A 60,948-nucleotide genomic window follows, 5' to 3' on the forward strand; every position below is an offset into this window, starting at 1 on the left:
TTATTTATTTATTTATTTGACAGACAGAAATCACAAGTAGGCAGAGAGGCAGGCAGAGAGAGAGGAAGGGAAGCGGCTTCCCGCTGAGCAGAGAGCCTGATGCGGGGCTCGATCCCAGGACCCTGGGATCATGACCTGAGCTGAAGGCAGAGGCTTTAACCCACTGAGCCACCCAGGCGCCCCCTGTTCTGATTTTTAAAAATTGTTTTCTTTTTGCTTTTCCATGTGGTTGCTTTCTATTACCCAGTCTTCCAGCTTACTGATCCATTCCTCTGCATCCTCCGATTTGCTGCTTATTCCCTCTATAGTACATTTTTCACTTCAGTTATTGCATTTTCAGCCCTGATTGGTTCTTTTTTTTAAGTTTTTTTAAATTTAATTTTTTATTTTTTTAAAGATTTTATTTATTTATTTATTTATTTATTTGAGAGAGAGAATGAGAGAGGGAGAGAGAGTATGAGAGGGGAGAGTGTCAGAGGGAGAAGCAGTCTCCCCACTGAGCAGGGAGCCTGATGTGGGACTCGATCCTGGGACTCCAGGATCATGACCTGAGCCACTTAACCAACTGAGCCACCCAGGCACCCCTGATTGGGTCTTTTATATGTTTTCTATCTCTCTGTTACATTTCTCAGTGAGTTCATCCATTGTTTTCTCAAGTCCAGTGAGTGTCTTTATGGCCATTACTTTCAACTCTTTTGTCAGGTCAATTGTTTATTGTTGTTTGACTTAGGTCTTTCTCTGAATTTTTTTCATATTCATCCTTATAGAACATATTCTTCTGTCCTCTCATTTTGTCTTACTCTTTGTGTTTGTTTCTGTGTATTAAAGGAGTCAGCTATGTATGTCTCCTGCTCTTGGAAGTAGTGGTCTTATGTGGAAGGCAATCTGCGATGCCCTTTAGTGTAATCACTCCTCGTTGCCAGAATCAGTATACTCCAGAGCTGTCCCTGGTGTGTGCTTCATGCTCTTTCTTGCTGTGGCTGAGCTACAGCACTGCATTTGGGCTGGAGGGTCGAGCTGGCCCTCAGCTTGGCTGGCTGCAATTTTTGTAGTCTCACTTTTATAAACTATTCCGTTCTCTACCACACTACAAGTCTTTTTTAAGGTAAGCTTTTTTGTTGAGGGGAAGAATAACCCACCTCTGACTGTGTTGCTTCGGCATGTGGAGCATTTGGAGCTGAAGACTTGGGGTCCGCCAGACAAAGGAAGAGCTTTCTTACTTGTTTTTCTTCTGTTAATCTGTGTTATGACAATTTAATTATTAGAGCAGCTGAAAAACCTAGAAGGGAAAAAGAGAAAAGTTTCCTGCCCTTATAATACTTAGTTAAAAAATATGTTTATTTTTAATCTGTAATTCAAATTTAACTCAGGTCATGTATTTCATTTTTTTCTTTTTAAAGATCTGTTATGGAAATATAGTTGACGTACAATGCTATATTAAATTCAGGTGTACCACATAGTGATTCGGCAATTCTGTACATTATTCGGTGCTCACTTTGATGAGTGTCATCACCATTTGTCACCGTACATTATTACAGTAGGATTGACTGTATTCCCTGTGCTGTACTTTTCATCTCTGGGACTGTATATATTTTATAACCAGAGGTTGGTAATTTTTAATCCCCTTCATGTATTTTGACCATCCCCCACCTTCCCCTCTAGCAGCCACCAATTTGTTCTCTGTATATATGAGTTTATTCCTTTTGTTTGTCCATTTGTTTTTTTATATTCCATATGTAATGAAATCACATGGTATTCATCTTTCTATTTGACTTACTTCACTTAACATAATGATACCCTCTAGGTCCATCCATGTTGTTGCAGATGTCAAGATTTCATTCTTTCTCATGGCTGAGTACTATTCCATTGTGTATACATACCACATCTTTATCCATTTGTATATGGATGGGCAGTTGGGTTGTTCCCATATCTTGGCTGTGATAAATAAAGCTGCAATAAACATAGGGGTACATATATCTTTTCTGGTTAGTGTTTTTGTTTTCTTTGGGTAAATACCCACTAATGGAATTATTGGATCATATGGTATTTGTATTTTTAATTTTTTTGAGGAATCTCCATACTGTTTTTCACAGTGATTGCATCAATTTACATTTTCATGAACAAAACATGAGGGTTTCCTTTTTGCCACATCCTCACAAACACTTGTTATTTCTTGCCTTTTTGATATTAGTTGGGCTATATATTTCTGTTTGTTTGATCTTGTAAATGTAAGGATTCAAAATTTGCCACCCCAAAATGTGTCTTTGGCAAGGGAATTATTAAGTGTGATTATTTTTTAAAAATATTTTATTTATTTATTTGACAGAGAGAGTGCGAGAGCATACACATGCACAAGCAGGGGGAGTGGCAGAGGCAGAGGGAGATGAAGGGTCCCCACTAAACAGGGAGCCCAGTGCGGGGGTTGATCCCAGGACCCTGGGATCATGACCTGAGCTGAAGGCAGATGCTTAACCAACTGAGCCATCCAGGTGCCCCTAGTCTGATTGTTTCTATGATATATAAAGCTCAGGAAGAATTTTTTACTTTCTTTTTAACTGCCTAGAAGAATTTAGGTAGAGGACCTGCTCCAAGCCAGGGATGTCACCATAGGTAACTATAGTATAATATGAACAAAGTATGATAGACAGGAATCTAGCAAGCCCTGTTTGTTTCAAGTCCTGGCATGTCCCGTTATTTCTGTTTGGCTCAGCAAGCATTTCTTTCACAAGCATTTACTCTTTTTCATCCTCTAGTGAATTGCTTTCTTTTCCTTTGAAATTCCTAACCCATACCCATTTCTCCTTAGTCCAGAATGAAATATATATTTCATTTTGTCTGACTGTGTTTGGAAACTTTATGTGGATTCCTTGTGGGTACATAGTTTTGATTTTCTTCTGTTAATCTGTCTCATGTTAGTTTAATCCTTAGACCAGCCAGAAGAATCTTGAAGGATGCAGGAATTTTTTATTCCCCAACAGTTGTCATGGGTGGCAGGATAAATTTTAACCGGATGGACATTGCTCTCCCTAGGGCAGAGGGCACAGCACAGCTGTGAGGTTTTGGGACTTCTGACAAGTTGGCCTAAGTTACCAGTTCTTACTGTTGTGCCTGAGTTTTCGTGTCCGAGAGACCACCAAGGAGCCAAGCACCGATGCAATCACACGAGGGTTTATTTGACAAGCTTAAGCTTGGGCCCAAGTATACCCGACGCAGCGGAGTAGGGACTTGGACCCCGAACCGGATTACAGTCAGAGTTTTTAAAGGCAGAGTGGGGGTGGACTTGGCAGTAGATAATTGGGCCACGACTGCTGGCTCAGCAGTAAGTGAGGACAAGGGGATGTTCAGAAGGGCTATCAGGGTAAAAAGGACTGTCAGGATATTGGAGGCCTGGTTATTATCAAATCAAGGCCGTTTCTCCCTCTGATGAGGCACTAACATGACGACAATTGGGAGTTTCCTGGTGGAATGTCACATTTCTCCTATCAAGTGTTCCTGTTAGTGAGATTTAGGTTTAACTTTGTTTCCATTTTCTTCCGCCTCAGCCTCAGCCTCCTTCAGTTTTTATGGAGCGGAGGGTGATGTTAGGGCTTGAAGAACTGAGTTATGTGTGCCTCTGGAAATTGGGCTATTGATAAGGTAACTTCTTTGTTGTAAATCTCAAGGACATTTGTAAACCAAGGGAGACTCCTGCCTTGTAGGATTGTGATCTCTGCAAGTTAACTATTTGTCTGTCTTTTAGGGCAGTCAGGGATGCCTGAGGAATGTCGCACATACTGCCGAGGGGAGGGGAGCGGGTGGAGAGGGGGTGCAAGGTGCCAGCTTTTGCTTTGCCAAGATGGCTGTACTTATGCTAAAGCTAAAGCTGAGGTGGGATGGCCTTAATTTTCTCGGCCTCCACACTTACAACATTAATCTGCTGAGTCTCTGCCTGAAGGTATAGCGGAATCAAGAGTGGTAAGTATCCTTTTCTTTATCTAAATTTAGATTAGCAGGAAACAATATTTGTGGAACTCGTTTCTTGGGTATAGGGACTTCGGTAATACTTCGTTTTGGAAAGCAAATTAATATTCAGAGATTGAGTTTGTCTTTGCTAATAATTTATTTAGAAGGGGTTCACTGTGAGAATTTTACAAACCAGTAGCATACAGGATAATGTCTCTGCATGAACCAATAATGAAATGACATACTCTAAATTTATGATAGATTAACCACACTACTGTTCCAGGAAAAGAGAAGTGAAAGGAATAAAGTCCAGACTTAGGTGATGTGTACCTTTAAAGGAGTTGGTACTCAGGAGAGAGTGCTTAGCCAACTGAAAGGTGAGGCCCATCCACCAATGCAAAAGTCAAGGTCCCCTGTTGCTAGAACACTTTGCTAGGGATTGATGGCACCATTTTGAGGGGCAAGAGGATTTTTATCTCAAAGCTGCTTGCTGCTCAGCTTTCACCACTGCTTGTAGAAGATTCCCTTTTACCAGCAACAGGAGTTAATTGCTCAGGTCTTCAGAGAGCTATCTTAGATCAGCAAAATGTTGCTTCTCCAAGACCAAACACTTGAATTGTCCTCATAAATTCAGTATTTGCTGTCAAAATGTCCCCTTGCCATATTCGCTTCCTTATATATATTTTTTGATATGCCCCCAGGGGTGCCCACCAGCAGCTGAGCTATTGAGTTCTTTTTTTTTTTAAGATTTTATTTTTATTTATTTGACAGACAGAGATCACAAGTAGGCAAAGAGGCAGGCGGGGGCGGGGGGGAACAGGCTCCCTGCTGAGCAGAGAGCCCGATGTGGGGCTCCATCCCAGGGCCCTGGGATCATGACCTGAGCCGAAGGCAGAGGCTTTAACCCACTGAGCCACCCAGGCGCCCCGAGCTATTGAGTTCTTAACAATGAAAACAGATGACAGGACAACATCCTAACACAAATTACATCATTCTTATGTCAAAACAACTTTATTTCTAAAAACTTTGTCTTTATCATAAACAAGTGGATTTGAAATTGCATCGTAAGAATACACAACAATTCAATTCGTAATTTCAAATCATTCACACGCTAATTAATCCTAAGGGCCTAATGCCCAGTACGAAGCTAAGTTCACAAAAATATCAGTCCACCCTCTGATTCCAGGATAACTTACAACCTTAATCACGTGCAGTTATTTTGGGTGAGCATTTTTCCTTTGCTGCACATTCTTTTACACCATCGTTTAATGACCAATTTAAGCAACCATATTCCTAATATTTGTAGCAAAAGCGCAATAAAGAACTGCTTAATATGCTACCGTATCCAGTTGCTAAATGAAAACAAATAAAGATTTTTAACCCATTCAGTTAAACTTCCTTAAGAATTGTATTTCCATCTATAAGCCATTTTTTAAAAGATATTATTCATTTGAGAGAGAGTGCATGAGAGAGAGCACAAACGGGGAAATGGCAGAGGCGGAGGTAGAAGCAGGTCCCCGCCGAGCTTGGAGCCTGAGCCAAAGGCAGACACTTAACCAACTGAGCTACCCAGGTACCCCTATAAGCCATTTTTATAAGGATCCAGGGGTTATAAGCACATATAGTACCTCGTGTATACAATATCAAGCACAGGTATGGTTGCGATAATATCAGAATTCAAGGCTGTCCTAACTTCGGGAATAGAATTTTTTTGTCTTCTTTTCAATTCCTGCTGAGTTACCTTAAGTTTATTAGTCTTATCTACCATGTTTGTTTATTTAAGTTTCTGTTGTATGATTTAAATTGACTAAATTTATTTTATTTTTTTAATGCTAGTTTAATGCTAAATCTTTTTTTAAAGATTTTATTTATTTATTTGACAGAGAGAGAGAGATCACAAATAGGCAGAGAGGCAGGCGGGGGGCGGGGGGAAGCAGCCTCCCCACTGAGCAGAGAGCCCAATGTGGGGCTCGATCCCAGGACCCTGAGATCATGACCTGAGCTGAAGGCAGAGGCTTAACCCACTGAGCCACCCAGGTGACCCCAAATTGACTAAATTTATTTTTAAAGTTTCAATGTGAAATATTTCTCTGGTTATTTTACTTTTTTCTTTTATTAAAGTTTTTTTTTTCAGTTCCAGTTAGTTGGGCGCCTGGGTGGCTCAGTGGGTTAAAGCCTCTGCCTTTGGCTCAGGTCATGATCCCAGGGTCCTGGGATGGAGCCTCATTGGGCTCTCTGCTCCGCGGGGAGCCTGCTTCCTCCTCTCTCTCTCCCTGCTTTTCTGCCTACTTGTGATCTCTGTCTGTCAAATAAATAAATAAATAATCTTTTAAAAAAATTCCAGTTAGTTAACAGTGTTCTATTAATTGCAGATGTACAGTGTAGTGTTTCAGCAGTCCCATACATCACCCAGTGCTCATCACAACAAGTGTATTCCTTAACCCCATCACCTGTTAACCCATCCCTCCCTGTCCCTACCTCCCCTCTGGTAGCCATCAGTTTATTCTCTATAGTTAAGACTCTGTTTCTTCATTTGGCTCTGTCTGGTTTTGTTTCCCCTTTGCTCATTTGTTTTGTTTCTTAATTTCACATGACTGAGATCACATGGTAGTTGTCTTTCCCTGACTGTCTTATTTTGCTTAGTATTATATTCTCTACCTCCATCCAAGATTTTATTCTTTTTATGGCTGAAAAATATTGCATTGTATATTTATACCACATCATCTTTATCCATTCATCAAACAATGGACATTTGGGTTGGTTCCATAATTTGGCTATTGTAAATAATGCTCTGTAAACATCGGGGTGCATGTATCCCTTTGAATTAGTGTTTTAGTATTTTTGGGGTAAATATCCAATAGTGCAATTGCCAGGTCATAGGGCAGTTCTGTTTTTAATTTTTGAGGAACCTTCGTACTGTTTTCCACAGTGGCTACACAAGTTTGCGTTCACACCTACGGTACACAGGGGTTCCTTTTTTTTTAGGACAGCCTTGAATTCTGATATTATCCACATCCTCACCAACACCTGTTGTTTCTTGTGTTGTTGATTTAAGCCATTCTGACAGGTGTGAGGTAATACCTCATTGTGCTTTTGATTGGCATTTCCCTGATGATGAGTGATGTCGAGCATCTTTTCATGTGCCTGTTAATGGTCTGGATGTCTTCTTGGGAGAAAAATGTCTGTTCCTGTCTTCTGCCCATTTTTTCATTGGATTATTTGTTTTTCAGGTGTTAAGTTGTATCAGTTCTTTATATATTTTGGATATGAACCCTTTTTTGGATACATCATTTGCAAATTATCTTCTCCCATTCCATAGGTTTTCTTTTCTTTTGTTGATTGTCTCCTTCACTGTAGAGAATCTTTTTATTTTGACGTAGTCCCAATAGTATAGTTTTCCTTTTGTTTCCCTTGCCTCAAGAGGTATACCTAGAAAAAAAGGTGTTATGGCTCATGTCAGAGAAGTTACTGTCTATGTTCTCTTCTAGGATTTTTATGGTTTCAAGTCTCATATTTATGCATTTAATCCATTTTGAATTTATTTTTGTATGGTATGAGACAGTGGTCCAGTTTCATTCTTTTCCATGTTGCTGTCCAATTTTACCAACACCATTTTATGAAGAGATTGTCTTTCTCCCATTGTATATTCTTGCTTACTTTGTCACAAATTAATTGACCATAAAAGTATGGGTGTATTTCTGGGTTTTCTAGTCTGTTCCATTGGTTTTTTGTTAGTTTTTGTGACAGTACCATGCTGTTTTGATGACTTTGTAATATAACTTGAAATCTGGAATTGTGATGCCTCTAGCTTTGCTTTTTCTTTTTCTTCTTTTTCTTTTTTTTTAGAGAGGGAGTGGGGAGAGAGGAAAAGGAGAGGAGGGAGAGTGAGGCTCTTAAGCATGTTCCATGTCCAGTGTGGAGCCCAAGGCAGGTCTCAATCTTACAACCCTGAAATTATGACCTGAGCCGAAATCAAGAGCCAGACACTTAACTGAATGAACCAAGCAGGTGCCCACAGATTTTACATTTTTTTTTCTCAGTAATCTCTACACCTAACATGGGGCTTGAACTCACATCCTGAGATCAAGAGTCACATGCTCTATTGACTAAGGTAGCCAGACACCCCTTTACTTTGCTGTTTTTAAGATTGCTTTTGTTAGGGGCGCTTGGGTGACTCATCTGGTTAAGTGTCTGCCTTCATTCGGCTCAGGTCATGATCTCCAGGTCCTGGGATCGAGCCACGTATCAGAGTCCCTGCTCAGCGGGGAGCCCGTTTCTCCCTCTGCCTCTGCTGCTCCCCCTGCTTATGCTCTGTCTGTCTGACAAATAAATAATAATCTTTTTTTTTAAGAGAAAAGACTGCTTTGGCTATCAGGATCTTTTATGGTTTCATACAAATTTTAGGTTTGTTCTAGTTTTGTAAAAAATGCTATTGGTATTTTGGTAGGGATTGCATTAAATGTTTGGATTGCTTTGGGTAGTATAGACATTTTTTTACTTTAATTTTTTAATTTAAATTCAGTTAATCAATATATAATGTATTATTAGTTTCAGAGGTAGAGTTCAGTGATTCATCAGTCTTATATACTAATGTATAGTGCTCATTACATTACATGCCCTCCTTAACAGACATTTTTTAAAAGGATTTTATTTATTTATTTGAGAGAGAGAGAGAGAGAGAGAGAGCATGAGTCGGGGGAGGGGCAGAAGAAGAAGCAGACTCCTCGCCAAACAGGGAGACCGATGTGGGGCCCAATCCCAGATCCCCAGGATCATGACTTGGGCTGAATGCAGATGCTTAACCAAGCCAGGTGCCTCCAGACATTTTTTTAAAGTATGCTGTGTGTCCAACGTGGGGCTTTAACTTAGGACCCCAAGATCCAGGGTTGCATGCTCTTTTGACTGACCACCCCAGGGACCCCCTAGTATAGACATTTTAAACAATATTTGTTCTTCCAATCCATGAGCATCCAATGTCTTTCCATTCTTTGCTGTCCTGAATTTCTTTCATCAGTGTTGTATAGTTTTTAGAGTACAGGTCGTTCACCTCTTCGGTTAGGTTTATTATTAGGTGTCTTATTATTTTTGGTGCAATTGTAAATGGGATTGCTTTCTTAATTTCTCTTTCTGCTGCTTCATTATTGGTGTATAGAAATGCAACAGATTTCTGTACATTGATTTTTTTATCCTGTGACTTTACTGAATTCGTTTATCATTTCTAATGGTTTCTTGGTGGAGTCTTTTGGGGTTTTTGTATATAGTATCATCTGCAAATAGCGAAAGTTTTACTTCTTCCTTACTGATCTGGTTGCCTTTTACTTATTATTCTTGTCTGATTGCTGTCACTAGGACTTCCTGTACTATTTTGAATAAAAATGGTGAGAGTGGACATGCATGTCTTCTTCCTAAACTTAGGTGAAAAGCTCTCAGTTTTCCTTATTAGGGATGATGTTAGTGGTGGCTTTTTCATGTATGGCCTTTATTATGTTAAGGTATGTTCTCTGTAAACCTATTTTGTTGAGGGTTTTTATCAGGAATGGATGTTGTACTTTGTCCAGGGCTTTTTCTGTGTCTATTTATTTATTTAAAAGATTTTATTTATTTATTTGACAAAGAGAGAGATCACAAGTAGGCAGAGAGGCAGGCGGGGGTGGGGGAGCAGGCTCCCTGCTGAGCAGAGAGCCCAATGTGGGGCTTAATCCCAGGACCCTGAGATCATGACCTGAGCCAAAGGCAGTGGCTTAACCCACTGAGCCACCCAGGTGTCCCTTCTGTGTCTATTTAAATGAGCAAATGGTTCATATCCTTTTCCCTATTGTCGTGACATATCATCTTGACTGAGTTTGTGTATATTGAACCATCCTTGCAACCCAGGAATAAATCCCACTTTATCATAGCAAATGATTTCTTTAAGGTATTGTTGGATTCAGTTTGGTAGTACTTTGTTGAAAATTTTTCTATCTATATTTATCAGAGGAATTGGCTTATAGTTCTCTTTTTAGTGGAGTCTTTATCTTGTTTTGGTATCAGGGTAATGCTGGCCTCATAGCTGGAGTTTGGAAGTTTTCTTTCCTTTCCTAAATTTTGGAATAGTTTAAGAATAGGCATTAACTCTTTAAATGTTTGGTAGAATTTGCATGTGAAGACATCTGGTCCTGGGATTTTGTTTGTTGGGAGTTTTTGAATTAGTGATTCAATTTCTTTGCTGGTTATTGGTCTGTTCATATTTTCTGTTTCTTTCTATTTCAGATTTGGTAATTCATATGTTTCTAGGTATTTATTGATTTCTTCTAGAGTGTACAATATGTTGGCATGTAGTCTTTCTCAATATTCTCTTATAATCCTTTGAATTTTTATGGGTTTTTGTTATTTCTCCTTTCTCTTTTGTGATTTTATTTACTTGGGTCCATTTTTTTTCTTGATAAGTCTGGCTAGAAGTTTATCAATTTTATTGATTTTTTTTTTTCAGAGAACTAGCTCCTGGGGGTGCCTGTGTTGTGCAGTCAATTAAGCATCTGACTCTTGATTTTGGCTCAGGTCATGATCTCATGGGTCATGAGGTCAAGCCCTGTCTCAGACTCCACACTCAGTGGAGAATCTTAAAGATTCTCTTCTGCCCCTCCCCCTAGTCACTCTCTCTCTCTCTGTCTCTCTCTCTCTCAAAAAAATGAATAAATCTTTTTAAAAAAGAAAAGAACAAAAAGAACCAGCTCCTGGTTTCATTGATCTGTTTTTTTTTAAGATTTTATTTATTTATTTGACAGAGATCACAAGTAGGCAGAGAGGCAGGCAGAGAGAGAGAGGAGGAAGCAGGCTTCCCACTGAGCAGAGAACCCAATGCAGGCTCGATCCCAGGACGCTGGTATCATGACCTGAGCCGAAGGCAGAGGCTTTAACCCACTGAGCAACCCAGGCGGCCCTGATCTGTTTTATTTTAAATTTTTTTAGTTTCTGTATCATTTATTTCTGCCCTAATGTTTATTACTTACTTCATTCTACTGGTTTCAGGCTTTGTATATTGTTCTTTTCTAGCTCCTTTAGGTGTAAGATTAGGCTGTTTTTGAAATTTCTTCTTTTTTAAAAATACACATATTTTAAAAGATTTATTTATTTATTATGGTGGGGGAGGAGTGCATGTGAACAGGGAGAAGGTTAGACAGAAAGAATCTCAAGCAGACTCCCCATTGAGCGCACAGAGCCTGATGGGGGGCTTTATCCCACAGCCCTGAGCTGAAATCAAGAGTTAGATGCTTAACTGACTGAGCCATCCAGGCACTCCTGGGTCATGTTTTTTTATGCATTCTGTCACCTTATGTCTTTTGATTGGAACATTTAGTCCCTTTGCATTGAAAGTAAATACTGATAGTTAAGTACTTAATTGCAATTTTATTACTTGTTTTGTGGTTACTTCTGAAGATTTTCTCAGATCCTTTCTTGTCTTTTTTCATTGTTTGCTGATTTTCTTTAGTGATATATTTGAATTTTTTTCTCTTTATTCTTTTTTTCCTTTCTCTTTATTCTTAGCATATTTTTGACCTGTGGTTGTCATTATGTTTATATATAATATCTTCTCCATATAGCAGTGTGTATTAAATTAATGGTCATTTCAGTTTCAACCAATTGTTGGCTCCTCTCCTCCCCACATTTTAGGTATATAATATCATATTTTAAATCCTTTTATTTTATGAGTTTCTTGACTGATATTTTTATAGAAATATTCATTTTTATTGCCTTTTTGTTTCCTACCTTCACAATATCATTTTTGGTCTTTCCTTTCCACTTAGAGTTCCCTTTAATATTTCTTTCAGGGCTGGTTTACTGGTCATGAAGTCCTTTAGTTTTTGTCTGGGAAACTATCTCTATTTCTATTCTGAATGATTGTCTTAATAGTTGGAGTATTCTTGGCTGTAGATTTTTCCCATTCAGCATTTTAACTGTATCATCCCACTCCCTTTTGGAGTTTTCCTTGTATGTTACTGTTTTCTTTTGTCTTGCTCCTTTTAACACGTTTTCTTTATCCCTGTATTTTGCAAGTTCAGTTATAATGTCTTGGTATGTATCTGCTTTTGTTGATTTTGTTCTGTGCCTCTTGGATTTGAGTATCTGTTTCCTTTCTCAGATTATGGAAGTTTTCAGCTATTATTTCTTTAAAAATTTTCCTGCCCCATTGTGTGTATATCTCTCTTTCTTTTTTACTTATTTTTAAAAATATTTATGTATTTGAGAGAGTGAGAGAGCATGAGGGGGGAAGGGTCAGAGGGAGAAGCAGACTCCCCGCTGATCAGGGAGCTGAGTGTAGGGCTTGATCTTGGAACTCTGGGATCATGACCTGAGCCAAAGGCAGACGCTTAACTGACTGAGCCACTCGGGAACCCCACCCCCCTTTTTAAAGTTTTTATTTTATTTTTAAAGTAATATCAATACCCAGTGTGGGGCTCAAACCTACACCTGCAAGATTGAGAGTTTCACACTCCACCAAATGAGCCAGCCCGGTGCCACATGCCCCCTTTTCTCTTCTTCATCTGGGACTCCTGTAATATGAAGTTAGTGCATTTAATGGAGTCAGTGATTTCTCTGTGTTCTTATTTTGCATAATACTTTTCTCCTTTATTTAGCTTGCTTACTTTCTGTTATTCTGTCTTCTAAGTCATTAATTTGTTCCCCTTCCAGTCTGCCGTTCATTGCACCCAGCATGTTTCTAACCTTGTTTATTGCACTCTTCATCTCTGCTGCTTTTTTATGTCTGTGTTAAGTGTCTCACTCATGTCTTCTACTCTTTTCTCAGGTCTGGTGAGTATCCTTATTATCATTGCTTTAAATACTCCATCGGCCATGTTACTTATATCTGTTTCACTTAGATGTCCAGCTGTGGCCTTGTCCTGTTCTTTCAATTAGGACAGATTTCTCTGTCTTCTCTTTTTTTCTAAGCCTCTGTGCCTGTTTCTATGTTAGGAAAGTCAGCTCGATCTCCTGTGTTTGAGGATAATGACCTTATGAAGAACAGGTCCTGTCGTGCCCTGCTGTGTAGTGTCCCCTGTTCCCTAGGGCCTGGTGCTTTGGGAGGTGTCTCCGGTGTGTGCTGCGTGTGCTCTGCTATTTCATCCTGGCTGCCTCATCCCTCAGGCCAATCGTCTGCAGAGACTCTTTGCCTGTTGTGGGCAGTGTTTCGTCCTTGGCCTGAATGTGGTGCATTTTAACTAGGTGTGCTCTGGTCCGCTTGTGAAGTAAGACCAGTCACCACTGCTACTGGAACTGAAGCTCCGCAGTACTCCGAGGTCAGGAGACATGGTGGTGGCAGGGGTTAGGGCCAGTCTTTTGGGGGTGGAGTCCCACCACACTGGCCCTGAGGAAACGTGTCTGGGAAGGCCGGTTCCACCATAGCGTGGGGCGGCACCCTTGGTGTAAGCCAGTCAGATAGCAAGTGTCAGCACCACATTGGTTCTCGCAGGTGGCTCTCTGTTTAAGCTGAGGGGCAGCAGAGGGAAAAGGCATGTGCCAGCTCCTTTGTTCCTGGCAGGGTCTCTCCGTAAATGCTGCCTCTCTGCTGCCTCTCTGGGACTTGCCTCCAGAGGAGTAAATAACCTCCCCCGGGTGCCCCTGGTGCTCTTCAGACTGCCATTTCCACACTCTGTGTGTGTGGGCTGTTTGCCTTGCCTTCTCTCCAAGAGCAGCGCAGTGCTCTCTGTGCTCTCTCTGAGCCAAGCCCACTGACCTTTTAAAGTCTAGGCTTTGGGACACCTGGGTGGCTCAGTTGGTTAAATGTCTGCCTTCAGCTCAGGTCATGATCCCAAGGTCCTGGGATCGAGCCCCGAATCCGGCTCCCTGCTCAGCGGGGAGTCTGCTTCTCCCTCTCCCTCTGCCTGCTTCTCCCCTGCTTGTGCACACTCTCTCTGACAAATCAACAAATAACATCTTTTAAAAAATTAAAAAATAAAAGTCAAGGCTTTAAGCCCAGCCAGTTCCAAGAACCCAAGAAATTTTGCCCCTTTTGCTTTCTAGGCCAGTTGCTGTGGGGATTCGTTTTCCCTTTGCACTCCCCTGTGTGCTAGTCTGTCTCTCAGCCTTCTCTGTGACCCTGGCTCTTTCCCCACCACAGTGGCCATTGATCTGTTTCTCTCTCAAACCACATCTCCTCGCTTCCTACTATCTTTGATGTGTCCTCTTCTCTACTTTTAGTTGTGGAGCTTTTTCTGTCAGTCTTCAGGTCGATTTCTGGGGTATTTAGGACAATTTGATAGTTATCTAGTTGTACTTGCCGCAGGTGTCCCTAGGGCCCACCTTTACATGGCCATTTTCTCTCTGGTTATTTTTTTAAATTTTAATTTAATTTAACTTAAAGATTTTATTTATTTGACATAGAGAGAGATAGAGAGCGTGCACACAAGCAGGGGAAGTGGCAGGTAGCAGGAGAAGGAGGAGAAGCAGACTCCTGGGGAGAAGCGAGACTGATGTGGGAATTAATTCCAGGATCCTGGGATCGTGACCTGAGCTGAAGGCAGACACTTAAAGCCACCCAGGCACCCCTGTTTTATTTTTTAATAGATTTATTTATTTTAGAGAGAGAGTGGGTGGAGGGGCAGAGGGAGAGAGAATCTCAAGCGGACGCCCTTCTGAGTGCAGAGCACGATGCGGGGCTTGATTCTGCTACCCTGAGTTCATGTCCGGAACTGAAACCAAGAGAAGGAAGCTTTACCATCTGAACTACCCAGATGCCCCTCTCTGGTTATTTTAATAATTCGTGTATCTTCTCTTGACCTTGAACAATATCTTTTTCCTTTTTTTTTTCTTAAAGATTTATTTATTTGTTTGACAGAGAGAGATCACAGGTAGGCAGAGAGGCCGGCAGAGAGAGAGGGGGAAGCAGGCGCCCTGCTGAGCAGAGAGCCCGATGTGTGGCTCGATCCCAGGACCCCAGACCATGACCTGAGCTGAAGGCAGAGGCTTAACCCACTGAGCCACCCAGGTGCCCCTCTTTTTCCTTTTATTGTCATCTTCATTATCTTTTATTTTTACACATCCCATCATGTTGTGTTCCTTACTTTTTTCTTGACTGTAGTAGGTTATGATGCAGTTTGGCTTAGAGCACACTCTCATGGGCCAGTTTCCCGTATTGCATATAACTGGTTGAGGAAGCATCAAGGTACATCAAGGCTACTTGTACCACAGGTTCATGCAAATGTCTAGCAGTAATAAGTGTAATTTGGGTCCATTCTACTAGCATATCCTTAAGAACATGTGTTTCTTTTATCATAAGGGGGCTCTCTGTAGCCTACGGGTTCCATTCTCCCTTTTGATAATGGGGAACTGCAAAAGTGTGGTAACCCAACATCATGTTCTTTTATAAGTGCCAATGTATTAAAGGTTCTGATAGCATTTTTCAGGTAAGTCAAAGCTACCTCTTGAGTCTCTGTCCATCTAACTTCCGTATTCTTACTAGTTATATCATAGATAGGTTTTCATATCATCCCTATATGCGGTATGTGGTGTTTCCAATATCCAAACAGTCTTACCAGTTTATGAGCTTCTTTTGTGGTAGGAGATGTTTTGCAATCGATCTTGTTCACAACTGGATTGGGTATTTTTCTACCTTCAGAGAACTAAATTATGTCTAGAAATTTTACTGTAGTTGGGGTATGTGGACCTTATGTGGGTTAATTGTCCATCATCTGAGTGTAAGGAATTCAGTTCACCCTATGTTGACCTTAATCTGTTCTTCTATGTTATCACCGTCAGTAAGGATGTCATTAATAGAGGAAATCATGGTGTGTTTATGTGTTGTGTTTTCCTGAAGGCCTGGATGTCTTGTGTTAGAAGGTGGTGGGGTTTTGCTGGGCTGTTGAGGTATCCTTGTGGTAACATAATAAACCGATATTGTCTGCCTTCCCATGTGAATGCGTTCATAGGTTGGTTTTCCTCATCGATTGGAATAGCAAAGAAAATGTCAGATAAGTCTATAACTGTATAGTAAGTTCCGGATCCCATGCGGCTGTTGTCTGTGACAGTGCCTGTGTTTGGGAGTGTTCCCTCAATTTTGGGAGTGTTTAAATTCCTATAACTTAATGTAAATCCGTATGATCCATCTAGCTTTTTAACAGGCAAGACTGGGTGAAAATAGTAGGAACAATAACTTGTTCCTATAATAGTTCCTGAATTTTGTTCTTAACTTTCATATGTCCTCCCTTAAGATCATATTGGGGTACGTTTGTTATTTTAAATAGGGTGGACAGGGTGCCTGGGTGGCTCAGTCAGTTAAGCGTCTGCCTTTGGCTCCGGTCATGATCCCAGGGTCCTGAGATTGAGTCCCACATTGGGCTCTCTGCTCAGTGGGGAGCCTGCTTCTCCCTCTGCCTGCCGCTCCCCCTGCTTGTGCTCTCTCTGACTCTCCCTCTCTCTCAAATAAATAAATACAATCTTTTAAAAAGTTTTAAAATTTAAAAAAAATGGGGTGGGCCGTTCAATTGCAGTTCATTTTGGTATAGCTAAGGTATTCTGTGGGATGGTTATATCTTTGTTGTTTACATCTTGTATTACTACATCTATTTAAATTGGGACCTACAAGGCATTTGTTCTTAATGGGTGGTATGGCATCAGTTGAGTGTATGTACCCATGTCTAGGGGTTAATTTTCCTCCTAATCCTTCAATTAGTCTCTTTTATTGGTAAAGTTTTCTAAATTAGCAGGATATCCTTGTATCATTGTTCTTTGGGACCCTGTATCTAACAGCATAATAATATATGTAATATTTTTATTTACAGAGGGAGTTTCTATAGATATGGGCACTGTAACATGGGTAATTGTCCCTGACTTGGGCAAAGAGATGATATCCCTGTATGAGGCTCAGGGGGCTTTCTGCCTTTCACCTATCAGTGGCATGTCTATTTATGGGACTAGGTTTTATAACGGGGTAGTATTTACAATAAATTAGTTAGTGGGTCTACATGTAGATTTATTTTCTTTTAGTCTATTTCCTGTAAAAAATTGGGTGTTTCCATCCCTCTGCCACTGTAAATAGTTTCTGGGATTCTTACGTGGATTAAAGATCTGTATTTCTGGCACCTTCAAATACTGTGAGTAGTGCTGTTCTATCCTGTGGAGGTGCGGCTGTTAAATGAGCTTTTAGGAGCGCCTGGGTGGCTCAGTCTGTTAAGCCGCTGTCTTCGGCTCAGGCCATGATCCAAGGGTCCCGGGATCAAGCCCCACATCAGGCTACCTGCTCAGCGGAGAGCCTGCTTCTCCCTTTCGCTCTGCCTGCCACTCTGCCTACTTGTGCTCTCTCTCTCTTTAAAAAAAAAAAATGACCTTTTAAGTTAATTCTCGTGCTACTGTGTATAGTAGTGAGAGTGTCTGTCCCCTATCGTAAATTATAGTTAACAGTCCTAATCTCGTTACATTAGGAGCTTCCCTTGCTGTTTTTCACTGAGATGTTCTATGGGGTGATATCTTACATATAGGCCGTATTAATCTCCAGGTTGCTGCTGTCCAGACATCTTTGTATATTAATGTACTTTTTCCCAAATGTTCTAAGTTGTTCATTAAATTTGGCATCAGTTGTAATGGGTCTGAGTTTCACAATTTCTGCTCCTGTGAGAATCAGATTCTGTCTTCTTTTGGACTATAAATGTAATAGCCACTGTGTTTCTGTGTCAAAATCAGCTTGTTGGAATGCCATTCCAATTTTTGCCATATCGTGTGTAGTATAAGCTCTCTCGTCAGTGATTCTGATTGGTTCTGTATTATCATTTGTTGTAGTTTTGTCTATTTTCATGGGTAGTTTCTAGTAAGTTAAAATTTACCGAGGTCAAAGAGGTTAAAGTAGTCATCATTGTTGGGGTGTGGATTGGTGCTATGAGGAGCAAAAAGGTCTAGGTTTCTTCCTACTCTGGAGATTACATGCTAGTACTTTTCCTCCTAGTCTGTCTATATCTGTGTTACTTAATATTCCTAATAAGAGTGATAGAATTTCTTCCTTATGTGCTTTTTTGAAAGAAAGCAATTATTTTATAAATCATAATAAATGTGTTATTTTGCTTATTAAAAGACAAATTGACAGGTTATAATTTAAAATGTCTAGTAATATGCTGGGTTTTATTGACATTTTGGCTTCTTCATAATCTTTTTTTGATACATAATATTATATTAGTTTCAGGCCTATAACCTAGTGATTCAGCAATTCCTTACATTACTAAATGCTCACCATGGTAGTGTAGTTACCATCTATCACCATACAAAGTTTTTACAATATTATTGACTCTATTCCCAATGCTGTACCTTTAATCCCTGTGACTTATCCATTTTACAAGTAAAAATTTATACCTCTTAATCTTCCTCAAACATTTTGCCCAATCTCCAAACCTCCTTCTTATGTGCTCTTCTATTTTACTTTAAAAAGTACTGTTTATATTTGTGTATGAAAATAGTGGCTGTACTACCGTGTTTATGTACATACCGATGCTGGAAACAATTCAATAATGAATCTTTAAATCTTTTAAAGAACATACAAACATTAAAACACTGATTGATTATAGAAAGTATTGTGGAGAGGGGCGCTTGGGTGGCTCAATTGGTTAAGCGTCTGCCTTCGGCTCAGGTCATGATCGCAGGGTCCTAGGACTGAGTCCCGCTTCAGGCCCCTGCTCATCAGAGAGCCTGCTGCTCCCTCCTCCTGCTGCTCCCCCTGCTTGTGCGCTCTCTGACAAATAAATAAATAAAATCTTGAAAAAAAAAGAGGAGAATATAGGAAAAAACCATTGGCTATATTTTCATCAAAGAAAAGCATTCTGAGAAGAATCAAATCAATTAGTAATATTCATCTATATTGCAAAATGACGCATAATAGGAAAGTTTGTGATCGTACTGATCTTACTACTTTTTCTAAGCCATTTTATCTTCCTCAAAGTCAATGCAAAGAAATAAAACAATATAAAGAAAAATGTGTCCTCGTTCTTATTCACAATAAAAAAAGGTTTGCTTCATTCTACAGGCCTGGGCATATTGTATGATATGGAACACTTAATGGCTCAAGTGGGTCCAGGTACCACTTTGATTCTGACTCACTGAAAGGAATGTCACCTGTATTTGGTGACAGGACTAGCTCCATGGGAGCTGTAATGTACTGAAGCATTTCGTTGGTGTCCCCAGATCTCACACTAAGTAAGAAAAGACCCTAGTCAAGAAAATATAACAATCAGTCTGTCCATAAATTATATCCATAGGCTCCTTCTATTTATTTATGTATTTATTTAGAGAGTGTATGTGAGCAGAGGAGGGGAGGACGGGGCAGAGGGAGAGGGAGAGAATCCTCAAGCTGCCTCTGTGCTGAGCATGGAGCCCTATGCGGGGTTTGATCCCAGGCCCCCAAGATTCACGACCTGAGCTGAAGTCAGGAGTCAGTCACTGAACCGACTGAGCCACCCAGACACCCAGGCTCTTTCTTTAGTGTAAGGTGGGAAAAGGGGCCCTTTCTCAAGTACATGCATACAAGTATTGTTGTGGTCTAAAGATTGCTCGATTGATATTTTGTCTGCTATAAGGAAAATGAGTTGTACATCACAACGACGGCCAGATGAAGAAACTTCTACAGCATGTCTCAATTCTTCAAATAATTGAGCAGGTTCCTTTTCTAGGCTGATAGTCTGGTATTGGCGTTGCTGCCGGCTATGAAACCCCTCACCTGAGGTAAAGGTTCCAAGGTTCCATTGAACCACCTGGTTGGTGTTATGGTAACAGATGATACTGTTCTAAAACATTTTTTTTAATTTTTAATTTTTTTTTGAAAGAGAGACCATGCGTGAGCTGGGGGAGGGTCAGAGGGAGAGAGTGCATCTCAAGCAGGCCCCACACTCAGTGCAGAACCTGATGCCGGGCTTGATGCCACGACCCTTATTAGATCATGAACTGAGTCGAAATCAAGAGTCAGTTGCTTAACTGACAAACCACCCAGGTGCCCCGTTAACAGATGACACTTTTTTTGAAAGCCCAAGTTTGCCCTCTTGGTGTGTTGCAAGAGCAAAGTAGGTAAGAAACCTGGTAACAAAGAGCTTTGGAGCATGATCATTGGCTGCTTTAATAACAGGCACTCCGTCTCTAACCAACACAACAGTAGCATGGGGCCCTTCAACATGGAGTAAGTTTTTTATTTTATTTTATTTATTTTAAAGATTTTATTTATTTATTTGTCAGAGAGAGAGAGAGAGCACACAAGCAAGAGGAGTGGCAAGCAGAGGGAGAAGCAGGCTCCCTGCTGAGCAGGGAGCCCCATGTGGGGCTTGATCCTCGGATCATGACCTGAGCAGAAGGCAGACATTTAACTGACTGAACCACCCAGGCGTCCCTATAGTAATTTTTTAAATTAAGTGTTTAATTTCAATTCCAGTATAGTTAATGTACAGTGTCATATTAGCTTTAGGTGTACAGTATAGTGATTCCACAATCCCAGACATCACCTAGTGCTCATCAGGACAAGTGCCCTCCATAATCCCCATCATCTGGTTCACCCATCACTCCTCCCCCACTTCCCCTACCATCAGTTTGCTCTCTGTAGTTAACAGTCTCTTTCTTGGCTAGGCTTTCTCTTTTTTTCCTTTCCTTATTTGTTTTTTTGTTTCTTAAATTCCACATACAACTAAAATTATATATTCATATTCTTCTGACTGACTTATTTTACTTATTATTATACTCTCTAGCTCCAAATGTGCAAATGGCACAATTTCATTCTTTTTTATGAATGAGTACTATTCCATTGTGTATGTACATATATATATATATATATATATATATATATATATCACATTTTTATTCATTCATCTATCAGTGGACACTTGAGCTACTTCTGTCATTTGGCTATTGTAAATAATGCTACTATAAACTTAGGGGAATGTGTATCCCTTTGAATTAGTGTTTTTGTATTTTTCAGGTAAATACCCAGTAGTGCAACTGCTGGATTGTAGGATAGTTCTATTTTTAACTTTCTGCGGAAACTCCATACTATTTTGCACACTGGCTGCACCAGTTTGCATTCCCACCAACAGTGCAAGAAGGTTCCTTTTTCTCTCAAGTCCTCTCCAGTACCTATTGTTTCTTGTGTCTTTGATTTTAGCCATTCTGGCTGGTGTGAGGTGATATAGCATTGTGGTTTTGATTTGCGTTTTCCTGAAGGATGTTGTACTTTGATCCTTTTTTCTGTGTCTGTTGAGCTGGTCATATGGTATTTATCCTTTCTGGCTTTTTGTTTTTAACTTTACTAGGCATGTTCTGTTTTTTTTTTTTTTTAAGATTTTATTTATTTATTTGACAGAGACAGTGAGAAAGCACAAGCAGGGGGAGTAGCAGGCAGAGGGAGAGGGAGAAGCAGGCTCCCTGCAGAGCAGGGAGCCCCATGTGGGTCTCAATCCCAGGACCCTGGGATCATGACCTGAGCTAAAGGCAAACGTTTAACTGACTGAGCCACCCAAGCGCCCCTATCCTTTCTCTTCTTGATGTGATTTATTTGCAATCATTGAACTACCTTTGCATCCTGGCAATAAATCCCACTTGATCGTGCTGAATGATTTTCTTTAATATGTTGTTGGTTTTAGTTTGCTAGTTTTTCATTTAGAATTTTTTACATCTATGTAAATGTTTATCAAAGATTTTGACCTGTAGTTCTCTTTTTTTGTGGTGTATTTATCTAGTTTTGGTATCGGGGTGATACTGGCCTTATAGAATGAATTTGGAAATTGTCCTCCTCTTCTATTTTTTGTAGTAGTTTGAGAATAATAAATATTAACTCTTCTTTTTTTAAAAAAAATATTTATTTTAGAGGGGAGCAAGAAGGGGAGAGGGAGAGGGAGAGGGAGAGAGAATCTTAGGTGGACTCATGCTGAGTGTGGAGCCTGAGGTCTGATCCTGGAATTTTGTTTGTTGGGAGTTTTTTGATTGCTGATTGAATTTCATTGCTGGCAATGACTCTGTTCAAATTTTCTAATTCTTCCTGCTTCAGTTTAGGTAGTTTATATGTTTCTAGAGATTTATCCATTTCTTCTAGGTTGTCCAATTTATTTGGCATCATATAATTTTTCACAATATTCTCTTACAATTGTGTGTATTTCTGTGGTGTCAGTTGTTATTTCTCCTTTTTATTTATGATTTTTTAAAAATTTGGGTCCTTTTTTTGATGAATCTGGCTAGAAGTTTATAAATTTTGTTGATCCTTCAAAGAAGTAGCTCTTGGTTTCATTGATCTGTCGTATTGTTTTGTTAGTTTCTATATCATTTATCTCTGCTCTAATCTTTATTACTTCCTTCCTTCTGTTGGTTTAGGTTTTGTTTGTTCTTCCTTAGCTCCTTTAGGTATATGATTATGTTGCTTATTTGAGATTTTTCTTGCTTCTTGAGGTAGGCCTGTATTGGTATAAAGTTCTCTCTTAGAATTGCTTTTGCTTCATCCCAAAGATTTTTGGTTGTTCTGTTTTCATTTTCATTTATTCCCATGTTAATTTTTTAATTTCAAATTTGATTTGTTGGTTGACCCATTCCCTGTTTAGTAGCATGTTATTTAAGCTCTGTGTATTTGTGCTCTTTCCAGATTTTTTCTTGTTGTTCATTTCTAGTTTGGTGGTACTATGGTCAGAAAAGATTCATGGTGTGACCTTGATCTTTTTAAATTTGTTGACACCTTGTTTTGTGGCCTAATATGTGATCTGTTCTGGGGAATGTTTTGTGTGCCCTTGAAAAGAAAGTATAGGAGCTCCTGGGGGGTGGAGTCGGTTAAGTGTCTGAATCTTGATTTTGCCTCAGGTCCTGATCTCATGGGTCCTGGGATAGAGCCCTGTCTCTGGCTCCATGTTCAGCAGGGACTCTGCTTGAAGATTCTCTCCCTCTGGCCTTCACCCCACTTGGATGTGTGTATTCTCTCTAAAAAAATAAATAATTTTTAAAAAGTAGACCAGTACTGGGTACCTGGGTGGCTCAGTGGGTTAAGCCTCTGCCTTCAGCTCAGGTCATGATCTCAGGGTCCTGGGGATCGAGCCCCGCATCGGGCTCTCTGCTCAGCAGGGAGGCTGCTTCCTCCTCTCTCTCTGCCTGCCTCTCTGCCTACTTGTGATCTCTGTCTCTCAAATAAATAAATAAAATCTTTAAAAAAAGTAGACCAGTACTATACGAAAACATTGTTTTAACAGGGGAAAACCAAATCATAATTTTGTACCAGTGTACTTCTGATATTAAAACTCATTTTATTATTTATTTATTTATTTATTTATTTGACAGAGTGAGACACAGGGAGAGAGAGAATACAAGCAGAGGGAGTGGCAGAGGGAGAAGTAGGCTCCCGCTGAGCAGGGAGCCCTGTGAGGGACTCTATCCCAGGACCCTGGGATCATGACCTGAGCTGAAGGCAGAGGCTTTAACCCACTGAGCCACCTAGGCGCCCCCCCAGCCTTTCTTTAGGGAAAAAAAAATTCCTTATTTTCACTCAATAAAATGCATTTCCATTCCTTATACATTCTTTTACTGAAAACATCCATCTTACTTTTTTTTCGTATGGAGTTGTTTCCCTTATTTTTTTTTTAGTAGCTTTAACCACATGTTAATTGGAATTCTTAATAGCCACCCAGGCGCCCCAGTACTAGTATCTTTGGAGAGGACATTATAGGCCTAATTTCCAAGTATCTTTCTAGATTTCTACTGAAAAACTTCTCCCTTAAGTTTGCATTTGAAAGAATGGCTCTTAGGTCCTAGAGAAGATTGGCGGGGGTGTGGGGTGGGGTGGGGGGTGGGGTGGGGGGGGTGGGGGGGTGGGGGGGTGTTACATTCACAAAGGCACTGAAAAAGTACCTGCCTTTTCCCTAAGGTAGTGTTTTTAGGGGGCATATTTGCCTGTTATCAGCAGTGCTAGAAAATGGGCATGGGCACCTGGGTGGCTCCGTTGGTTGAGCGACTGCCTTCAGCTCAGGTCATGATCTCAGGGTCCTGGGATCGAGCTCCATGTCCGGCTCCCTGCTCAGCGGGGAGCCTACTTCCCCCTCTTCCACTCTCCCTGCTTGAGTGTCTCTCGCTGTGTCTTCCTCTGTTAAATAAATAAAATCGTCCCCCAAAAAGTGGGCACAGGAGCCTTCTTTTGCAGTTACAATTTTTAGAATATCTCTTCCTCCCCTCTAAGGTTTCTGGTGATTTTGGGCTGTGTTTGCATATAATCATATAATCACGATAAGATTTATAATTTCAAGGGAAAGAGAAAGAATGCAGATTCTTTTCTGAAAGTTTCAAGGTAATTGGCATTTAATATTTTCTTTCTGTTTTCTTAAGTACTGAACAATTTGGTCTAATATTCTAATATAGTATCTTTAAATATCTACAAGTATTTTGAGAGGAATAGGTGACATTTGGGGGTTGGTAAAGATAGGTGTGTTTTGATTTGTTTCTAGAGCTGCATTTCCAACTTTGTATAGGTTTGCAAGATAAAGACAGTTGTTTCTAATTCCCACAAAGAACTGGATTACAGCCTGACTCTGCCTAGAGATTGACCTGCTTTTTTAAAGTTGCTTCCACCAGGGAGATTTTTAACCAAAATGGGAATTAAAAGATTTATGCTTTTGTAACATCTGTATAAAGCATTTTAACAGAGACCTTCTTCTATTAGCTCCTGATACTGGCCTTTAGCTGATCGCTTGTAGCATGACCTAAGGGAAATTTTGTTCCTCTGTGATGGGGACGTGGGGGGTGGTTTGTGACTGTCCACTAATCTAATTTGCCTCTAAATTTTTTAAAAATGTTTCTTTAAATTTAATTTAATTAACCTCTCTGAATTTGGTAAAATCTTCTCAAAAGAGAGGTTAAAGGGCTTTATAGTTTAAAGGATCTGCTGCTATCCAGAGGACATGAAATTTTTTCTTGGTGGGGGCCTTGGGTGCATCTGCAAAGGATGTTGCATAGGAATGCCTGAAGCTGGCAGAGCCTGACCACAGAGCTCTGGAAGATAGGAGCAGAATGAGCCTTACTGCCAGTTTCAGGGGCTTTTGTTCAATTCCTCATTTCCTGGCTTTTAACATTTACACAAGCAGTCTGCATACTTTGGGTCTCAACATTAGGCTGGTGGCCATCTAAATATTGCAAGGGGAGGGAAAGTTAAATAGGAAGGTGGAGCTGGATTTCAAGAAGGGGATTTGCTGGGTGCCAGGGTGGCTCAGTGGGTTGAACCTCTGCCTTTGGCTCAGGTCATGATCTCAGGGTTCTAGGATCGAGCCCTGCATTGGCCTCTCTGCTCATCAGGGAGCCTGCTTCCCCCTCTGTCTCTGCCTGCCTCTCTGCCTACGTGTGATCTCTGTATGTCAATAAATAAACAAAATCTAAAAAAAAAAAGGAGATTTGCATTGGTTATAGACATTTTTATTTAAGTCTAATTTCTGTTCTTTTAGCTTGTCAAAGGAATCCCTAAGGCCAGCTGGTATAATTTAATTTTTTAAATAAAAAATTTTAAATTAATTAATTAATTAATTTTAAATTTTTATTTATTTTTTATTTGAGAGAGAGAGATCACAAGTAGGCAGAGAAGCAGGCAGAGAAAGGAGAAAGCAGGCTCCCTGCTGATCAGAGAGCCCAATGCAGGGCTCGATCCCAGGACCCCAGTATCATGACCTGAGCCAAAGGCAGAGGCTTAACCCACTGAGCCACCAAGGCACCCCTAAAAATTTTTTAATTTTTTAATTTTTTTCTTTCAAATATAACCAAATTGAAGGATCCATTGTCTGACCATTGACAAGTAGGATCTATTAACCTTTCTTTTAAATAAAGATTGTATTTATCTATTTGACAGAGAGAGAGAGAGAGAGAGAACAAGCACAAGCAGGGGGAGCAGCAGGTAGGGGAGAAGCAGACTCCCCGCTGAGCAAGGAGCCCCACATGGGGCTCAGTCTCAGGACCCAGGGATCATGACCAGAGCTGTAGGCAGATGCCCAACTGACTGAGTCACCCAGGTGCCCCGGATATATTAATGGTGACTTAAACCAATATGCCTTTTTAAGGCTTAACTATGGACACAAGAGGCATACCTGAAGACAGTGCTTAAAAAAAAAAAAAAAAAGACAGCCCAAACAAGGTACAGAAAGCTCACGTCCCACAGTTGGTCTAAGAAAGCAAAGGCCTTTGTAATATAGGTGGTTAATTTATCCCAATATAGAAGTCTTTCATGGTATCAGAATGGCAGAATGTTCTAAGGTGCCAGACTCAAGCCCCACCTTCCCAATTTAGGAGTCTGGGTTAGGTAGGAAGTGCCAGAACAGCTTCTAAGTGCTTTACCCATGTGCACTAATTTTGTGGCTTTGGCTTTCAAGGTGTCCATTAGCAACAGCCTTTACGTCATGTGCACATTAACCCACAGCAACATTTGTCTAAAGTGACACTGGTCTGATGAGAAATGCGCACTCACCAGTCTGTGAGCTTGCCTTGAACAACAGGCTTATTAGAGTCTATACCTGCATTCTTACCCTATGGTTTCTCTTCCTTATGACAAATGACCCAACAGACAAAGACAGAGGAAAACAAAGACCATCTCTGCAAAGACATGGATCACGACTCTCCCAAGTTTACTGAATCCCTAAGCCCAAGGAACTAGTTCCACAGATATTCTTTCCTGTTCTTCTAAATATATGTAACAGACTCTTACCACTCTTGCTTCTCTGGACTCCACAGACAGAGATTCCAGGAGGCTGACAGGGTGAGACATCTTACCTTCTCCTGGCTGTATATCAGATGGTCAAGGATCTGCAGGGTTTTAGGAGCAAATATCCAGTGAAAGTTTATCCTGCCAAGTATGGCAACTGATGGGGAAGAAAAAATTTATTCTTCAGGGTCACCTGGTGGCTCAATCAGTTAAGCAGCTGCCTTTGGCTCAGGTCACGATCTTGGGGTCCTGGGATTGAGCCCCGCATCGGGCTGCCTGCTCCGCAGGAAGCCTGCTTCTCTCTCTCCTATTCCCCCTGCTTGGGTTCCCTCTCTTGCTCTCTCTTTCTCTGTCAAATAAATAAATATTATCTTTTTAAAAAGTTACTCTTCAAGGGTCTTCTAGCTGTTCTAACAATTAATTGACATGAGACACAGTAATGGGACAAAAAATCAGATTTAATTACAAGTGTAATTGAGACATGAGATTCTAGATAGTTGGGACAAAATGAGGTACATATGTCATTCAGAACTAAGGAGAAGGGAATGGAGTCTGAGACTTGAAAGGGAAGGAAAGCAACTCACGGGGAGATGAAAAAGAGTAAGCGTTTGGGAAATAAGTATTTGCTGGGCCATCTAGAAATAATGGGTCACAGAGAGGACTTTGATCAAACAGGTCTTACTAGGTTCCTCCCTGTCTACCATGTAATATTAAAATGTAGTTCTCTGTATTGATCACTTTCTCTCTGGAAGAAGTCCTTTATCTATATTCTTTGAGACAGTTAGGGAGAAGATCAAATTGTCTTCCTGAGTCCTTTGGGCATTGATTATTTTCTGCTTAAAATAATCTTCCTGCCAAAGAGGCATATCTTGGGGTGGCCTGCCCTTGACCCCTACATGTGGAAAATAAAAAACACATACTTAAGGGGCGCCTGGGTGGCTCGGTGGGTTGAGGCCTCTGCCTTCAGCTTGGGTCATGATCTCAGGGTCCTGGGATCGAGCCCCACATCGGGCTCTCTGCTCAGCATGGAGCCTGCTTCCCTTCCTCTCTCTCTGCCTGCCTCTCGTCTACTTGTGATCTCTGTCTGTCAGGTAAATGAATAAAATCTTTAAAAAAAAACACATACTTAAACAATGGGTCAAGTTAAAAAAAATAAAGAAAATTAGAAAATACCTTGATACAAATGAAAAAGTAAACACAACATATGGAATATATGAGCTGCAGTAAAAGCAGTGTGGAAATCAACTTATGCTTGTAAACAGTGTGTTTATTTTTATTTTTAAAAGTTTTATTAGTATTTTTTTAGGCGGGGGGAGGAGGAGAGGAGCAGAGGGAGAGGGAGAGAGAGAAACCCAAGGCGATTCCATGCTGAGTGCAGAGCCTGATGCGGGGCTTGATCTCAAGACCCTGAGATCATGACCTGAGCCAAAATCAAGAGTTAGACACTTTACCACCTGAAGCAGCCAGGCTCCCCATCACTCTATTTATTTATTTATTTATTTATTTTTAAAAGATTTTTATTTATTTGTCAGATTGAAGTGAGAGAGCACAAGCAGGGAGAGTAACAGGCAGAGGGAGAAGCAGACTCCCCACTGAGCAGGGAGCCCTATGTAACTCCATCGCAGGACTCCAGGATCACAACCTGAGCCCAAGGCAGATGCTTAACCCATTGAGCCTCCCAGGCATCCCCTACTCTCTTTATTTCTTATAGGTTTTTCAAATACTCTGTTTTCAAATAGTCTGACTTCTTGAGTCAGTTTCACTAGTTTGTGTCATTTTAGGAATTTGTTCATTTCATCTCTTATCTAATTTGTTGGCATACAGTTGTTTGGAGTATTCCCTTATAATTCTTTTTAAATAAGATTATTAGTAATTTCCCATTGTTTACTTCTGATTTTAGTAATTTCTGTTCTCACATTTTTCTTTTTTGGCAGTCTAGCTAAATGTCAATTTTGTTGATATTTTCAAAGAACCGACTTTGGGTTTCATTGATTTTCTCTATTTTTAAATTTTCTATTTAATTTCTGCTCTAACCCTTACTTCCTATTCTTCTCTGTTTGGATTGAGTTTGCTGTTGTTGTTCTAGTTTCTCAAGGAGATTTTTGATTTGGTATCTTTCTTTCTTTTTTAAAAAATATTTATTTATTTATTTGACAGAGAGAGACACACACAGCAACAGAGGGAACACAAGCAGGGAGTAGGAGAGGGAGAAGCACGTGGGGCTCGATCCCAGGACCCCGGGATCACGACCCAAGCTGAAGGCAGACACCCAACAACTGAGCCACCCAGGCACCCCGATATCTTTCTTTTTTGATGTAGGCATTTACAGCTATAAATTTCCCTCTAAGTACTACATCTAATGTTTTTGTATGTTGTCATTTTCATTCATCTCAAAGTGTTTTCTAATTACCATTGTGATTTTTTTCTTTGATCCATTGGTTATTTACACATTCTTTAATTTTCACATTTTTTTAAGATTTTATTTATTTATTTGACAGAGAGAGATCACAAGTAGGCAGAGAGGCAGGCAGAGCGAGTGAGAGGGAAGCAGGCTCCCTTCAGAGCAGAGACCGGACGTGGGACTCGATCCCAGGACCCTGAGATCATGACCTGAGCCGAAGGCAGCGGCTTAAACCACTGAGCCACTCAGGCGCCCCAATTTTCACATATTTTTTTAAAGATTTTATTTTATTTATTTGACAGAGAGAGAGATCAAAAGTAGGCAGAGAGGCAGGCAGAGAGAGAGGAGGAAGCAGGCTCCCTGCGGAGCAGAGAGCCCAACGCGGGGCTCGATCTCAGGACCCTGAGATCATGACCTGAGCCGAAGGCAGGGGCTTAATCCACTGAGCCACCCAGGCGCCCCTAATTTTCACATATTTTTACATTGACCAAACTTCTTTCTGTTTTTAATTTCTGTTTCTATGCCATTGTGATCTCAGACATACTTTGTATGATTTTAATTCTTTAAAATACACTGAGTCCATACCAGGACACATAATTAAAATGTCAAAAATTAAAGATAGAATCTTAAAAGCGCCAAAGGAAAATAGTTCCATACAAGAGAACACCCATAAGACTCTTAGCTGACTTTTTAGCAGAAACTTTTGCAGGCCAGAAGTGAATGAGTAGAATGATATATTCAAAATGCAGAAAGAATGAATTTACAACCAGGAATACTCTACCCAGCAAGGTTATCATTCAGAATTGAAGGACAACCCCGGACAAACAGAAGTTAAATGAATCGATTGCTACTAAACCAGGCTTACAAGAAACGTTAGAAGAACTTTTCTAAGTAGAAAAGAAAAGGCCATAAGCAGAAGTAAGAAAATTATGAAGGGAAAAGATTGCAGTGGTAAAAACAAACATATAGTAAGATTGTAAAGGTGGCAGGCAGATCAATCATTTATAAAGCTAGTGTGAAGGTTCAAACAAAAGTAGTGAAATCAATTATATCTACAAAAATAAGTCAAGAAATAGGAGTCATGGCTTTGAAAGTTATTTCCCATGATCTCCTTATTGACTACAAATAAACTTACAAAAAGAAATTGGTTAAGGGATACACAAAATAAAGTGATGTAAGATATGATATCATTTACATAAAATGTGGAGGGAGGTGAAAATGTAGACTGTGTTCAAACTTAGCTTAACAATCAACTTCATATAGACTGCCAGACGCACAGCATGTTATATACCAACCTCATGGTAACCAGAAACCTATAACAGATACACAAAAGATAAAGAGAAAGGAATCCAAGCATAGCACTAAAGAAAGTCATCACACCACAAGACAAGAGAGCCAGAAAGGAACATACAAGAACTACAAGATAACCAGAAAACAATTAACAAGATCAAAGTAAGTACACACTTATCAATAATTAGTTTAAATGTAAATAGATGGGGCGCCTCTGTGGCTCAGTGGGTTAAGCCTCTGCCTTCGGCTCAGGTCATGATCTCAGTGTCCCGGGATTGAGCCTCGTGTTGGGCTCTGCTCAGCGGGGAGCCTGCTTCCCTCTCTCTGCCTACTTGTAATCTGTATCTCTCTGTCAAATAAATAAAATAAAATCTTTAAAAAAATGTAAATAGACTACAAATTCTAATCAAAAGGCAGAGGGTGACTGAATGGGTAGAAAAAACAAGACCCATCTATATGCTGCCTACAGGTGACTAACTTCAGACCTAAAGACACCTAGAGAATGAAAGTGAAGGGATGTAAAAAAAAAAATTCATGAAAACGGAAACAAACTAAAAAGCTGGGGTAGCAATACTTCTATCAGACACAATAGGCTTTGAAGAAGGAGTGTGTTAAGAGACAGGGTATTACGTAATGATAAACGGATCAGTTCAATAAGTGGATGTAACCATCTACTTATGTACCTAACATCTACGCACCTAACATAGGAATACCTAAATAGATAAAGCAAACATTAACGGACATAAAGGGAAAATTGACAGCAATAATAGGGGACTTTAATGCCCCACTTATATCAGTGGACAGATCATCCAGACAGAAAATGAGTAAGAAAATAGTCACTTCAGATGACACATTAGACCAGGCAGACTTGATAGATACATACAGAACATTCCATCCAAAAGCAGCGGAATACACATTATTTTCAAGAACACCTGGAACATTTCCCAGGATAGATCACATTTTAGGCCACAAAACAAGTTTCATTAAATTTAAGGAGATGGAAATGATATCAAACAGATTTTTTAAAAAACAAATGGACTCATAAATACTGAGAACAAACTGGTGGTTGCCAGAGAGGAGGTGGGTGGGGGGAATGGGTGGAATGGGTAGAGGGGATTAAGAGGGGAAAATTCCAGTTATAAAATAAGTGTTGGGACACCTGGTTGGCTCAATCAGTTCAGCGTCTGCCTTCGGCTCATGGATCGAGTCCTGCATCGGGCTTCTTGCTCAGTGGGGAATCTGCTTCACCCTCTGCCTGCTGTTCCCCCTGCTTAGGTGCACTCTCTCTCTTCCTCTCCTCTGACAAATAAATAAATAAGAATCTTTTGAAAAATAATAAATGTCACGGGGATGAAAAGTACGGCATTGGGAATAAGTTAATCATATTAATAACTTTGTATGGTGACCGATGGTTAAAACACATATCATGGTGAACATTTTGTAATGTTTAGAAATGTCAGATCACTATGTTGTACATCTGAAGCTAATAGGATATAATTTGTCAACTATATTTCAATTAAGAAAAGTTTCAATAAGGTGCTTCTCGCTGCACAATGTTAAGTAGCGAGGTTGGTTTTGTGCCCAGAGTCCATGTGCCTCACACTCACGTGGCTGGTCCTTCCAGGATCTGTTTGCTGAGAGGCCCCTGGCTGGAAATCGATCAGCCTTATAAAGCTGTTCCTGGGTGTTTGCAGCCTGCTGCTGCTGGGCCCTCCATAAGGATGGCTGCTGGGGAGGAAACTCAACTTCTGAGTCCTGTGACTGCATTTCTCACACTGGATGCCAGGCTGGGTGCTCCCTGGGTCTGCACTCCTTTCCATCCCACACCATGCCCCCTGGTTGGTCCTGGTCTTCTGTCCCAGAAGCCAAGGACCTGGGCGTCCTTTTGCTTTTCCGTCCGCAGAGGCTGGGAAGGCAGGCTGCAGGCTGAACACGTGGTGACTCTCCCTCTTCTCCGTTCTTCCTCCTCTAGCTCTGCCTCCACTCAGCGCTCTCCTCCTCCAGGCCAGCACCCTACCTTACAGGCAGAGGTGGTCATTCCCTGAATAGGGGGAAAATGGAAGCCAGTGGGCCAGGCCGGGGGCTGACTGCCGGGGACCTTTGGGGCCTGATGATCCGATGGGGCAGGACAGGGTCTGAGGGTGGCCAGTTGCTGCAGGAGTCAGGAGCCTAGGTCAGGACTCTTGTGCTCCCCTTCCAGGGGCTGCTGGCTGCCCACCGTGACAGAGAGAGGGTTCCCGGTACCCTGTACCGTGAGCCGCTGGAGTCAGGGGCTGAGCTTGGAGCATGGTGCTCCTCGGAGCAAATAGGCTTTCACAGGAAAAGAAAGTGGGGGAGATGGGAAGCGCTGAGTATGTGGAGCACTTCCTCGCAGGCCCCGCTTAGTGGTCGAAGCTTATGTGATTCCAGCTAGCTGCTGACTGGGTGCCCCGCTTTTAAGTACACATGTGTTTCCACTATGCCCGGAGGAAGTGAGCTGGTTGCTTTCCTAGCAGTCTGTGGGGTTTCAAAGACGGCCTTCTCCATGCCAGCCATCTCATTAAAGGGTGGGTTCTGATTTCAGAGCGTTACTACTCAACAGGCATTACAAGGCATCACAAAGGTCGTGAAATTGAAGCCCGGTTAGGGGAAAATCCTTGGCCAGGGTCAAACAGTGAGTTAAAGACACAGCTACATACATTCATTCACTCATTTATCCATTTATGTATTCATCAGGCACTGTTTCCATAGTTGTGTGCAGGGCACTGTGTTAGACTCTGGCGGTGTAGCAATGCTGAGACGAGCCAGGCCCTGCCCTCCTGGATTCCCTGGTCCCCGGTACAGAGAAATGAATGCGCTGATGACCATTTAGATTTCTGGGATTGGGGGTCAAGGATCAAACAAGTCTCTATAGACCAGTTCTGCCTGTACTTCCAGCCTCCTCTCCCCACTCAGTCCCTGAGTTCTGGTCACTCGGGCCTTCAGAACACACCAGCCTCATCGCCACCGTGGGTCCTTTGCACTGGCTCTCCTCTCTGCCCGGAACGCTGTTCCTGTACGGCTTTGCAGGGCTGCCCCCTCCACAGCATTCATGACTCTGCTTGGATGCCCCTCCCCAAAGCCCTCTCTGAGCCCCTGACTTAAAAGCTCCCACCCCTGCAGTGCTGGGTCCTTTGCGCTCTTGTTTCATCTCTGGCTCCCTCCTAAGAGCCCAGCGCTCAGCACTTAAATGTGCCTGGCGCGTCGTAAGTGCTCAGCTCATGTCTGCCAGTGGTCTTAAAGGCTCAGGGACTCCTCTTCCCGTAAGGCCTCTGAGCACTTCGGGTTTGAAATCTTTAAAGAGGGCAAACACTCTCCTTTTACAAATAGTACACGGAGTTGCAGCGAGAGGCAGTAACTGCCAGAATCCCTAAAGTTGCTACAATCTCCTGTGTTGCCCTCGTGCTGCCCGAGTCTTGGGGACATCGGAGCCAGTCCTTCAGACGTTTCTTCTCACTGCGCTGAGACCCGAAGAGGCTCTTCTGCCCCAAGGACTCTGAGTTCGAAAGCAACAGATTCTCTCCATTTTTGTTTAACGGGGCGGATCTTTGCCTTTGTTTCTGAAAGATCGCTTTGCTGGATGTAAGATTCTTGGTTGATAGTTTCATGGGTTTTGAGCAGTTTGAATGCTGTCCCCTTCCATCAGACGGCCCGTTTGTGCACCAGCTCCCCACGATCATTGTTTGCCGGCTGTTCCTGGGAATACTGATCTCCCGGCACTTCCGGCCTTCCCTGCACAGGCAGAGGGGCCTCAGTCCACAAAGGAACAGGGGGCAGGTGGATGCCGGACCAAGTGCGTATGGCTGGGCTGCTATAGATGAGCCGCCACGCTGACACAGCAGCAAGGCCACGCTCTGGGCCCAAATTCACGTGAAGGCCAATTCCATGTTCTTAGCCTCTTCTTGATTCTGCTAGTGGAGAGATTGGCAAAGAATAGCAGAAGTTTGCTAGAGGGTTTGTCCAGATTACTTACCTGCACTGTTTCTCATTTACATATCCCACAGATGGTTAGGTACACGGGCTCTGTGCCTGTCCTCTGGCCAGGCTTTCAGGTCACAAAGCTGAACCAGGCGTGTTTCCTACCCTCAAAGTAAATGTGTCTGCTGGGAGATGGCCGTCTAAGAGGATAAACCCACACTTTGTTCCCCATCATATCTGTGTTGACTAGGGAGTCCATCCTGGAGGAGGTGTTGGCCAAGCCCTGGAGAGGACCTTTGGGGGCATCAAGCCTATTCATCGTACGTTATGGGTGAGGGAACACAGGACTGTAGCAGAGGAATGGCCTGCAGAAGAGGGCAGGGGCGTTCCAGAGGCCAGCCTCCAAGTGGCCGTGTCCTCCCTTGGACTTTGGTCGCAGATGCAGACAGTGCACACTGTCCTGGGTACAGCCCGTCCACCCTGTCTGGAGCCCTTTCCTTCAAGGGACTGCCGACTCAAGCCTCTTCTCGGAGCCTCAGCACCGGGCCATTTTACCTTAAGCAATGTAAACAGCCTCTCCTGAGAGCACTGCATATCCTGCTATGGGAGGAGGTGTGTGTGTACACCTTGGGCTGGGAGCGCGAGAGGGCATCTTAAGGTTTGCTGAGTTGCTTTTTCTCATTTGGATTTACATAGTCCTCAGTTGAGTCCTGGAGGGGAAATGAGCCATAATGGAGAAAAGGTTTTTTAAAAAAAAAGAATTTATTTTCTATTTCCAAACCCTACAGCCTGAATTTCTCCAAGAAACTACTTACAGATGCTTTCCACCCCCAAACAGCTTTTGCAACTGTAACAGGTCTGTTTTGCTGGGATATGGACCTAATAATGACCTATAACACAACCCATTGTGGCTATTTGGCCAGTGGTACATCCGAACTCTCCTGAGAGTTGTTACAGTGACCTACCTGGTCTACTCGATCTGGCTCTGCAGGGGGCCTTCCCCCGTCATCCAGTCCATTCCCTTCATTCGCCAGATAAGGAGTGAGGCCCAGGGCCTCTGAGTGGCCTACTCAAGGACTCAAGAAAGCTCCCAGAGCTAAACAGAGAGAAGGCCAGCTTCTGGGCGGCCTTGTCCTCCTTTCTGTGTGTAAGGTCATTCCATTTTGGGGAACACACTGAAGTTCACAGCCAAGTTCCTATCCTAAGCACTTACTACACTGTCCTACCCAGAACTCTTTCGCTTAAAGGGCGGAAGACTGGAGGCCAGTCCCCTAGTCAGGGGCCCTAGGAGTTGGTTCTTGCCAGCCTTGAGAGCCTTGCAATCTGTACTCTCCCCGCAAAAGGCCGATTGTCCCACCACAGCTCTAGTTTCTCCCAGTCTTCTTGCGAATAAACCTGTTTGCCAACTGGTACTACACTTGACCAGCCACCAGCTATGCACTAAAGGTGAACTGACTTTCTTAGAAAAGTAGGCCAATAGCTTGGAAGCTATTCTACAGATACCTTAGAACCCAGGAAAACAAGACTCCTTCTGAAAGCGTGTTCTGTCTTGTTACATAAAGAGACATGAGAGATTTCAGATTCAGGCATAGATGGCATAATTGGTACCCCTGTCCCCCTCCAAAGCACAACCCCCAGACAAAACCAGAGCTCTTATGAGAACTGCAGAGTTGGGGCATAATTTTCTATTTCAAGGCCAAGAATCTTGGTTTAGGAAAAATAATGGAGATAAGGCAGAGAATAAGGAGTCTCTGTCTGGTACCCCTTGAATTAGGGAGACAAAAAAAAAAAAAAAAGGATGTTTTGAAATCAGAAGTGGACAAGAAGGTAGTAGAGACCTAGAGGAGAAAGAAATCCATGGCAATGGCTGAGCCCAGACCTGTTGGGGCTGGGGACGTTGGTGGTTAGTGAGGGCTGACAGGTAGTTACTCCCCCTGCAAGGAAGCCAGTGGGGCACCAGGAGGTAGCTCTAACCAGCTGGGCTTTACAAAAGAAAACCTAAAAGGGGAAACATACATTTGTAAATTCGTGGATTTATACGTAAATTCAGATTGATATGTAAATTAGCCCCTAACAGCTCCTTCCAAAGTCCCCATCACAAGGCCAAAAATAGAGTTACCTTTATTTAACTCCACAGGTCATCCTAAGAGGTTTCATTGGGATTAAAATATTCATGAAGAATGAGGGGAAATCAGGACTGAGAGGAAGTTTTGCAGTGTGATTTTCCCAGCCTAGGCCACCAAGCCTAACACCCCACAAAACACAAAAAGATGCCTGTATTTCTTCACCTTAATCAGAAGGAATTTTCAAAGATGTCTCATGAATTCCATGGACATCAAAATCTCATCTCCAATAAGGAGCCAGACAGAAAATTTCAAAGGTGCTAAACTGGTTCTTCTGGTATTTATTTAATATAAAAACTTGGACTTTGGAATCTCACCATGGCCAAATTTGTTAGGTGAATAGATGCTATAGTCTCAAAACTTTGCTTAACTCTCCCACTCTGGTGAGTGTTCCGGGTTTATTCATTCTGAGCTGGAAGCAAGGAGGTTAGCTACCCCCCACTCCCGTGGATCCTGGCAACATGTGGGGTGTGAAGGGATATGGAGGTCATCTTTACAGTCATTGAGTTGCTGTCCAAGAGTTGCAACCACAGCCAAGGCCATAAATTGTGGTCCATTCACCTCACTGTGCTCTTCCTCACCCTGCAAAACATGGGAAAGACTCAGTCCATAGGCAAAAGAAAAATGATGCTTTGAATAACTCTGTTAACACCCTCCTGATATTTCAGGCACCCTGCACAAATTGGCGTATTCTGTCTCCTAACTGGTAGCCTTGTAATGTTGTACATCAGTCTCTTAACTAAATGGAATCACATGGGCTCCTTGGTTGCTCAGTCAGGTAAGCATCTGACTCTTGATTTCAGCTCGGGTCATGGTCTCAGGGTCATGGGATGGAGCCCTGTGACTGGCTTTGTGCTGGGGGTGGAGGCTTCATGGGATTTTCTCCCTTTACCTCTGCATCCCCCCCATTTTAAAAAAAATAGAATCACACTAGAAGAGAACTTCCATTCACCATGATCATGCACTTATTGCAGGAAAAGGCAGATATCCAAGAAAATAATTTTTACTTTGCTAAGTCCTATTGTTTTTTAAGCGGTTGTTTGCATTGTGTTTTGTTTTGTATATTGTTTAGAGGAAATCACAGGGGTTGAGCACACAGTCTAATAGCTTTCATGTTTTCCAGCTACAGTCATGGCAATGAAGTTTGATCTCTGGAATGATGTCTCTTAGACACTACAACCTCACGGCAATTCCTCAGAACATGCCATACTCATTTCTGACCCCCCATCTTTGCTTGTGCTATTCCCATTCCAAACCCTTCCTCCTCTAGCTCAGTCATCTGGGTCTTGCCTATGTTCTCACATTTTCTGCCTCCGTTCACTCACCTCCTTCCTCTTCCTTCGATTTCTCAACCTTACCTGCCCAGTTGTCTCCCCTCCCCGAACCCTATAGGCCTGAAGCGTGGATCACTCATTAAGAGACAACAGCTGTAACATGGTCTCCCACGGAAAACTGTTTTGTGGGTGTCATTCTTATGTTCCCTACCTGCACAGTGAGCACTTGAATTTTCAGATGGGGTGACCTACTTTTTTCTTTCCCCATCTGAAGCTGGGGTGGTGCTTTACATGTAGTAAAAAAATGAGCAGTGATTATAATAACAGCTGAAACTTCTGGCAGGCTTACTGTGTGCCAAGTGCTGTGCTGAGCAATATGCATGAAGCAGGGCTATTGATATTTTGCAGATGAGAAAACAAAGACAGGGAGAGGGTAATAATTTGCCCAGATCATGGAGCTGACGAGTGGTACAATGGAATTTATCCATCACATATTCTGTTCGGTTTGCTAGACTCTGAGAAGAAAATGGCTTCATGAATATTTTCACATATCTTTTGGGTTTTTTAAAAATATTTATTTATTTATTTTAGAGAGAGAGCACACAGCCGTACGTTGAGGGTAGGGGCAGAGGGAGAGGGAGAAAGAGAATCTTCAGCAGACTCGCCACCGAGCATCGAGTCCAACATGGGACTCGATACCATGACCCTGAGATCACAATCTGAGCCAAAAATTGAGAGTTGGACGCTTAACCGACTGAGCCACCCAGGGGCCCCCAAAATTGGTTGTTTTTTTAAGAAGAGAGAGAAAGCCATCTCCCTTTCCTGAGTGGTAGTCAGTCTAGGAACACACAATGTCATTGCAGTTTGGAAATCAAACACATTAAAAAGCAAGACAAGATCAAAGCTTGAATATGACCAACATCTCTGCTCATTTGAATTTAACATTTCCAAGGTAAGCCTATTTTGATGACTCTTTCAGTTTATTGGTATGGCTTAACTAACAAAATATAAAAACTAACTCATGGATTATTTCCTTTAATTTCATATACCTGTATTCAGAAGTCGAGTTCTTCCTGGAAACAAAACTAGAACAAAAAAAATTCTCCCCATTGAACGCAAACTGGTGCAGCCACTGTGGAAAACAGAATGGAGATTCCCCAAAAAGTTAAAAGTAGAACTACCATGTATATGATCCAGTAATTGCACTACTGGGTATTTACCCAAAGAATAAAAGACACTAATTTGAAAGGCTATGTGCACCCCTATGTTTATTGCAGCATTATTTACAATAACCAAATTATGGAAACAACTCAAGTGTCCATCAGAAGATGTAGTGTACATACACACACACATACACACACAAACACACACGCCTGCACGCACAGTGGAGTATCACTCAGCCATAAATATAATGAAATCTTGCCATCTGTGACAACATGGATAGAACCAGGGGGTATTATGGTAAGTGAAATAAGTCTAATTCAGAGAAAGACAAATGCTATAGGACTTCACTCATATGTTGAATTTAGGAAACAAAATAAACAAAGGGAAAAAGAAGAGACAACCCAAAAACCAGGCTCTTAACTCTAGAGAACAGATGGTTACCAGAGGGGAGGTGGTTGGGCGGATGGGGGAAGCAGGTGAAGCAGATTAAGAGTACACTTACCATGATGAGCGCTGAGTAATGTATAGAATTATTGAATCACTGTGCTGTTCATCTGAAACTAATATAACACTGCATGTTAATTATACTGGAATTTTAAAAATTAAACATAAATAAATAATTTAAAAACCAAAAGCAAAAAAAATCATTTTTTCTCTCATTATCCTATGATGCATTTTGATGTTTGTTAATGTATATAACAGTAGCTACTCTGATATACCCACTCTGTGCCACTGGTAAGTATTGCCTTTTTGAGCCAGCATGAGTCTTAACAATTAGTGTTTCGTGGTTTGTTCTAATAAATATGTGGTCAGTTGAATCTCTTACATACTTACTATTCTTTTGTTTTCTTGCTTATTTTTCCATTTTAATTGAAATTGTGTTAAAATCAGAAAATTATCTGGAGCAAATGGTCATATGTACATATATGCTGTCTTCCCATCCAAGAGCATATCTGTAGTGAATCGTTTTGCAGATAACCCCTAAATCTTACATATTCTGTCAGCATTGCTTAAATCTCTCAGTGGCCCCAGTCTCTCTTTAGCAACAGGGTCCAATTTCTCTTTGTAACATTCAGTAGCTAAGTGAATGTTGTGCAGAAGCTTCTCTTTACACTGACCGAGTTTATTTATTTATATTTATTTATTTACAGATTTTATTTATTTAACTGAGAGGAAGAGAGCACAAGCAGGGGAACAGCAGGCAGAGCAAGCAGAGGGAGAAGCAGGCTCCCTGCCGAGCGAGGAGCCAGATGTGGGACTCGATCCCAGGACCCTAGGATCATGACCTGAGCTGAAGGCATCTGCTTAACCGACTGAGCCACCCAGGTGTCCCTACACTGACCTTGTTTTGCTCAGACCTTAACCTCCTTTCTCTAGGAGGCCTGGTCTTGGTCACTTTCTTTCTGACATCCCAGAACATAGAAGACAGCCTTCTGGAACTCAGTTGCTTCCATTTGGTAGAGTCTGTATCACTCTGTCCACTTCTGCCCACCCATTTTTGTCCTTCTGCCAGCATCTATCTGTAAGACACCTGGGGATCAGGAGATGTTCGGAAAACATCAAAAAGGGGGCGCCTGGGTGGCTCATTCGGTTAAGCGTCTGACTTTGGTTCAGGTCGTGATCTCAGGGTCCTGGGATGGAGCTCAGCCAGGAGCCTGCTTCTCCCTCTTCCTGTGTCTCTCTGTCTCTTAATTAGTTAAATATTAAATCCTTTAAAAAAAACCATTGTGATGTTATCACAGGTATATGCATATGTCTATACTCATTGAAATGTGTGCTTTAAATACGTGCGTTTTTATGATTAAGTATACCTTAATGAGGCTGAAAGAAAGCAACCGAAGTTTTTGGTAAATTTGGTAAGCTTTGGTGAATTAAGTCATATGGTAACTCGATCCTTCAAAGAATGGCCCACTTGTTCACTTGGTCATTCTGTGACTCAGCTTTTGGTGACATGGCTCTTGATGAACTCCAACAAATTGGAGACCAATTTGTGCCTTCTAATACCAAGGAAATGACGTAGGATTTTTATCCACAGATAGATCCTCTTGAGAACTTCCCCGTGGAAACCAGTGCTCTATCATGAGAAGGAAAATTCTGGGATTTTATCCTCACATAACTGTGGGAACAAATCACTCTTGACTTTCCCTTTCCCTGGACTTTTCTAGTTCCTTTCTCCCCTTACCTTCCTAGTAACAGGCGAATTGGGCAGAAGGGGTGGGGTCTAGAGGTCTAGGAAGGTTTGGGGTCTGGGTGGTAATGGGGAGAATGACGGCAGGGCCTCTGTATGCATCCCGCTCTAGCAGCGGCTGCTAGAGGAGGCCCCCCCTCCTCCTGCCACAAGCCCCTGACGTCTTTGTCTTTCTGCGTCTTTGTCTTTCTGCATCTTTCTGCGTATGTTCCCCAGAGTTCCCAGAAGGAAAGCTAATGAGTGCTGCCATGGCAACCACTTTAGCCAGGCAGGAAGTAAAGCTGTGACATTTCTGCCTGCTTGGGCTCTGTCAGGGAGGGGGAAGTAGGAGACAGTTGAGGGGAGAGTGTGATTGGTCCTGGTAACTCTCTGATCTCAGTAAGAGGACCGTTCTGTAATGTTCAGACCCTGTTTTTTTCCAGCAGGAGACTTGCAGAGCTCGCAGAGCTTGCAGGGCTGTGCCAGGATGAAGAGGAGTGATAAGCCTTGCCCCTGGTATGTATTACCGGTCCTTATTCGCCAGTCACTGGGTTAAGGGCTCAGTATCTGTTAGCCCATTTCCTTCTCACAACAGATATTAATATTTTCATATTAGATTTCAGAAAACAAGAGGCAAAGAGCATTAATTTGCCCCAGACTCAAACCCAGAGCTTCTGTGCTTTTTGCTTGGCTATTCCCAGATTCTGAGATCCGGGCCTCTGTTGTATGCTTGATGGTTTCCTTTAAAGGTACCTTTTACGGGGACACCTGGCTGGCTCAGTCAGTAGAGCATGCAGCTCTTGGTCTCAGGGTGATGAGTTCAAGCCTCGTGTTGGGTGAGAAGCCCACTTAAAAAAAAAAAAAGTCTATTCCAAAAACCTTAAAAATAAGGATCTCTTTTACGAAACACAGATGACAGAGAATATACGATAATGGTTATCAACTCAGAATCAGGAACAATTTACATAGCACTTTTTTTTTTCCAAATTTCCTTGCCTAAAATGGGGATAACAATGATGCCTATTGAATAGGATTTTTATGACGATAAAATCAAGTGGTTCATTGAAAGATTAAGAACACCTGGTACATCATGGCCTTTCTCCTTAAGGTTTACATATTATTCCTATTCATTAGTATTATTAGTAGGAGAAGTATAAATGCTATTCTTTTAAATGGTCTTAACTGGTGGAAGGAGAAGACCACAATCTGTGTCAGAACCCAGTTTTGTTATTTAGCCCGTGAAATCCGCAAGGCTGGGGGTCTCTGCCCTTAACCAGTGTGCTTTGTATATGGAGTGGTTGATTTCTCATGTTGAAACAACTGGTCTCCATCCCAACAAAGGCAAGTACTTTGCTAAGCGTTCTCTCTCTTCAGGAAGAACAGTTGAGCTCGCTGCCTGGAAGACAGAGCACGCGTCCAGGCAGGCGTCCAGGCCCGCCACAAGCAGGTTAGCCTCCCCAGCTGGTACAGAGAGGTAAGCGCCTGGGAGTGCGGGGGGGGGGTGGGGTGGGGGGCGTGGAGTGCGGAAGGCGGGGTGGATTCATGGGAAGAAGGACCAACTGTGGACTTGGTCGCAAACCAGGGATCTGCCTCAGCCTGGCCCTGTGACTTCGGGCGGGTGGCTTCAGCTGTCGAAGCCTCCTCTGAGCAGTGGGATAGTAATAGGGGTTGACAAGGCTGAAAAGAAGATGAAATGAAGGAATTCATATAGAGCACCTGGAACAGGGCCAGGCTTGCTGTAGGCCTTCAGTAAACATTAGCTACCCCACTAATGATGATTAAGAGCCTAACCAGAACAGACAGAATAAACAAGTAGGGGCCTTGGAAAGAGCCCACATGTTCCCTGAAGCTGGGAACGTTTTTCAGTACTCCAGGCACGGGTGTAGCTTGAGCTGTCGCTCGAGTCCGTGTCCAGGTGCCAGGGCCCGAGCGGGATTCGTGTGGACGCTCGGCGTGGAGACTGCTGTCGGTGATGGCACCCAGCCTCAGCTCCACTCACTTGTCCAGATCCCACAGAGCCCCTCGCACCAGTGGCTGTGAACCTCGGGGTGCCACAGCGGGCGCTCAGCTGTAGCCCTGCCCTCTCCCCGTGTTCCCTATGTACGCGTGTGGTGAAGGGGGCCCTGGGGACCTCTGCGATGGGAGCCCGAAACATCCAGCCCCGCAGCAAGGGCTTTCCTAAGGGGCAGAGCTCTGAGCTCCTTCGTGTCATGCTTTGAGGGCAAGGACGGCAAGACCCCCTGGGACCCCTGGCAAGGGTAAGTGGCCTGGCTCCCGGCCCAAAACCTTGGCGTGATCTTTCAGGCATATCCAAGGGATTTGTTGGCTGTCCTGGAAAGATGCTGGTTTCTCCACATGCCACTTGGTGCGCAGCCCCGTGCAGTGCGTCCTCTGAGGGAGCTGCAGGCACGGACCGCTGGTCAGCCACGAGCCCAGGTGCCTCTGTTCTGGGGCTTTTTATCAGGGGCCTATGGCAGAGGCCTTCCTCAGCCCCTCTGTCAAGGCCTCATGTGGGGCCGTGGAGCACTTCCAGATGCATTTCCTCCACTCAGTACTCAGGACTTTTCCAGTCCTAGCCTTTTCTCTTCCCCTCCTCCTGCCTGTGGGTCCATAAAATGGCGGGAGCCTTCTGTTCAGGGCTTCCTCCACAGGAGACCATTCCTCGAGGCTGCGCTAAGCCACTCGACCCTTGCTGGAGCCGTTCCGTAGGAGAAAATGGGACAGTGGGGTCACTCTGCATCTTCTCTGGTTGACCCCCAGGTTATACTCTCAAGGGAAGTGACTCAAGGCTTGACTGTTCTCTCTTGACTTCCTGTTTCAATCGACTACTCTGAAACCTGGCAACTCCGCTCTCTCTGGCTCAACTCAGCTCTTAACTAAGAGGTGCAGTAAGCAGGGTGGTTGGTGTTGAAGAGCCCGAAGCCTGAAAACCTCATGGGGCACTTCACCAGGAGGTGCCGGCAGAGCGTGCTGCCAAGGAGGCGGAGGCTCTCACGGGCCACTTGGCCAAGGGGTGTCAGGAAGTGGCAGTGGGAGCCACGGGGCATTCTTGGAGGATGGTAGCAAAGTGTCTGTCCGTCCTTCCTCCCTCCCTCCCCCTTTCTTTCTTTTAGATTTATTTATTAGAGAGCAGGAGCGGGAGGGGCAGAGGGAGAGGAAGAGAGAATCTCCAGCAGATTCTGTGCTGAGCACGGAGCCCGACACAAGGTTCAATCTTAAACCCTGAGATCATGACCTGAGCCGAAATCAAGAGTCAGCCCCCCAGGTGCCCCGCAAATGGTTTATATACCCTTCTTGGTTCCAAGGTAGACCATTGGTCCTTCTCTTTAGCTCCCAACACCCTGGCTGAAATCGTTGGGTGGGTCACATTCGAATTCCAACAGCGAGGGCCTGTAAGAAGCCAGGGAAGCAATCCCCTCACTATTGTTTCCGGTTCTCCGAGGACGGGATGGGGAGTCGTCAGAGAGCACGGAAACTGAGTTGCACCCAATGACTGTTCTTAGATCTAAGCCCGTCCCTGGTGCCCGTGGACAGCCTGCTGGACAGTGTGTTATTGAGACTCGTGCTTCTAATTAAAAAAAAAAAATGTAGAGCTCTTTGAGATTGCTATGTCAGGTAATCTGAGGAGACCTTAGTAACTTAACAAGTTTGCGTCCGTGATGAAAGAGAGGATCTTGTTCAACTTCACGAGGGAAAGTGGCTCTGAGTGAGGTGCGTCACCATGGACCCCCTCCTTGACGTGGAGGTGGCCTTGACGGTAGCCACCTTGCTTGAGGAGGAGGAAGGGAGAGAGTGGAGGGTGGGATTACAGAGACCCTCTTCTCAGCTCTGGGCTCTGACAGATTTGACCACACAGGATGAGGCAGTCAAGAAACCTGGGTGGAGGGGCGCCTGGGTGGCCCAGTGGGTTAAAGCCTCTGCCTTCGGCTCAGGTCATGATCCCAGAGTCCTGGGATCAAGCCCCGCATGGGGCTCTCTGCTCAGCAGGGAGCCTGCCTCCCTTCCTCTCTCTCTGGCTGCCTCTCTGCCTACCTGTGATCTTTGTCTGTCAAATAAATAAATAAAATCTTTAAAAAAAAAAAAAGAAACCTGGGTGGAGCACCCTTACAGAGCTATAGAGGCCCCCACCCTGCCTGGTGGTCTTTGGGGTCTACGGTGAGGGAGTGGGAGCTGTGTTGGATGAGATTTTTCACCAAGCGAAGATTTTTTTTAAGATTTATTTATTTGACAGATAGAGATTACAAGTAGACAGAGAGGCAGGCAGAGAGAGAGAGAGGAGGAAGCAGGCTCCCCGCTAAGCAGAGAGCCCGATGCAGGGCTTGATCCCAGCACCCTGGGATCATGACCTGAGCTGAAGGCAGAGGCTTTAACCGGCTGAGCCACCCAGGCACCCCCACCAAGCGAAGATTTTTAGGTTTGTTCATGCTACTCCTGCTGGTTAACGAACCCAATTAAACCTCCACCCAATTAAGCTTCAGAATGAGGTTAAGTCAGTCAGTCAGCCACACAATCTGGATCTTCACTGAGGAATTTCGGGTTGCTGAGAAAGTGGCTACTGCAGAAATAGCAAATGGTGATCAGGAGCCCTCCGGTGGACTCTCTGGGCAAGAGCTTTTCCAGAGACAGCTCGGGGCCCCGTCACTCAGCAACAGGCCCTCAAAGGAGGAGATGGACGTACTCCCCGCTAAGGAGCTCCGGGCCAGTACCAGCTCACGGGGGACTTGATACAGGGGCCTACTAGGGTCTGCGTGGCAATGGCCCTCTGCCTGTCCTTCTGAACTGGGAGATGCATCTGAGAGCCCCCAATGTCTTAGTGTCCTAGCTCAGGACAGAATTAGTGGCCTGCTCTTGGGCCCTGTTGGATACTGAGCACATGCTCGATGGTTGTGAGGTCATCTTAAGACCAGAAATCCCCATCATGTCCCGGATCCCAGCAGATGTCTCCAATCACCTGGCAGAGGTGATTCAAGAGTCTTCCATACTGAAATATAAATGGTACCTGAAGGGATGTATAAAACTCGGCCCCGAGGAGGTCTCATCGCTCCAAGAAAAGATCTCAGGAGTGTCCCTCTTGCTCCCTGGCATATTTCCCAAGGAGGCACTGTCTCCACCAGGCCAGTGAGGTCCCCGAGGTAAAGGCTTCCTGGGCCGCAAACAGGGCTGTTCACTGCCTGCTGCTCCTGGTTAGTAACAAGCAGGAATGGTGTGCGCTGCCATCCACACAGAGACAGACCTTTCCCTTCCCGAGTGTAGCAAGGGATGCTCGGTCTAACAGGCAGAGGTGCGTGCATGATGTCTGGCTGGCTGGCCCGGCCATGTCCATAAAGGAGGCTTGCTGTATTTTCGTTACCGGTACACTGTGGCGAGTGGCCTCGACATTTTTGGGGACCTCTGGCAAGACTCAGATTGGCATGTAGAGCAAGCCTCCCTGTGGGGACTAGCCCCTGGGGTAGAAATGAGTTCTGCTCCTAATAAGATTCTTGTTACCTGTGTGGGTGCTCACCAAAAAGGCCCCAACGCTGACAAGGGGGGAACCTCACAAACGGACAGACTGTGCTCGTCAACCACACAGGGAGACTGAAGTGTCCTTTTATTTTATTTATTTTATTTTAAGCGTTTATGTATGACAGAGAGAGACAGCAAGAGAGGGAACACAAGCACGGGGAGCTGGAGAGGGAGAAGCAGGCTCCTCGCCAAGCAGGGAGCCCGATGTGGGGCTCGATCCCAGGGCCCTAGGATCATGACCTGAGCCAAGGCAGACACCGAACGACTGAGCAACCCAGCGACCCCTGAAGGATCCCTTTACTCCAGAGCAAGTAGATGCGCTTCTAGGATCCACAGGAAGATGGCCACTGAGAATTCAGTGTAGGGAAGGAAAAATTCTTTCTCTACCCTTCAAGGTCTTCTAGCTCGATTAAATTAAATTTACATGAACAGATTAATAAGAAAAAAAAAACCACTGTCATTATGTGGGCACAGAGGCCCAGTAATGACATTGAGATCTCAGGAAATGACCAAAGTAGGCAGTTTTTATACTTTTTAGACCAAGAGACATTAAGCTTGTGAAGAATTGACAAGATAAAGAAAACAGGTGTTTGGGGGCATGACTAGGGGATTCTAAGCAGAATTTAGGCTGAGGTAGTAGATTAGGGGAAAAAACACCACAAGGTTTGTTCCTACGGTTTTCTCAGCTTTAAAGTCTCTGTCTCTGGTCGTAGAGATGTTTTTTTTTCACTTCTTAGTACAAAGGGGGCATTTTTCACAGGGGAGATTGGTTTCCCTCTTTCTTGGGGGACAGGACGGTCTAAGTGTCCTTACATGAGCTATGACTTCTCTTTTAAAAAATCAGTATGCCAGCATGGCACATTTTGGGGTGGCCTGCCCTTGGCCCCGCATCGGAAGCCATCCTAGACGGGGCCCACGTGCCTGGGCTGTGACTGGTGTCTGAAGAAAACACGGGGCAGAGCTCCTTGGTGTGGGTTCTGCCGGTGATTGCTTGCATGGGACAGCAGAAGCACATGCAGCAAAGCGGAAGTAAGCAAGGGAGGCAACCTCAGCCCAACAGGCTTCGGCACCACCACGGGAACCCTCAACAGAATGAAAAGGAGGAAATATTGGCAGCCCATGTGCCTGCTAAGAGGCTAATCTCTAAAATACACAAGGCACTCCTGTCATTTAAGAGGGGAAGAGCAAGTAACGGGTTAAAGAATGGGCAAAGGACCTGGGTGGACGCTTTTCCAGAGAAGTCGTGCACACAGCACTACTCCTCAGCAGGAAAACGCAAATCAAAAGCACAATGAGATCTCACCTTCGGCGGGGGAGCAACATTGTCACCCCAAAATGTGTTTCTTTGGCATGAGGATTAATTTAGGCTGATTCTTTTTAAGAAACAGAAGACTCGGGAAGTTTTTCTTTTTACCTCTTTCTTTTTCCCTTTACCACACTGCCTGGGAGAATTTAGATAGAGGCCCTTTTCCCGGAGCCAAGCTACCATCCTAGACAGTGACAGTGTAAGGTGACGGCCGCTGTGGTAGACAGGGAGGAACCAAGCTAAGTCTCTGTTAAAACGCCTCCCTGCATCTTGTTGTTTCTTTGTGGCCCAGCAAATATCTGTTTACCAGACATTTATTCTTTTTCATCTTCCTGTAATGGCTTTCCTTCCCTTTGAAGCCCCAGACCCCTCCCTGCTTCTCCTCAGTGCAGGAGGACGTACCTAACTTCATTTTTGCCTGTCTTTGGAATGTCTTGGAATGTCTTGTGGAGAATGGGGATTCTCCACAGGTATACCTGTGTATACCATATATCCACAGGTATATGATTAAATTTCTTTCTCTCCTATTATTCTGCCTGGTGTCATTTTGATCATTCAGCCAACCCGCCAAAAGTACCAAGAGGGGTAGGGAGAAACTGTCCCTTCTCTGACAACCTTATACTTGTTGAGATGGCTACTGTCAAAAAGACAGGAGATAACAGGCGCTGGCTAGGAGATGGGGATGAGAGAGGGAAGCCTCGTGCACTGTTGGTGGAAATGTAAATTGGTGCAGCCATTATGGAAAAAACGGCATGGAGGTTCCTCAGAACCTTAAAAATTGGATCGCTATATGATCTGACAATCCCACTTCTGGGTATGTGCATGGCAGCATTATTCAAATTATTCACAGTAGCCAAAACTTGGGAACAACCTGAGGGTCTGTAGATGGATGAAGAGATAAAGATATATATGTATAAAATGTGGGAGAGATATATAATGTGAGAGATAGAAATAGATAGATAGATATCTCTGCTGTCATTTGTGACAACATGGATAAAACCAGAGGGCATTTTGCTAAGTGAAACAAGCCAGACAGAGAAAGTAAATACTGTATAATCTCATGCATATGTGGAATCTCAAAAAAAAATTAAATTAAACTCATAGAAACAGAGAGTTCAACAGCAGTTGCTAGGGGCTGGGGCTGGGAGAAATCAGATGTTTGTCAAAAGATGAAAAAGTTCTAGGGAGCTAATGTTTGGTGTGGTGACCACAGTTGTTAATACTGTATTGTGTACTTGACATTTGCTAACTGAGTCTATCTTTTTCTCTTTTTTTCAAGTTTTAAACATTTATTGATAATTTCGTGCATTTAGGGGGAAAGTCTTTCCTGGATAAGTGGAAAATTGTGCAGGTGGCTTCTGGAAGCCCTTCATTTTAGGCAGGTTTATAGTGAAACATTTCATTTAGAAGTCTGGACCTTCTTTTTTTTTTTTCTTTAGAAGTCTGGACCTTCTTCCGTTTGCTGTCATCCGCGTTCACTGAGTAGACGTTGTGTTAATTACTGGGACCCAGTGTGTCCCAGGGCTGTGGACTGAACGAATACCAGGCACCAGACGTACAACGCTGCTCCCGCACCTCTGACCCCACGACAAAGGAAGAGAGGCCCCGAGCTTGGCAGCTTCTTGGAACATCTCAGAAGATCTGGAGTCTAGAAGGAGAGAACAGGTCTGCAAGGAAGAGATTGTGTTAAGAGAATAGATCGTCAGACTTCTTTCTGCACACAGGAAAGGTAACTGTTTGAGGTGAGGGGTGTATTACAGTTACCTTAATTGTGATCATCACTTCACAACGTGTACGTCTATCAAATCCTATTACGTACTTTAAGTCTATACAATTTTATCAATTAAAAAGAAAGCTGGGGAAAAATACAAATAAAATGTCAAGCAGATCCCCTGATGGGTGGTTCTGTTGAATTCAGCTTTATCCTTGCTGATTGTCTGCCTACTGGGTCTGTCAGTTACTAATAGAGGGAGTGTGGAAATCCCTCACGTTAATAGGGATAATCTATTTCTCTGCATTTTTGTCAGTTTTTGCCTCTTGTATTGTGACGCTTTGTTGTAAAGTGCATATATTTCAAAGATTATTGTGTTTTCTCAGAGAATTGACCCTCCCTTATTATGTAACACCCTCTTTATTCCTTGGAAGTTTCCTTGTTCAAATGCCTTTTTTGTCTGAAATTAGTATCGCTACTCCAGCTTTCGTTTGATTAGTGCCCGTGATACCCCTCTCCCCGCTCTTTTACTCTCAATATTTGTGTGTTTTTATATTTAAATTGGGTTTCTTATAGACACCATATAGTCTGGTCTTGTTTTTCACCTACACTTACAGTGTCTTCTTTTAACTGGAGTATTTAGAGCACGCCCATTTAAAGTGATTATTGATAGTTGGATTTATATCTACCATGTTTGTCAAAATTCTGTATTTGTTGCACCTGTTCTTTGTTTTTTTCTTAATCTTTCTGTTTCTGCCTTCTCTTCTAATTGAGCATTTTTTATTATTCCATTTTCTCTTCTCTCTCAGCGTATCAGTTATATTTCTTTTTAACTTTTTAGTGGTTTCCCTAGACCTAGACTGCGCAACATAAATTTACAACTAATCTAGGTCCACCTTCAAACAACACTGCACCACTGTCTGGGTGGTGTGGGTGTAACAGAGAATCCCCAGCTCCCCACTCCCATCCCTTCATAACACTGCTACCGTCTCTTGCACTGACCTACGCGCTATGATCACCCGTATGTTGTGGCTGTTATTCCTTTGAACAGTTGTCCTTTAGAGTAAATAAGAAAAATAAAATATTGTATTTTAGTCTTCACTTATTCCTTCTCTGATACCTTTCCTTTATTCATGTAGACCCAAATTTCTGACTAGTACCGTGTTCCTTCTCTCTGAAGACCATCTTTTAACATTGACTGGTGACAAAAATTTTCTCAGTGCTGTAAGTCTGAGTGTTTCACATTGAATTATGTCCCCCTCCAGAAGTCATATGTCAAAGCCCAAGCTCCCAACATGACTGTATTTGGAGATGGGGCCTTTAGAAATGTCATTAATGTCACATGTGGTCATAAGGGTGGGGCCTTACTGCAATTTGGCTGGTGTCCTTGTAGGAAGAGGAAGAGACTCAAGGATGCGCGTGCACGCTCAGGGAGGTCAGGCCGTGCGAGGAGATGGCTGTCTCCAGGCTGTGCGAGGAGATGGCTGTCTCCAAGCCGAGCCGAGAGGCCTCTCAAAAGGCAACACTAAAGTACCTTGATCTTTGACTTTCAGTCTCCAGAACTGTAGAAAATCATTTTTGTGTCGTTGTTTAAATCACCCAGTTTGTGGTATTTTGTTATGGCAGCCCTAGCAAACTGCTATACCAAGAAAGTCATTATTTTCCCTTACTTCGGAAGAATGCTTTTTCTGAATATATAGACTCCCTTGGTTGGTGGGTTTTTCTTTCACCATTTTAAATATTTCATTCTACTCTCTTCTTGCTTGCATGATTTTTGAAGCAAGTCTGATGTAATCCCTGCCTTTGTTCCTCTCTAGATAAGGTGTTTTTATCCTTTGACTTTTTAAAAGATTTTTTTCTTTGTCTTTGGCTTTATGCAATTTGAATATGATATGCCTAGGGGTGTGTGTGTTTGTGCGTGTGTGTGTAGATATATATATATATATATATATGCAGGTAGGTAGGTATGTATGTATATTGGCATTTATCCTGCTCAGTGTTCTCTGAGGTTCCTAGATTTGTGGTGTGGTTTCTGCCATTAATTTTAGAAAAATCCCAGTCATTATCATGTCAAATAGTTCTGTTTCTTTCTCTCTTTCTTCTACTTTGGATAGTCTCATGATATGTATGCTATACCTTTTGTAATTGCCCCACAGTTATTAGATATTCTGTTCCAATTTTTATTATTTTTTATCTCTTTACAGTTCAGTTTGGGAAGCTTCTATTGACATATCTTCAAATGCTCTGATTCTGTCTCCAGCCCTTTCCAGTCATCTGATAATCCATCAGATGATGTATACTTGATTTGTTTCTAGTCTTCCCTTTATATTCTCTCTTAGGGTTTCTGTCTTCGTTTCCATTACCTGTCTGCTCTTGCATATTGTCCACTTCTCCCACTAAAGCCCTCAGTGTATTAATCATATGTATTTTTAATTTCCCTGTCTGATGATTTAAAAATCTCTGCCATATCTGAATCTGGTTCTGACACCTGCTTTGTCTCTTCAGATTTTTTTCTTCTTTCCTTTTATCATGCCATGTAGTTTGTTGTTGTTGCTGTTGAAAGCCAGTTGTGAATTATCAGGTATTAGAAAGTAAATAGGCCTTTGGTATGATGTTTATTTTTACCTGGCTAAGAGATAGGCTATATTTACTGTTTCCTGTCTCTGTAGCATCAGAGGATTCAGTTTCCACTAGTGTCTTTGTTTTTGTCCCCCAGCATCCTTCATTTCCCTAGAAAACGTTCTTCTGTAGAATTTGAGCCTTACAGTTCTTTTCAGCTATAATCCACTGTTATAAGCCAGGAGCCCTGTTGATGTTTGGTCAGGTCTGGACTGATGACACTCATTCTAGAATCCTGGGATTAGGTCTGTCTTTTAGTGTACCTGCCCCCCTCGGCTGGGACCTTCTCAGGTGTTTCTCTGCTCCCCCCCCACCTTATGTGAAGAGGGAAGGCTCAATGGCCTTGATTTGCTCACTTCCCTTACCTACCCCACACTCCCCCCCTCTCCGGTCTCGTACCTGTATGGCTTCTCCCTTGCTGGGTAAGCCTTTGTTGTGGAGAATGCTCTTGGCTTCTTTCAAGATAGTTCTTTCTTGCCTCTTCCTGGCCCAACAGGAAGCAGTTTTGCTCTGCTCCTTATCAAGAGGAGCTGCGGAGGATTCTAGCGCTAGACACCATGATTGTGGAGGAGGTGGCTACCTTAGATGGGGCCCCCAGGAGTTTTCATCTCTCAAGCTAGTCCACAGCTCACTGAAGCTGCCTTTCAAGGCCAGCACCTCCTGCCTCGGGGGTGCAGCATTACAGTCCGTGCAGTCTGTCATCTCTGTCATCGCTGGTTCCTCTGGGATTAGGGTGCAGTTGGTCCCATGACCTCAATTCTCTGGTGTCCCCACCAAGACTCACTGATTTTTAATTTGTTCATATTTTTTCTTGTTGTGAAGATGGGAGTGAAGACTTGCAAGCCTTTATGTGTTGGTGTAGAATCTTTCCTTTAGATTTTAGACATTGTTTCTGTTAGCTCTTTGGACATATTAAAATAGCTGATGAAAGTCCTTATGTAGTAATTCCAGTGCCTGTGCTTCCTTAGGACAGTTCTGGTTCTATTGCCTGCTGTCCCCTCCATACATGGGCCATCCTTTTTTGATTCTTTGCGTGCCTCGTAAAATTTTATTAAAGACTGGACATTTTGAATATCGTAATGTGGCAACGCTGGAAACGAGATTCCCTTCCTGCCAGGCTTCCTTGTTGCCACCTGTTATAGTTCGTGTTTATTTAGGACTTCTCTGAATTGATTCCACAAAGGCTCTCTTCGTTTTTGTATATAGCCACCGAAGCCTTGGTTCAGTTAGCTCAGTATCGACTAATGGCAGACAGAGATTTCCTTGAGTGCCTGGAACAAATAAATCTTGCCATCATTTCTGAGAGGCTCAGAATATATTTCTAGGGACACGTGCAGTTACGACAATACAGACACTGGAAGATAAGGTTGTGCTTTTCACCTTCAAAGACTATCACAGTTTGATTCTGGAAGTCAGATGGGGGGCACTGGGGAGCACTGTGTACTTACTCTAGCCATCGGTAGCATCTCTTAGGGTTTCTGTATTTCACACTCTTGATGAAGCTAGAGACATGTTGTTGCTCCTCACTCTAGTTGACCAAGCTGGAAAGGTAAGCTTCCTGCCCCATCCTCAGTTTGCCTGCAGCCCGGGTCCATGGCGCACCTACCACATGCGATCCACTCAATCTTTCTGCTGGGTATGCATTTCCTTCTGGGGCTGAAGAGAATGTTCTGGAAATAGATAGTGAGGTTTGATGCAAGAATTTGTAAATATACTAGAGACCACTGAATCGTACATTTTAACAGGGTGAACATCATGGTATGTGCATTGTCTCTCAGTAACAATGTTATTTTACAAAAGAAGAAATAATACTGTGGAGAGCATAAATCCCTCCATGTACTCAAAAAATACCAATGGACCGGCCACCATTTGACATTTCTAGGGACTAGGGACCAAGAATTGAACACAAATTATTTCCCTTGTAGGCCATATATTCTGGTATTAGATGAAAAGCAGTAAGGTAGCTTTTCGTAATATCTCTGTATAATATCTTAAGATAAGCACGCTCGAGAGTATCAAATAATTTGTTTTATGGCTTCCTAACTGCACTTCATGTATGATCTAGTCTGTTGTTTCTGCTCATTAGGGACCCAAAAGGCAACAAGTAAACTTTTCTCAAAACAAACACGATAGTGAAGCTTTACGCAGAATTGCCAAAACATTGAAGGAACCAAGATGTCCTTCACTAGGTGAACGGCTGAATAAGCTGTGGTACATGCAGCCAGTGAAATATTATTTAGCATGAAAAAGAAATGAGCTATCAACTCATGAAAAGACATGGAAGAACCTTAAATGCATTATTACTAAGTATTTGAAAAGGCTCCATCCTGTAGAATTCCAACCATAGGACATTGTAGAAAAGACAGAATTAGGGAGACATTAAAAAGTTCAGTGGTTGCCAAGGGTTGGGGTCATCGGGATGGTGAGAAAGCAGAGCACAGGAGTTCCCGGGCCATGCGACTCTGTTACTGTCATGGCAGACGTGTGACGGTACTCGTTTGTTCACAACCACAGACTATACAACATCGAGAGTCCTCTGGTTACTTCTCCAGACTCCCGTGGAGTCTCTCTCCTCCTCACTCCTGATATTCAACCACATGGCGTCTTCTACAAAATATGAAACTCTCCTAACTCAGGATCTTTGCCCAGAACCTTTCATCTGGCTAACTCGTCTTTATCCTTCAAGTTCAGCTTTCATGTTCATTCATCTCTTGGAGTAGCCTTTTTTGACCTCACAGCCTCTATCTGAATCCATTGTATTCCCTCCTTATACCATGTCCCTTATTGGACGCACTGACCACCATCTGTGTATTTATTCATTTATTGTCTGGGCCCCCACCTGGGTGGCCCATTTCATGAGCATAAGGAAGGCGTCTGCCTCGTGCACTGATGTATTCCCAGCACATAGCCCAGGGCCCAGCTGGAGTAGGTGCTCGGTGCACCTGCTGACTGTGAACAAATGACTCAGTGAGGTTGGTGTTACTAGCTCAGAGTACTTAAGCCATTTACCCGCTGCCACGCAGCTAGCAAGTGGACAGAAATGGAGGAGACCCCAGAAGTATAGTTCCTAGACTATACCATCTGGGAAAGTATTTGCTAAGAAAGGAGGGGTGGGGCATGGAGAGGGCAGTGGAGAAGATTCCAGAACAGTGACTCTCAGGGAGATGGTCCCAGGTATGGGGGATGGGGTGAGAATGTGCAAACTGCATATTCAGTATTTTACTTTTGTTGAGAAATATCTTCTGTTTTCATAAAAACAGAGTGCTGAGACTATCCTTTCCCCTGGCTGGGAAGGAGAATAGGAAATACAGCGCTTTTCCTCTAAAAGGGCAGATTTTTTTGGTTTTCCGGAAGGAAGCAGGTTTCCAAATCGATAGGGAAACCGCCGCCCTGGGGCTTTCTAGCATTTCCCGAAGCAGAGCAGAGGTCTGCGGGGCTCGGGACTGCTCGCAGAGGGGAAGGTGGGTCTTGGCGACACGGCACCCCTCAGACTGTGTGTTCCCACCCCCCTCTCCCAGACTGCCTGCCCTCCACACCCTGCCGTCTGCCTGCTGCTCAAACGCCACACGCCCCTCCAACTGCAGCCCTCCCTTTCACCCACGTCACCTCCATGGGCTTAGCATCCGCCCTCCGCCTGGACTAGGCTGCTTGTCATCCTCTCTGCTGGGCGGTGAGAGCCCGTGTTTCTCGCTGAGAAGAGTTTCGGTGGCCCTATGGCTGTCTGTGAAAGGAAGGCTGGGTAGTCCGTGAATCAGATCCACGGGTGGACAGTTGATCTGAAGGGAGAAGCCAACACGGTGTGGCATAAGGACGGCGGTGGGGACTGTGTTTGGATAGATGGCTTCTGTTTCTTTTTTGGCTTGGATCGTGAGGTCTGTTGTTTCGGCATGTTGTGGTTTTTTTGTCTCTCCACTTGTTAATATATAGGTTAAAAATGGTCTTTCTGGGAGAGGACCCTTATTTTTCTAGAGTGATGTCACACATTTTTGGTGAGATGTGGTAGCATTCCCTTTTCGAAGGACTGATGGGAAGGGAAGAGTGAGAACAACTTCATAAGCCAAAGAAACCAGGTAAGGTGTGAAGAGACTGTTCATCGACATTTAAATCCCCACCTCCCGTTTTTGTTTTTAAGACCTTCGCTAGGAAGGAAATTGACTAAGTCAGTTAGTTAGAGGTGGGAGGAACTTTTGAAAAGAACCCAGCTTCTCATTATTGTATATATGGAACAAGAGGCCCAGAGACGGTATGTACCTTGTCCAAAGTCACAGAGCACTTCAGTGTGGCTGGGGCTGATTTCTAGTCTGGAGCTCAAGTGGGAAGCAGTATCTCTTAGTGAAAGGAAAGTATTGTGATTTTTAAAGAGTTTCTTCTATTTTTTTGTTATATGGTTATTGTAAGAGAAGTTGGGAGAACTTAGTGTTTTAATTTCTCTGGAGTCCTAACCACTTCAAAATGATCATTGTTAGTATTTTTGCTGTGTAATTTTCCAGACCTTTTAATGTATATGTATCCTGGCAAAAATGCTGTATTTATTAAAATTCGATCACACTGTGCATACTTCTCTGTAATGTAATTCGTAACAGATGCTTAACTTACTGTATTGAGTGAATGTACCTTCGTTAATTTAATCAGTGCCCTATGATAGACATATAAGCTTTTTCAGATGTTAAGCTCTTATAAGAGATGCTGCATTAAAGATTCCTGTTTGTACATTTGTTGCTGAAGTCGTGTCTCCTTTCCTTACTGATCGGTGTGTATTTTTGTAGGAATGTAGTGCTGTGGTGTGGGGTGGCTGTGAGCTCTGGCTCTGGAATTTACTGTGTGTCTTTACACACATCACAACGCTTTTGGGCTCCAATTTCTTCATCTTTAAGTGGGAACAATAATACTACAGCTCGACTGGAGGTGCTGGGAGGATTAAATGAGATAATACATGTAAAATCATTAGTTAGTGCCTAGCACAGAGCAAGTCCGTCATCTGTAATAGCTGGTGTTAGTACCACAAGAAGATGAGTTCGTCAACACAACCCCCTTCGTTTTCTTTCTTTCTTCCTTTTTTTTGATTAAAGATTTATTTATTTTCTTATTTATTTACTTGACAGAGAGCACAACCAGGGAGAGTGGAAGAAGGAGAAGCAGGCTCCCTGCTGAGCAGCAAGCTGGTTGAGGGACTGGATCGCAGGATCCCAAGATCATAACCTGAGCTAAAGGCAGTCACTCAACCAACTGAGCCACCCAGGCGCTGCCCTCCCCCCCGTTTCCTATTACTCTGTAAAAGAGAGTAATCAGTTTCTTTTTAGGTATAAAACTCCAGTAGCTAAATTAATATTTCCTATTTCTAACTCAGTTTCTCCAGAGGATAAATAATTTCAGTGAATTGTGGGCAGTTGAACTACTCACCATGTTCTGGTTACAGAGTTTAATGCTAGTCAAAATGGAAAAGCATAGCTTTTCATCGAAAGTTTTTCATTTAAGATTTTATTTAAAACAACAACAACAAGACTTTATTTATTTGACAGAGAGAGCAGGAGAGAACACAAGCAGGGGGAGCAGCAGAGGGAGAGGGACAAGCAGACTCCCCGGGGAGTAGGGAACCCAAAGCGGGGCTTGATCCGAGGACTCGGACCTGAGCTGAAGGCAGACGGTTAACCTACTGAGCCACCCAGGCATCCCTCAGCGAAGGCTCTTGAGTAAAACTCAGCTGTTTTGTGATAAATAGAGCTGCCTTCGACTCTTGGTCCTTTGCAAAGTGCTCAAAGCCCAGCGTATCCCATAAAACCAGCGGGATTTCTAGGCTGTCACCTGCAAAGTGTCCTGGTGCCTCAAAAAGAACAGGCAGGTTTGGGGAGGCGGAAGTGAAGCAGCAACAGCCACTAGGTTCTGGAGTTTGGTGTCAGGCCAGGGCTGGTGTCCCCTGCACACAGCGGCGGGGACCCTCTGGCGCACCCTGTTGGTGATGGGCCGCCAGTAGCCCCAGACAGCTGGAGCTTCCACAATATCTCTTCCAAGGCACACAGCTCCTTCTCCAGTGTGGAGGCGGGAAGGGACGGATAGAGGTTCCACAGTGTCTTCCCAGGTTTTAGTCTGTCCTCATGGGTTCAAGGGAATCCTTGCGGGTTCCCTTGTACAAACTGAATCCCCACCCGCTGCCCCCCTCCAGAACCAGCTGCTGTTGGCTGGGTGTTCACCATGGGCCTTTAGGACGTTAACCTTCACAGCCTGTGGCTAGGGGCAGGTACCGTTCTACAGATGTGGCCACTGAGGCACACAGGAAGGTCAGCCAACTTGCCCAGGGTCCCACAGAGAGTAGAGAGTGGGGGGCTGGGCAATCTGCCTCCGTAACTCGTGGCTTCTTTCTCTGGTCCCACGGCAGGGTGGCTGGCTCAGGCATCGTGACGGTCCCCACACTGCCTGGCACGCGGCCCCTGTCACCCAGCAGCCGGCATAGGCTTATTGACTGAAGGTCCCAGGTACAAAAAGTTGTGGGAGGGACCTTATTTTCCCAAGAAAACAGCCTGTCCTTGCGGCAGACCGCCAGAGGATAGCAATCTCTCTCTCTGCTCTCATGGACCCTCATAAATAAATAATTAGAAAGTGGCCACAATCGTAAATATAAAGCCGTGTGGCACGGTCATCTGCAAAGCTTGTTGGAAATATTCAATCCGAGAGTGTTACTGCCCGTGATGTAAGCAACTACTGCTTTCAAGGACAAACCTCCAAAGAACCCATCGAGGATGGGCACACAGACCTCACACTATGCCCTCTCCGCCACACCAGCACCGGAGTGTCATGAAGAATGAGAAACTGTGGGGCACCTGCGTGGCTCAGTGGGTTAAGCCACTGTCTTCGGCTCAGGTCATGATCTCAGGGTCCTGGGATCGAGTCCTGCATCAGGCTCTCAGCTCAGTGGGGAGCCTGCTTCCCTTCCTCCCTCTCTGCCTGCCTCTCTGCCTACTTGTGATCTCTGTCTGTCAAATAAATAAATAAAATCTTAAAAAAAAATGAGAAACTGAAGGGGCACCTGGGTGACTCAGTTACTTGAGCGTCTGACTCGGTTTCCGCTCAGGTCAGGGTCTAGGGGTCATGGTCTTGGGGTCGTGAGACCGAGTCCCCCTGCCCATAGGCTCTGCACTCAGCAGAGAATCTCGGCGCTGTTGCATGAGATTCTCTGTCTCCCTCTCCCTCTGCCTCTTAAAAAAAAAAGAGAGAGAGAGAGCAACTTGGAAGAATTTATAAATGGAATTAATTAATGACCAGAACTGATTAATGGGTACGTCCTAGGATAAATGTACCCAAGTAGCTGTTTAATCGAATTTCCTGGAGCCCTCAAAGGCAGGTGTGCTGACACAGCAGGCTCAGCTTCCGTCTACCTGCCCTTATTTTTCTCTTCCGGCTCACTGGTAGAACAAGGGCCCCATCTGCAAGTCCGGGAGCAGACCCCCCCCCCCCCGCATTCATCGAGGCAGGGGAGGGCTTGTCTGTGACTGAGGCAGTGTCCCTGCGCACTAGAAGAAGAACAGCAACTGCACAGGTTTAAACACAGTTTTTATTGAAAATCTTAACAGATTCCTCAAAGAGCTTTAAAGCAGGGAAGGCTTAGAACAAAGGAGAGCTATTGCTTTTAAACATTAGGAACTCATGCATAGGATATGTGCAGTTATGCAGAAAGTACGGGTAGAAGAAAGATCGGCTGTAGTTATCCCTGGTCCCTAGAGCCTCCCAAGGGTCCTGAGAGCTTTGTCTCCAATACCATCACTTGCGAGGGGCTGAGGCAAAGCTGATGCTGACATTTCAGCAAATGCCTCCAGACTCATGCCCGCAGGTTCAAAGTATATTTTCTAAAATGAACTCCACCAGGTTGAGCCATCCCACCCCGGCTAAATTTCTTTTTAAAAGGGGACGACGATAACAGTGGTTGTGCGGGGGAAAATAGGGGCAGTGACGTACGGGTTGTCACGCGCTGGCACCCAGGGTTGGAAGCCATTCTCAGTACTCAGGATATCAACACATCCCAGGGTACCTGTAAACACCTCTCCGAGAACCATAAAGTCCTCAAACTGGCCTGGCTCTCATTTGACACTTTTTAGTGGGGAACGAGTGGAGGGGAATATGGAAACTCTCCCTGGTCCATGACACCGGCCTGGCGAAGGGCAAACTTGGCGCGGAGCGGAGCCCAGCCCGGCAAACGCTGCGTGCCCCACGCCTGTGTCCGAAGTCACAGGAAGGGCCCCTTGGACTGTGAGCGTTCTTGAACGCACAAGTACTGGGCAGGGGGTTACACTTGCACCTTGACGCCAGTTTATTCGTAAAAGCGTGGAGAACTTGGGACTTTCTCAAGGGGGCATGTGGGGGTTTTTGTAGGGTGCATCTGAGCACCAAGAGGGCTCCGCGTTCAGCGCGTTATGGCAAAAACCCAGAGCAAGCAAGCAGCCCCCGAGCTAATCCGAATCACTAGCCCGTTCGTGGACTCTGGGGGCGAACGGAACCCAACCAGAGAGTCGCATCCATTAGTTACTGACTTGTCGGAAGGGAGAGGTGTGCTCTGAGCTCACATGGCGAGGGGGATACCGTCGCTTTGGGGCCGGGGCTGCCAGCCCCCCCCCCACCCGAGCCCTCTCCAGTCCTGTCTCTGGGTCTCTCGCCCTGGAGGGTCTTGGGGCGACAGCCCTGTACCGACCGGCGTGCGGTGAGGGCAGGCGGTGAGACATTCTCCTAACCGGTCTCCGAGGGCGGGGGGGGGGCGTAGTGGGAAGTTTCATTCCCCACCCCATCCCCGCCCCGTCCCCGCCCCCGGCAGGCTGGCACCACCAATCAAAGCCCCTTTCCCAAAGCGGTGCCGGGCGGGAGCCGGGAGGAGTCGACTAAGCGGTGAGT

The 60,948-nt window shown here is 43.6% G+C and overlaps 1 long non-coding RNA gene across 3 annotated transcripts; it reads left to right on the plus strand.

Annotated features, from left to right (window-relative positions):
- The first annotated feature begins 25,854 nt into the window (after positions 1 to 25,854).
- LOC123935267 lies at positions 25,855 to 56,789 on the plus strand. Of its 3 annotated transcripts, none has more exons than XR_006816889.1 (4): positions 25,855 to 25,892; positions 41,377 to 41,449; positions 42,308 to 42,407; positions 49,184 to 56,789. It is a non-coding gene; the product is annotated as an uncharacterized LOC123935267 (long non-coding RNA). The 3 variants fall into 3 exon arrangements; XR_006816890.1 differs by having other exon boundaries at positions 41,380 to 41,449; XR_006816891.1 differs by lacking the exon at positions 25,855 to 25,892 and adding an exon at positions 40,073 to 40,092 and having other exon boundaries at positions 41,380 to 41,449.
- Positions 56,790 to 60,948: the final 4,159 nt, after the last annotated feature.

This window comes from Meles meles, chromosome X (genome assembly GCF_922984935.1).
Source record: "Meles meles chromosome X, mMelMel3.1 paternal haplotype, whole genome shotgun sequence".
Lineage (NCBI taxonomy): Eukaryota > Metazoa > Chordata > Mammalia > Carnivora > Mustelidae > Meles > Meles meles.